This window comes from Triticum aestivum, chromosome 6A (genome assembly GCF_018294505.1).
Source record: "Triticum aestivum cultivar Chinese Spring chromosome 6A, IWGSC CS RefSeq v2.1, whole genome shotgun sequence".
Taxonomy (NCBI): domain Eukaryota; kingdom Viridiplantae; phylum Streptophyta; class Magnoliopsida; order Poales; family Poaceae; genus Triticum; species Triticum aestivum.
Genome location: NC_057809.1, coordinates 551,437,383 through 551,509,471, shown reverse-complemented (window position 1 = coordinate 551,509,471; position 72,089 = coordinate 551,437,383). Strand labels below are relative to the sequence as shown.

Here is a 72,089-nt window from a genome sequence, read left to right as displayed (position 1 = left end):
ATGCAAGGGATGAATAAGACAATTCCCGAGCTCTTCGCAATGCTAAAGGCTGCGGAGGTAGAAATCAAGAAGGAGCATCAAGTGTTGATGGTCAACAAGACCGCCAGTTTCAAGAAAAAGGGCAAAGGGAAGAAGAAGGGAAACTTCAAAAAGAACAGCAAGCAAGTTGCTGCTCAGGAGAAGAAACCCAAGTCTGGACCTAAGCCTGAAACTGAGTGCTTCTACTACAAGCAGACTGGTCATTGGAAGCGGAACTGCCCCAAGTATTTGGCGGATAAGAAGGATGGCAAGGTGAACAAAGGTATATGTGATATACATGTTATTGATGTGTACCTTACTAGAGCTCGCAGTAGCACCTGGGTATTTGATACTAGTTATGTTGCTAATATTTGCAACTCGAAACAGGGACTACGGATTAAGCGAACACTGGCAAAGGACGAGGTGACGATGCGCGTGGGAAATGGTTCCAAAGTCGATGTGATCGCGGTCGGCACGCTACCTCTACATATACCATCGGGATTAATATTAGACCTAAATAAATGTTATTTGGTGCCAGCGTTGAGCATGAACATTATATCTGGATCTTGTTTAATGCGAGACGGTTATTCATTTAAATCAGAGAATAATGGTTGTTCTATTTATATGAGTAATATCTTTTATGGTCATGCACCCTTGAAGAGTGGTCTATTTTTGATGAATCTCGATAGTAGTGATACACATATTCATAATGTTGAAGCCAAAAGATGCAGAGTTGATAATGATAGTGCAACTTATTTGTGGCACTGCCGTTTAGGTCATATCGGTGTAAAACGCATGAAGAAACTCCATACTAATGGACTTTTGGAACCACTTGATTATGAATCACTTGGTACTTGCGAACCATGCCTCATGGGCAAGATGACTAAAACACCATTCTCTGGTACTATGGAGAGAGCAACAGATTTGTTGGAAATCATACATACAGATGTATGTGGTCCAATGAATGTTGAAGCTCGTGGCGGATATCGTTATTTTCTCACCTTCATAGATGATTTAAGCAGATATGGGTATATCTACTTAATGAAACATAAGTCTGAAACATTTGAAAAGTTCAAAGAATTTCAGAGTGAAGTTGAAAATCATCGTAACAAGAAAATAAAGTTTCTACGATCTAATCGTGGAGGAGAATATTTGAGTTATGAGTTTGGATTACATTTGAAAAAATACGGAATAGTATCGCAACTCACGCCACCCGGAACACCACAGCGTAATGGTGTGTTCGAACGTCGTAATCGTACTTTACTTGATATGGTGCGATCTATGATGTCTCTTACAGATTTACCGCTATCGTTTTGGGGTTATGCTTTAGAGACAGCCGCATTCACGTTAAATAGGGCACCATCAAAATCCATTGAGACAACGCATTATGAACTATGGTTTGGCAAGAAACCAAAGTTGTCGTTTCTAAAAGTTTGGGGCTGCGATGCTTATGTGAAAAAGCTTCAACCTGATAAGCTCGAACCCAAATCGGAGAAATGTGTCTTCATAGGATACCCGAAGGAGACTGTTGGGTACACCTTCTAGCACAGATCCGAAGGCAAGACATTTGTTGCTAAGAATGGATCCTTTCTAGAGAAGGAGTTTCTCTCGAAAGAAGTGAGTAGGAGGAAAGTAGAACTTGATGAGGTAACTATACCTCCTCCCTTATTGGAAAGTAGCACATCACAAAAACCGGTTTCTGTGACACCTAAACCAATTAGTGAGGAAGCTAATGATGATGATCATGAAACTTTAGAACAAGTTACTACTGAACCTCGTAGATCAACCAGAGTAAGATCCGCACCAGAGTGGTACGGTAATCCTGTTCCGGAAGTCATGCTACTAGATCATGATGAACCTACGAACTATGAAGAAGCGATGGTGAGCCCAGATTCCGCAAAATGGCTTGAAGCCATGAAATCTGATATGGGATCCATGTATGAGAACAAAGTGTGGACTTTGGTTGACTTGCCCAATGATCAGCAAGAAATTGAGAATAAATGGATCTTTAAGAAGAAGATTGACGCTGACGGTAATGTTACTGTCTACAAAGCTCGACTTGTCGCAAAAGGTTTTCGACAAGTTCAAGGGATTGACTATGATGAGACCTTCTCACCCATAGCGATGCTTAAGTCTGTCCGAATCATGTTAGCAATTGCCGCATTTTATGATTATGAAATTTGGCAGATGGATGTCAAAACTGCATTCCTGAATGGATTTCTGGAAGAAGAGTTGTATATGATGCAGCCGGAAGGTTTTGTCGATCCAAAGGGAGCTAACAAAGTGTGCAAGCTCCAGCGATCCATTTATGGACTAGTGCAAGCATCTCGGAGTTGGAATAAACGCTTTGATAGTGTGATCAAAGCATTTGGTTTTATACAAACTTTTGGAGAAGCCTGTATTTACAAGAAAGTGAGTGGGAGCTCTGTAGCATTTCTGATATTATATGTGGATGACATATTACTAATCGGAAATGATATAGAATTTCTGGATAGCATAAAGGGATACTTGAATAAAAGTTTTTCAATGAAAGACCTCGATGAAGCTGCTTACATATTGGGCATTAAGATCTATAGAGATAGATCAAGATGCTTAATTGGACTTTCACAAAGCACATACCTTGACAAAGTTTTGAAAAGGTTCAAAATGGATCAAGCAAAGAAAGGATTCATGCCTGTGTTACAAGGTGTGAAGTTGAGTAAGACTCAATGCCCGACCACTGCAGAAGATAGAGAGAAAATGAAAGATGTTCCCTATGCTTCAGCCATAGGCTCTATCATGTATGCAATGATGTGTACCAGACCTGATGTGTGCCTTGCTATAAGTCTAGCGGGGAGGTACCAAAGTAATCCAGGAGTGGATCACTGGACAGCGGTCAAGAACATCCTGAAATACCTGAAAAGTACTAAGGATATGTTTCTCGTATATGGAGGTGACAAAGAGCTCATCATAAATGGTTACATTGATGCAAGCTTTGACACTGATCCGGAAGATTCTAAACCGCAAACCGGATACGTATTTACATTAAACGGTGGAGCTGTCAGTTGGTGTAGTTCTAAACAAAGCATCATGGCGGGATCTACATGTGAAGCGGAGTACATAGCTGCTTCGGAAGCAGCAAACGAGGGAGTCTGGATGAAGGAGTTCATATCCGATCTAGGTGTCATACCTAGTGCATCGGGTCCAATGAAAATCTTTTGTGACAATACTGGTGCAATTGCCTTGGCAAAGGAATCCAGATTTCACAAGAGAACCAAGCACATCAAGAGACGCTTCAATTCCATCTGGGATCTAGTCCAGGTGGGAGACATAGAGATTTGCAAGATACATAACGATCTGAATGTAGCAGACCCATTGACTAAGCCTCTTCCACGAGCAAAACATGATCAGCACCAAGGCTCCATGGGTGTTAGAATCATTACTGTGTAATCTAGATTATTGAGTCTAGTGCAAGTGGGAGACTGAAGGAAATATGCCCTAGAGGCAATAATAAAGTTATTATTTATTTCCTTATATCATGATAAATGTTTATTATTCATGCTAGAATTGTATTAACCGGAAACGTAATACTTGTGTGAATACATAGACAAACAAAGTGTCACTAGTATGCCTCTACTTGACTAGCTCGTTAATCAAAGATGGTTATGTTTCCTAACCATAGACATGAGTTGTCATTTGATTAACGGGATCACATCATTAGGAGGATGATGTGATTGACATGATCCATTCCATTAGCTTAGCACCCGATCGTTTAGTATGTTGCTATTGCTTTCTTCATGACTTATACATGTTCCTATGACTATGAGATTATGCAACTCCCGTTTACCGGAGGAACACTTTGTGTGCTACCAAACGTCACAACGTAACTGGGTGATTATAAAGGTGCTCTACAGGTGTCTCCAAAGGTACATGTTGGGTTGGCGTATTTCGAGATTAGGATTTGTCACACCGATTGTCGGAGAGGTATCTCTGGGCCCTCTCGGTAATGCACATCACTTAAGCCTTGCAAGCAATGCAACTAATAAGTTAGTTGCAAGATGATGTATTACAGAACAAGTAAAGAGACTTGCCGGTAACGAGATTGAACTAGGTATTGAGATACCGACGATCGAATCTCGGGCAAGTAACATACCGATGACAAAGGGAACAAACGTATGTTGTTATGCAGTCTGACCGATAAAGATCTTTGTAGGATATGTAGGAGCCAATATGAGCATCCAGGTTCCGCTATTGGTTATTGACCAGAGACGTGTCTCGGTCATGTCTACATTGTTCTCGAACCCGTAGGGTCCGCACGCTTAACGTTATGATGACAGTTTCATTATGAGTTTATACATTTTGATGTACCAAAGGTTGTTCGGAGTCCTGGATGTGATCATGGACTTGACGAGGAGTCTTGAAATGGTCGAGACATAAAGATTGATATATTGGACGACTATATTTGGACACCGGAAAGGTTTCGGGTGAGATTGGGACAATACCGGATCACCAGGAGGTTATCGGCACCCCCCGAGAGGTATATGGGCCTTATTGGGCCTTAGTGGAAAGGAGGGGAAAGGAGCAACGGAGGGGGCGCCGCCCCCCCCCAAGCCCAATCCGAATTGGGAAGGGGACCGGCCCCCCTTTCCTTCCTCCCTCCTTCCTCTTCCTTCCCTCTCCTACTCCTAATAGGAAAAAGGGGAGTCCTACTCCCTGTGGGAGTTGGACTCCCCCCTAGGGCGCGCCACCCTCCTTGGCCGGCCCCTCCTCCACTCCTTTATATACGGGGGCAGGGGGCACCCCAGAGACACAACAGTTGATCATTGATCTCTTAGCCGCGTGCGGTGCCCCCCTCCACCATAGTCCTCGATAATATTGTAGCGGTTCTTAGGCGAAGCCCTGCGACGGTAAAACATCAAGATCGTCACCACGCCGTTGTGCTGACGGAACTCATCCCCGACACTTTGCTGGATCGGAGTCCGGGGATCGTCATCGAGCTGAACGTGTGCTAGAACTCGGAGGTGCCGTAGTTTCGGTGCTTGATCGGTCGAGCCGTGAAGACATACGACTACATCAACCGCATTGTGCTAACGCTTCCGCTTCCGGTCTACGAGGGTACGTAGACAACACTCTCCCCTCTTGTTGCTATGCATCACCATGATCTTGTGTGTGCGTAGGAAATTTTTTGAAATTACTACGTTCCCCAACACATGGTTCATAAAAATAATAAAACCCTAAATGCAAAAGACGCTCCAAGACTTGCACATATTGCATGAACAAAACGAATCCGAAAACATACCGATACTTGTTGAAGAAAGAGGGGATGCCTCCCCAGCATCCCCAAGCTTAGACGCTTGAGTCTCCTTGAATATTTACTTGGGGTGCCTCGGGCATCCCCAAGCTTGAGCTCTTGCCTCTCTTCCTTCTTCTCACATCGAAACCTTCTCGATCATCGAACACTTCATCCACACAAAACTTCAACAGAAAACTCGGTAAGATCCGTTAGTATAATAAAGCAAATCACTACTCTAAGTACTGTTGCAAACCAATTCATATTTTGTTTTTGCATTGTGTCTACTGTAATATAACTTTTTCATGGCTTAATCCACTGATATAAATTGATAGGTTCATCAAAACAAGCAAACTATGCATCAAAAACAGAATCTGTATAAAACAGAACATTCTGTAGCAATCTGAACATTCACCATACTTCTGGTTCTTTAAAAATTCTGCAAAAACTAGGAAAAATAAAAAAAATTACAGAAAGACATTGCAAAAAGAATCAGAACCATTTGACGTTCCAGCAAAAAATGTAAAATCGCGCACTACAGCCAAAGTTTCTGTCCTGCACCGTACAAACCATCAAGCAAATGTAAACATCCTAAAGGCAAACCTTGGCACATTATTTTTATAATACAATGGAATTGTACAAGGGGATATTTATTTTTGTTGAAAAGTTTCTGTAATCAAGATTCACAAAGTTTCCGTGAGCATGAACAAAGTTCAAGGCTAGCTCCCACTTCAACAATGCTTGTCTCTCTCACTTTCACTTTCCTTTTTGAAAAAGTTTTAGGTTCCCCTCTTTATTTTTGTTGTTTTTAAACTATATTAAAGCACTCAACAGAAATAAATGACTATCTAAAACTTCCGGGTTGTCTCCCTGGCAGCGCTTTCTTTAAGCCATTAAGCTAGGCATATAGTGCTCAAGTAGTGAATCCACCCGGATCCCAAGGTATATCAAAGCCAATTTTAATTAACAATGATTTGTAATTTAGTAGTGAGCACAAAGCAACATATATCATGTAATGACAAAGTCTAACTCTCTTCCTATGCATCGGCATGTCATAAAAGAACAATTCATGCACACATAGTAAAGGCCAATGCATAGTATAAACATTATCTTGCAATTTTATCATGTGGGAAACATAGAGAGGTGGAGATATAGTTCCTCTCTCATAATAATTGCAAGTAGGAGCAGCAAGCACATGCATATTATATCTATCAAAATCATCATGTGTAACGGTAAAAGGCAACCCATCAATATAATCCTTAATAAGTGCAAACTTCTCCGATATAGTGTAGTCAGGAGAATTCAAAAAGATAATAGGACTATCATGTGTGGGTGCAATAGCAACAATTTCATGTTTAACATAAGGAACTATAGCAAGTTCATCTCCATAAGCATAATTCATATTGCCATCTTGGCCACAAGCATAGCAAGCATCATCAAAAAGGGACATTTCAAAAGAATCAATGGGATCATAACAGTCATCATAGCAATCATCCTTCGGTAAGCATGAAGGGAATTTAAACAATGTATGAGTTGAAGAGTTACTCTCATTAGAAGGTGGGCACGGGTAGCTAATCCGCTCTTCCTCCTTTTGTTCTTCGCTCTCCTCATCATCTTTTCATCCAATGAGCTCACAGTTTCATCAATTTCTTCTTCCATAGACTCCTGCAAAATATTAGTTTCTTCTTGGGCAGCGGAGTACTCCTCAATATATTGTTTAACATAGGCATTAGAAGCATAATTCTCATAACAATATTCAAGTATGGCAAAATTTTCAGATTTGTAAAGAGTAGCATCATACTTCTCAATTAAAGAAGCAATTTCAAAAGCACCCTTAAAAGCAAAAAAATTCTTCAATTTGTTGAACATCATAGTAACTATAAGCACCTTTAGCATACGAAGATACGATTCCATTATCACTAAACTCACATTGGTAGGGAAGGTGTTTCTTAGGGTTTTCAGAACAACAAGTAAAATCATAATAATAGCATAAATTCCAAGCATGGCATTGCATAGTATTAATTTGATGCTGTAAAAGTTTCCCTTTTTGAGATATACGGTGTCGCACATAACAATCATGCTCATCTAAACATTTGCCCTCAACTAAGCTAGTTGGGGTTTCAGCACGAGCACATAGGGATCCAAGATGATCCAAGTAATAAGCTTCAGCAGTGTGATAGATTTTGATTGGTTCTTCAACCATTGGTTCAGTAGGTACAACTAATTTTTTTTGGTATTGTGCAATTTCCTACCCATAACTAAAGATAGGAAACAACTAAGAACAGCAAATAAAAATTACTTAGTGATAAAGCAAACAAGCACACACAAGAATATTCACCCCACGCTATTGCTCCCCAGCAACGGCGCCAGAAAAAGGTCTTGATAACCCACAAGTATGGGGGATAAATTGTAGCCTCTTTCAATAAGTAAGAGTGTCGAACCCAACGAGGAGCTAAAGGTAGAAAAAATATTCCCTCAAGTTCTATCGACCACCGATACAACTCTACGCACGCTTGACGTTCGCTTTACCTAGAACAAGTATGAAACTAGAAGTACTTTGTAGGTGTTTTTGGGTAAGCTCGCAAGAAAGTAAAGAACACGAAAATAAAATCTAGGGGCTGTTTAGATAAAGACACAACTAAATTAGTTTTAGTAGAGATGTTTTGTCAACAAGAAAGTTATTTGTCCCTAGGCAATCGATAACTAGACCGGTAATCATTATTGCAATTTTATTTGAGGGAGAGGCATAAGCTAACATGCTTTCTCTACTTGGATCATATGCACTTATGATTGGAACTCTAGCAAGCATCCGCAACTACTAAAGGTTCATTAAGGTAAAACCCAACCATAGCATTAAAGTATCAAGTCCCCTTTATCCCATACGCAAACAACCTACTTACTCGGGTCTGAGCTTCTGTCACTCACGCCACCCACCATAAGCAAATCCTAAGCATATTGCAAACCCTACAGCGGGAATCCCTCACGCTTGCGCGACATGGAGAGTACCATTGGATAACACCAATAATAAAACATACAACTCAAACCAATCACGATCATCAAATAGCCATTAGGACAAAACAAATCTACTCAAACATCATAGGATAGCCATACACCATTGGGAAATAATATATAGCGTTGAGAACCATGTTTAAGTAGAGATTACATTGGGTAAGAGAGAAGTTACACCGCTGCATAGAGGGGGGAACAGTTGGTGATGATGGCGGTGAAGTTGTTGGTGAAGATGGCGGTGATGGTGATGGCCCCGGCAGCGCTCCGGCACCACCGGAAGCAAGGGGGAGAGGGCCCCCTTCTTCTTCTTCTTTCTTGACCTCCTCCCTAGATGGGAGAAGGGTTTCCCCTCTGGTCCTTGGCTCCCATGGTGTGGGAGGGGCGAGAGCCCCTCCGAGATTGGATCTATCTCTCTGTTTCTCTCTGGTTCTGCGTTCTCTCCTCGCTCTATTTCACCGTTTCATGTATATATGGAGATCCGTAAATCCGATTGGCCTGAAACCTTCGCCGTGATTTTTTTTCCGAATATTAGCTTTCTTGCGGCAAAAGAAGAGCGTCAACCGCCTTACGGTGGGCTCACAAGGGTAGGGGGCGCGCCCTAAGGGGGGCGCCCCCTGCCTCGTGACCACCTCGGGCACTGGTTCGCGTTGATTTTCCTTCCGAATTTTCCATATTTTCCAAAAATAAGCTCCATCCGTTTTTATCCCGTTTGGACTCCGTTTGATATGGATATTCTGCGAAACCAAAAACATGCAACAGACAGGAACTGGCACTGGGCACTGTATCAATATGTTAGTCCCAAAAATAATATAAAAAGTTGCCAAAAAGTATATGAAAGCTGAAGAATATTGGCATGGAACAATAAAAAATTATAGATATGACGGAGATGTATCACTAACTGTTTCAAGTCTCAGGGGCTACTGATACATATAAATCGTCAGATTTACTTACCCGTACATCCTTTACATACTAATCTGTGGCTCTGGCTAGACCATCTTGAGCAGCTCGGAGATACGCCTCTCCAGAATTGAAGGCATCAAATGCCTCTGGTGAGAAACAAGCGTCACGGAGTACGGCCCGGCGGCGCCTATGATTCATGGCGCTTTCCACTTCTGAGTTTGTAGCGGATAATCTATCTGCATCCTCTGTAGGGGGATTATCCGCCGCCCGCCCCATATCGGCTTCCGCCTCTATGTCCGGTCCTGGCGCCCGGCTGGTGTAAGCGTGATTAGTAACATCGCCGGATTTATTCCGGCGAGCGTTTTTTCTGTTAAAGAAACACGGGCGTCATTATATTTCGAGAAAGATGACAACCACGGAGCGGGGTTTGTCATACCTTTGCGCCGGCGTCTCCGTCCTGACTGCCTTCCTTTTTGGCCTACCCGGTCTCGGTGCCTCTTGTTGGCGCGTTGCTGCGGGTTCGGCAGGGCGTCCCGAATGCCTTCCCTATAAAAATGCCATGTGTATATAGTGGGTGAAGTGTCTAAAAGGGGATCCTAGTTTTGGGGTTGGGATTTTTGGTTTTTCTTACGTGCGATGCAGGGAGCAGTCCGGGATAGTCGGTCGTAATGGCCACCATGGCATCATCGCAGCTTAACTGATAGAACTGCCGGTCTATCAGCTCCATGAATATAACAGAATCTTCTTCAAGTCCGGAGTCAAGGGCCCGGTCAGGGTCCTCTGGTTGTGGAGAAGGGCTGCTGACCTCCTTTATGGCTTTTCGCAGTTCCTGTCGCAAAGTGGCAAGGTGAATAATTACGACAAAGAATGCGGGAAAAATGGGAGTAGGGAGATATAACTTACCCAGCTTGGAGGATTGTACATGGAGAATCCATCCCGCGGCTTGATGCGGGTGAACTCCTCTTCCTCACCCTTGAACAATTCAGACAGAATTTTCGCTAAAGCGGCAGCATTGTCCGGACCCTTACGCCCGCAGCGGGTGGCGTCATCCGCCCCGTTAAAACACCACAAGGGGTGCCCACGATATTGAAGTGGTTGCACTCCCCGCATTATGCAAATCGGCATAACTTCGATTACTGTCAATCCTGATCGAGCCAGTGCTTTAATCCGGTTCATCAGATAGAGGACTTCTCCATTGTCTTCCACCTGGGGGCTCCGTGGGCGCCAACTTCGGCGTTTCTTCAGAGGAGCATTGTTGAACTCAGGAAGACCCCGCCGAACAGGGTCCGGAAGGGGAACGTCCTCCATATAAAACCATTCTGAAGGCCAGTCTTCGGATGACTTCTTCGGAGTACCGGACAGGTATCCGGTATCGGCGATGCGCCATATTTCGGCTCCGTTCACTTGATAAAGTGACCCCCTGTGTGTGCGAGGGACGAGGCAAAATAGCCTTTTCCACAGCTCGAAGTGAGCCTCGCAGCCCAGGAACAACTCGCAGAGAGCAACATAGCCGGCGATATGTAGGATGGAGGCGGGGGTGAAATTGTGTAATTGGAGGCCATAGAACTCCAGAAGCCCGCGGAGGAATGGATGAATTGGAAATCTGAGTCCCCTTAATAAATAGGGAACAAGGCAGACCCATTCCCCCATAGAGGGACAGGGAAAGCTCTCCGCTTGCTCCCCGCCATTGTAGGTGGCAAGACCGGCTCGAACGGGCACCATATACGCCGGAGGGAGGAATCCCTTAGTCTGCGGTTCAACTAATCGACTGTGTGGGACTGAACACCTCTCCCAATCACCGGGCTTAGGGCTTCGGGGGCGGCAGGAGGAGCTGCAGAGGTCAGCCATGCAGGAATGGATCTTTCCGGAACGCGCTCTGATGGATTCTCGCTGGGGGAGGATGGTATGGATCGGATCTAAGGATCCCCATCCCTTTAATAGACAATTTATTTATCTGGCTAGGGGGCGAATGTAAAAACACCCTGGCGCCTCGTATTCATTCGACGCGTGGGAGAAAGCCCTTATGGGGCACATAAGCCAAGAGGTCCAAACATTTATGGGACCGGACACTGCTTTACAAATGTTCGAAAGATGGAGAGGAACCCGCCTTGCAATGCCGAAGACAACACTGCGCGCCGGACTCATCGTCATTGAAGCCTAGTTCGGGGGCTACTGAGGGAGTCCTGGATTAGGGGGGTATCCGGACAGCCGGATTATATCCTTTGGCCGGACTATTGGACTATGAAGATACAAGATTGAAGACTTCGTCTCGTGTCCGGATGGGACTCTACTTAGCGTGGAAGGCAAGCTAGGCAATACGGATATGTATATCTCCTCCTTTGTAACCGACCTTGTGTAACCCTAGCCCCCTCCGGTGTCTATATAAACCAGAGGGTTTTAGTCCATAGAACAACATATAATCATACCATAGGCTAGCTTCTAGGGTTTAGCCTCTCCGATCTTGTGGTAGATCAACTCTTGTAATACTCATATCATCAAGAATAAATCAAGCAGGACGTAGGGTTTTACCTCCATCAGGAGGGCCCGGACCTGGGTAAAACATTGTGTCCCCTACTTCCTATTACCATCCGCCTTAGACGCACAGTTCGGGACCCCCTACCCGAGGTCCACCGGTTTTGACACCGACAGAGGGCACCCATGGATATGGTTAGCCATGGAAATTGACAGTTATGGTGGAAAAAGGAATACACTTTATTTTCTGTTTGCGAACCGCCTATGATATATCTATGCATGGAAAGTATTGGGAACTCTAAGTCGTTTTTGTTGGTGGGATGGATACACCTCCCAAAATGTTTTTATCTAATTTTTTTTCACTTTGAGCTCTGGCACCTCTACAAATCCCTACTTCCCTCTACGAAGGGCCTATTTTTTACTTTATGCAATTTTTATTTTGAAATTTGAGTCTCCATCTTCTCTCATAAAAGCACCAAGTAGGAGGTAATATGATTGTGCTCAAGTGTTGGGTGTAGTTAATATTTGAGTGTGTTTCATGAATGGATCAATGTTTGAGCATGATGGGCTAGGGATAACTTATTTTAGCATTGATATTTTGAAAGACATGGTTGCTTGTTGATATGCTTGAGTATCTAAATTATTATGTCAAAACCAGACTATTGCTTTTAATCTCATAGAAGTCCAAATGACCATGCTATAAAGAAAAGAATATGATATGACTTGATGAACAACACTCCACATCAAAAATTCTGTTTTTATCACTTACCTACTCGAGGACGAGTAGGAGTTAAGCTTGGGGATGCTGATACATCTCCAACGTATCTATAATTTTTGATTGTTCCATGTTGTTTTATTATCAATCTTGGATGTTTTATAATCATTTTATAGACATTTTTGGTACAAACCTATTGACATAGTGCCAAGTGCCACTTGTTGTTTTTTCCATGTTTTTTACATCGCAGAAAATCAATATCAAACGGAGTCCAAATGCCACGAAACTTTACGGAGATTTTTTATGGGCCAGAAGGAAGGCAATGGGCCCTGGTTGCACCTGGGGGTGCCTCGAGGGGGGCACAACCCACCGCGGCGCGTACCCAAATATTCCCAAAACCCTAGGGGAGTCGACAAAATATTCATCCAGCCACCACAGAGTCCAGAATCACCAGATCCAATCTAGACACCATCACGGAGGGGTCCACCACTTCCATTGGTGCCTCTCCGATGATGCGTGAGTAGTTCTTTGTAGACCTTCGGGTCCGTAGTTAGTAGCTAGATGGATTCATCTCTCTCTCTCTCTTGATCCTCGATACAATGGTCTCTTGGAGATCCATATGATGTAACTTTTTTTGCGGTGTGTTTGTTGGGATCGATGAACTTTGAGTTTATGATCAGATCTATGTTTTTATATCCATGAAAGTATTTGAGTTTCTTTGATCTCTTTTATGCATGATCTCTTATAGCCTCGTATTTCTTCTCCGATATTTGGGTTTTGTCTAGCCAACTTGATCTATTTATCTTCCAATGGGAAGAGGTGCCCGGTAGTGGGTTCGATCTTACGGTGCTGGATCCCAGTGGCAGAAAGGCAACCGACACGTATGCATCATTGCTACTAAGGATAAAAAGACGAGATCTATATCTACCGCCATATAGATAAACGGATCTTGTCTACATCATGTCATTTCCATAGCCATTCCGAGATATATTGCCATGCAACTTTCCATTGTTCCGTTATTATGACACGCTTCATCATTGTCATATTGCTTTGCATGATCATGTAGTTGACATCATATTTGTGGCAAAGCCACCATTCATAATTCTTTCATACATGTCACTCATGTATCATTGCACATCCCGGTACACCGCCGGAGGCATTCATATAGAGTCATATCTTGTTCTAAGTATCGACTTGTAATTCTTGAGTTGTAAGTAAATAAAAGTGTGATGATCATCATTATTAGAGCATTGTCCCAGTGAGGAAAGGATGATGGAGACTATGATTCCCCCACAAGTCGGGATAAGACTCCGGACGAAAAAAAGAGGCCAAAGAAGCCCAAATAAAAAAATTGGCCATAAAAAAGAGAAGGCCCAAATAAAAAAATAAAAAATAAAAAAATGAGAAAAAAGAGAGAAGGGGCAATGCTACTATCCTTTTACCACACTTGTGCTTCAAAGTAGCACCATGATCTTCATGATAGAGAGTCTCCTATGTTGTCACTTTCATATACTAGTGGGAATCTTTCATTATATAACTTGGCTTGTATATTCTAATGATGGGCTTCCTCAAATGCCCTAGGTCTTCGTGAGCAAGCGAGTTGGATGCACACCCGCTAGTTTCTTTTATTGAGCTTTCATACATTTATAGCTCTAGTGCATCCGTTGCATGGCAATCCCTACTCACTCACATTGATATCTATTGATCGGCATCTCCATAGCCCGTTGATATGCCTAGTTGATGTGAGACTATCTTCTCCTTTTTGTCTTCTCCACAATCACCATTCTATTCCACCTATAGTGCTATGTCCATGGCTCACGCTCATGTATTGCGTGAAGATTGAAAAAGTTTGAGAACATCAAAAGTATGAAACAATTGCTTGGCTTGTCACCGGGGTTGTGCATGATTTAAATACTTTGTGTGGTGAAGATGGAGCATAGCCAGACTATATGATTTTGTAGGGATAGCTTTCTTTAGCCATGTTATTTTGAGAAGACATGATTGCTTAGTTAGTATGCTTGAAGTATTATTATTTTTATGTCAATATTAAACTTTTGTCTTGAATCTTATGGAATTGAACATTCATGCCAAAATGGAGAGAATTTCATGGATAAATATGTTAGGTAGCATTCCACATCAAAAATTCTGTTTTTATCATTTACCTACTCGAGGACGAGCAGGAATTAAGCTTGGGGATGCTGATACGTCTCCAACGTATCTATAATTTTTGATTGTTCCATGCTATTATATTATCAAACTTGGATGTTTTATATGCATTTATATGCTATTTTATATGATTTTTGGGACTAACCTATTAACCTAGAGCCCAGTGCCAGTTTCCGTTTTTTCCTTGTTTTAGAGTATCGCAGAAAAGGAAAATCAAACGGAGTCCAATTGACCTGAAACTTCACGGGACTTATTTTTGGACCAAAAGAAGCCCACGGAGTATCGGAGTTGGACCAGGAGAGTCCCGGGCTGCCCACAAGGGTGGGGGGCACGCCCCCTGCCTCGTGGACAGCCCAGAGATCCACCGACGTACTTCTTCCTCCCATATATACACATATACCCTAAAAACTTCGGGGAGCAGAATAGATCGGGAGTTCCACCGCCAGAAGCCTCCGTAGCCACAAAAAACCAATCTAGACCCGTTCCGGCACCCTGCCGAAGGGGGAATCCCTCTCCGGTGGCCATCTTCATCATCCCGGTGCTCCCCATCATGAGGAGGGAGTAGTTCTCCCTTGGGGCTGAGGGTATGTCCCAGTAGCTATGTGTTTGATCTCTCTCTCTTTTGTTCTTGAGGTGGTACGATCTTGATGTATCGCGAGCTTTGCTATTATAGTTGGATCTTATGATGTTTCTCCCCCTCTACTCTCTTGTAATGGATTGAGTTTTCCCTTTGAAGTTATCTTATCGGATTGAGTCTTTAAGGATTTGAGAACACTTGATGTATGTCTTGCGTGGGATATCTGTGGTGACAATGGGGTATTCTATGATCCACTTGATGTATGTTTTGGTGATCAACTTGCGGGTTCCATGAACTTGGGAATCTATGCATAGGGATTGGCACACGTTTTAATCTTGACTCTCCGGTAGAAACTTTGGGGCACTCTTTGAGGTTCTATGTGTTGGTTGAATAGATGAATCTGAGATTGTGTGATACATATCATATAATCATACCCACAGATACTTGAGGTGACATTGGAGTATCTAGGTGACATTAGGGTTTTGGTTGATTTGTGTCTTAAGGTGTTATTCTAGTACAAACTCTATGGTTGTTTGTGACACTTATAGGAATAGCCCAACGGATTGATTGGAAAGAATAACTTTGAGGTGGTTTCGTACCCTACCATAATCTCTTTGTTTGTTCTCCGCTATTAGTAACTTTGGAGTGACTCTTTGTTGCATGTTGAGGGATAGTTATGTGATCCAATTATGTTATTATTGTTGAGAGAACTTGCACTAGTGAAAGTATGAACCCTAGGCCTTGTTTCAACGCATTGCAATACCGTTTACGCTCACTTTTATCATTAGTTACCTTGCTGTTTTTATATTTTCAGATTACAAAAACCTTTATCTACCATCCATATACCACTTGTATCACCTTCTCTTCGCCGAACTAGTGCACCTATACAATTTACCATTGTATTGGGTGTGTTGGGGACACAAGAGACTCTTTGTTATTTTGTTGCAGGGTTGCTTGAGAGAGACCATCTTCATCCTACGCCTCCTACGGATTGATAAACCTTAGGTCATCCACTGGAGGGAAATTTGCTACTGTCCTACAAACCTCTGCACTTGGAGGCCCAACAACATCTACAAGAAGAAGGTTGTGTAGTAGACACCAAGCTCTTTTCTGGCGCCGTTGCCAGGGAGGTTAGCGCTTGAAGGTATATCTTTAGATCTTGCAATCAAATCTTTTTGTTTCTTGTTTTAGCACTAGTTTAGTTTATAAAAGAAAACTACAAAAAAATATGGAATTGATTTTGCCTCATACGCTTCATCTTTTTAATATCTTTCGTGAGTATGATGGACAGTGAAATTGTGCCAAAGTGTTAGAAGAAGAATGCATTAAAATGTTTGGCACTAAATATTTTAATGATGAGCATGATTGCAATGTTGTTAGTATGAATTCCTTGAATATCCATGATGCTAATGATATGCAAAGCCACAAGCTTGGGGAAGCTATGTTTGATGAAGATGATATTTTTTGTCCCCCAAGTTTGGATGAGCAAATTTATTATGATGAAATCATGCCTCCTATTTATGATGATTATATTGATGAAAGTGGATTTGGAGAGGTCATGACTTTATTTTGTGATGAATGCACTATTTCGGAGAGGTTCCAATTGATTATGAGAACAAAGTTGCTATCTATGATGATTATTGTGATGACTTGTATGCTATAAAGAATAATGATATCCATGACACTTGTCATCATGATTTTAACTTTCAATTGTATTATGCCTCACATGATAATTATTTTGTTGAGTTTGCTCCCACTATTATTCATGAGAAGAATTTTTCTTATGTGGAGAGTAGTAAATTTTCTATGATTGTAGATCATGAAAAGAATGCTTTATGTGATAGTTATATTCTTGAATTCATTCATGATTCTACTGAAAATTATTGTGAGGGGGGAATATATTCTTGTAGGAGTTGCAATAATATCAAGTTTTCTCTCTATGTGCTTAAAATCCGGAAGTTATGCTTGTTTTGCTTTCCTATGCAAGTTGATTCTTGTTCCCGCAAGTTGTTTGCTCACAAAATCCCTATGCGTAGGAAGTGGGTTAGACTTAAATGTGCTAGTCATATTCTTCAAGATGCTCTCTTTATGTTACAATTCTTATCTTTTATGTGAGCATCGTTGAAATCATCATGCCTGGCTAGGGGAGTTAAACGATAGCGCTTGTTGGGAGGCAACCCAATTTTATTTTAGCTCCTTGATTTTTACTCCTGTTTAGTAATAAATAATTCATCTAGCCTCTGTTAGATGTGGTTTTATGCTTTTAATTAGTGTTTGTGCCAAGTAGAACCTTTGGGAAGACTTGGGGAAAGTCTTTGCGATCTTACTGTAAAAAAACAGAAACTCTAGCGCTTACGAGAATTGCTGCCATGTTTTATTGGAGAGTGCTATTTAGTTAATTCTTTTTGCAGATGATTAATAGATAAGTTCCTCACGTCCAACAAATTATTTTAGAATTTTATGAATTCCAGAAGTATACGTTTGATCCAGATTACTACAGACTGTTATGTTTTTGACAGATTCTATTTTTTATTGTGTTGTTTGCTTATTTTGGTGAATCTGTGAGTAGTATCGGAGGGTATGAACCATAGATAAGTTGGAATACAGTAGATATTACACAAATATGAATTTATAATGAGTTCACAACAGTACCTAAGTGGTGATTTATTTTATTATACTAACGGAGCTTACGAGTTTTCTGTTAAGTTTTGTTTTGTGAAGTTTTCAAGTTTTGGGTAAAGATTCGATGGATTATGGAATAAGGAGTGGCAAGAGCCTAAGCTTGGGGATGCGCAAGGCACCCCAAGGTAATATTCAAGGACAACCAAGAGCCTAAGCTTGGGGATGCCCCGGAAGGCATCCCCTCTTTCGTCTTCGTTCATCGGTAACTTTACTTGGAGCTATATTTTTATTCACCACATGATATGTGTTTTGCTTGGAGCGTCAATTTATTTTATTTTGTTTTTCTTGATGTTTGAATAAAGTATCAAGATATAAAATTCTTAAATATTAGAGAGTCTTCATATAGTTGCATAATTATTTGACTACTCATTGATCTTCACTTATATCATTCGGAGTAGTTTGTCATTTGCTCTAGTGCTTCACTTATATCTTTTTAGAGCACGGTGGTGTTTTTATTTTATAGAAATAGATGAACTCTCATCCTTCACTTATATTATTTTGAGAGTCTTTAGAACAGCATGTTAGTTTGCTTTGGTTATGAAACTAGTCCTAATATGATGGGCATCCAAGAGGGATATAATAAAAACTTTCATATAAAGTGCATTGAATACTAAGAGAAGTTTGACACTTGATAATTGTTTTGAGATATGGAAATGGTGATATTAGAGTCATGCTAGTTGAGTAATTGTGAATTTGAGAAATACTTGTGTTGAAGTTTGTGATTCCTGTAGCATGCACGTATGGTGAACCGTTATGTAACAAAGTCGGAGCATGATTTATTTATTGATTGTCTTCCTTATGAGTGGCGGTCGGGGACGAGAGATGGTCTTTTCCTACCAATATATCCCCCTAGGAGCATGCGCGTAGTACTTTGTTTCGATAACTAATAGATTTTTGCAATAAGTATGTGAGTTCTTTATGACTAATGTTGAGTCCATGGATTATACGCACTCTCACCCTTCCACCATTGCTAGCCTCTCTAGTACCGTGCAAATTTCGCCGGTACCATAAACCCACCATATACCTTCCTCAAAACAACCACCATACCTACCTATTATGGCATTTCCATAGCCATTCCGAGATATATTGCCATGCAACTTTCCACCGTTCCGTTATTATGACACGATTCATCATTGTCATATTGCTTTGCATGATCATGTAGTTGACATCGTATTTGTGGCAAAGCCACCGTTCATAATTCTTTCATACATGTCACTCATGTATCATTGCACATCCCCGTACACTGCCGGAGGCATTTATATAGAGTCATATCTTGTTCTAAGTATCGACTTGTAATTCTTGAGTTGTAAGTAAATAAAAGTGTGATGATCATCATTATTAGAGCATTGTCCCAGTGAGAAAGGATGATGGAGACTATGATTCCCCCACAAGTTCGGATGAGACTCCAGACGAAAAAAAGAGGCCAAAGAAGCCCAAATAAAAAAAGAGGCCATACAAAAAAAGAGAAGGCCCAAATAAAAAAATAAAAAAATGAGAGAAAAAGAGAGAAGGGGCAATGCTACTATCCTTTTACCACACTTGTGCTTCAAAGTAGCACCATGACCTTCATGATAGAGAGTCTCCTATGTTGTCACTTTCATATACTAGTGGGAATCTTTCATTATAGAACTTGGCTTGTATATTCCAATGATGGGCTTCCTCAAATGCCCTAGGTCTTCGTGAGCAAGCGAGTTGGATGCACACCCACTAGTTTCTTTTATTGAGCTTTCATACATTTATATCTCTAGTGCATCCGTTGCATGGCAATCCCTACTCACTCACATTGATATCTATGGATGGGCATCTCCATAGCCCATTGATATGCCTAGTTGATGTGAGACTATCCTCCTTTTTGTCTTCTCCACAACCACCATTCTATTCCACCTATAGTGCTATGTCCATGGCTCATGTATTGGTGAAGATTGAAAAAGTTTGAGAACATCAAAAGTATGAAACAATTGCTTGGCTTGTCATCGGGGTTGTGCATGATTTAAATACTTTGTGTGGTGAAGATGGAGCATAGCCAGACTATATGATTTTGTAGGGATAACTTTCTTTAGCCATGTTATTTTGAGAAGACATGATTGCTTAGTTAGTATGCTTGAAGTATTATTATTTTTATGTCAATATTAAACTTTTGTCTTGAATCTTATGGATCTGAACATTCATGCCAAAATGAAGAGAATTTCACGGATAAATATGTTAGGTAGCATTCCACATCAAAAATTCTGTTTTTATCATTTACCTACTCGAGGACGAGCAGGAATTAAAGCTTGGGGATGCTGATACGTCTCCAATGTATCTATAATTTTTGATTGTTCCATGCTATTATATTATCAACTGTGGATGTTTTATATGCATTTATATGCTATTTTATATGATTTTTGGGACTAACCTATTAACCTAGAGCCCAGTGCCAGTTTTTGTTTTTTCCTTGTTTTAGAGTATCGCAGAAAAGGAAAATCAAACGGAGTCCAATTGACCTGAAACTTCACGGAACTTATTTTTGGACCAGAAGAAGCCCACGGAGTATCGGAGTTGGACCAGGAGAGTCCCGGGCTGCCCACGAGGGTGGGGGGCACGCCCCCTGCCTCGTGGACAGCCCAGAGATCCACCGACGTACTTCTTCCTCCCATATATACCCATATACCCTAAAAACTTTGGGGAGCAGAATAGATCGCGAGTTCCGCTGCCAGAAGCCTCTGTAGCCTCCAAAAACAAATCTAGACCCATTCCGGCACCCTGCCGGAGGGGGAATCCCTCTCCGGTGGCCATCTTCATCATCCCGGTGCTCTCCATGACGAGGAGGGAGTAGTTCTCCCTCGGGGCTGAGGGTATGTACCAGTAGCTATGTGTTTGATCTCTCTCTCTCATGTTCTTGAGGTGGTACGATTTTGATGTATCTCGAGCTTTGCTATTATAGTTGGATCTTATGATGTTTCTCTCCCTCTACTCTGTTGTAATGGATTGAGTTTTCCCTTTGAAGTTATCTTATCGGATTGGGTCTTTAAGGATTTGAGAACACTTAATGTATGTCTTGCGTGGGATATCTGTGGTGACAATGGGGTATTCTATGATCCACTTGATGTATGTTTTGGTGATCAACTTGCGGGTTCCGTGACCTAGGGAATCTATGCATAGGGGTTGGCACACGTTTTCGTCTTGACTCTCCGGTAGAAACTTTGGGGCACTCTTTGAGGTTCTATGTGTTGGTTGAATAGATGAATCTGAGATTGTGTGATGCATATCATATAATCATACCCATGGATACTGGAGGTTACATTGGAGTATCTAGGTGACATTAGGGTTTTGGTTGGTTTGTGTCTTAAGGTGTTATTCTAGTACGAACTCTAGGGCTGTTTGTGACACTTATAGGAATAGCCCAACGGATTGATTGGAAAGAATAATTTTGAGGTGGTTTCATACCCTACCATAATCTCTTCATTTGTTCTCCGCTATTAATGACTTTGGAGTGACTCTTTGTTGCATGTTGAGCGATAGTTATGTGATCCAATTATGTTATTATTGTTGAGAGAACTTGCACTAGTGAAAGTATGAACCCTAGGCCTTGTTTCAACGCATTGCAATACCATTTACGCTCACTTTTATCATTAGTTACCTTGCTGTTTTTATATTTTCAGATTACAAAAACCTTTATCTACCATCCATATACCACTTGTATCACTATCTCTTCGCCGAACTAGTGCACCTATACAATTTACCATTGTATTGGGTGTGTTGGGGACACAAGAGACTCTTTGTTATTTGGTTGCAGGGTTGCTTGAGAGAGACCATCTTCATCCTACGCCTCCTACGGATTGATAAACCTTAGGTCATCCACTTGAGGGAAATTTGCTACTGTCCTACAAACCTCTACACTTGGAGGCCCAACAACGTCTACAAGAAGAAGGTTGTGTAGTAGACATCACATCCCTCCCTGTCCAGGGAAATACCGACGTAGTTCTAGCCACCATCACGCCACCTCGTGGCCCTTCTTGCCTCTCTCTACTAAAGCCCACTAAGGCACATTAACTTCCCCGGGGGGTTTCGGTAACCTCCCGGTACTCCGAAAAAATGCCCGAACCTCTCAGAACCATTCCGATGTCCAAATGCAACCTACCAGTATATGAATCTTTACCTCTCGACCATTTCGAGACTCCTCGTCATGTCCTTGATCTCATCCGGGACTCTGAACAAACTTCGGTCATCAAATCACATAACTCATAATACAAATCGTCATCGAATGTTGAGCGTGCGGACCCTACGGGTTCGAGAACTATGTAGACATGACTGAGACAAATCTCCGGTCAATAACCAATAGCGTAACCTGGATGCTCATATTGGCTCCTACATATTCTACGAAGATCTTTACCAGTCAAACCGCATAACAACATACATCATTCCCTTTGTCATCGGTATGTTACTTGCCCGAGATTCGATCGTCGGTATCATCATACCTAGTTCAATCTCGTTACCGGCAAGTCTCTTTACTCATTCTGTAATGCATCATCCCGTAACTAACTCATTAGTCACATTGCTTGCAAGGCTCATAGTGATGTGCATTACCGAGAGGGCCCAGAGATGTTGGAAATATGCCCTAGAGGCAATAATAAAAGCATTATTATTATATTTCCTTGTTCATGATAATTGTCTTTATTCATGCTATAATTGTGTTATCCGGAAATCGTAATACATGTGTGAATAACAGACATCAACATGTCCCTAGTAAGCCTCTAGTTGACTAGCTCGTTGATCAACAGATAGTCATGGTTTCCTGACTATGGACACTGGATGTCATTGATAACGAGATCACATCATTAGGAGAATGATGTGATGGACAAGACCCAATCCTAAACATAGCACAAGATCATATAGTTCATTTGCTAGAGTTTTCCAATGTCAAGTATCTTTTCCTTAGACCATGAGATCGTGTAACTCCCGGACACCGTAGGAGTGCTTTGGGTATGCCAAACGTCACAACGTAACTGGGTGACTATAAAGGTAGACTACGGGCATCTCCAAAAGTGTCTGTTGGGTGACATGGATCAAGACTGGGATTTGTCACTCCGTATGACGGAGAGGTATCACTGGGCCCACTCGGTAATGCATCATCATAATGAGCTCAGAGTGACCAAGTGTCTGGTCACGGGATCATGCATTACGGTACGAGTAAAGTGACTTGCCGGTAACGAGATTGAACGAGGTATTGGGATACCGACGATCGAATCTCGGGCAAGTAACATATCGATAGACAAAGGGAATAGCGTACGGGGTTGATAGAATCCTCGACATCGTGGTTCATCCGATGAGATCATCATGGAGCATGTGGGAGCCAGCATGGGTATCCAGATCCCGCTGTTGGTTATTGACCGGAGAGTCGTCTCGGTCATGTCTGCTTGTCTCCCGAACCCGTAGGGTCTACACACTTAAGGTTCAGTTACGCTAGGGTTGTAGGGATATGTATATGCAGTAACCCGAATGTTGTTCGGAGTCCCGGATGAGATCCCGGACGTCACGAGGAGTTTCGGAATGGTCCGGAGGTAAAGATTTATATATGGGAAGTCCTGTTTCGGGCATCGGGACAAGTTTCGGGGTTATCGGTATTGTACCGGGACCACCGGAAGGGTCCCGGGGGTCCACCGGGTGGGTCCACCTGTCCCGGGGGGCCACATGGGCTGTAGGGGGTGCGCCTTGGCCTAATGGGCCAAGGGCACCAGCCCCACATAGGCCCATGCGCCTAGGGTTTGAAAGGGGAAGAGTCCTAGGAGGGGAAGGCACCTCCTAGGTGCCTTGGGGGGAAGGGAAACCCCCCTTGGCCGCCGCACCCCCTAGGAGATTGGATCTCCTAGGGCCGGCCACCCCCCTTGGCACCCCTATATATAGTGGGGGAGAGGAGGGACTTCAGACCTGAACGCCTTGGCCTTTGGTTGCCTCCTTCTCCCTCCCCAACACCTCCTCCACCTCCATAGTGCTTAGCGAAGCTCTGCCGGAGTACTGTAGCTCCATCAACACCACGCCGTCGTGCTGCTGCTGGTGCCATCTCCCTCAACCTCTCCTCCCTCCCTTGCTGGATCAAGAAGGAGGAGACGTGGCTGTCCCGTACGTGTGTTGAACGCGGAGGTGCCGTCCGTTCGGCGCTGGTCATCGGTGATTTGGATCACGTCGAGTACGACTACATCATCACCGTTCTTTTGAACGCTTCCGCTCGCGATCTACAAAGGTATGTAGATGCATCTAATCACTCGTTGCTAGATGAACTCCTAGATGATCTTGGTGAAACGAGTAGGAAAATTTTTGTTTTCTGCAACGTTCCCCAACAGTGGCATCATGAGCTAGGTCTATGCGTAGTTCTTCTTGCGCGAGTAGAACACAATTTGTTGTGGGCGTAGATTTGTCAACTTTCTTGCCGTTACTAGTCCTTTCTTGCTTCAGCGGTATTGTGGGATGAAGCGGCCCGGACCAACCTTACACGTACGCTTACGTGAGACCGGTTCCACCGACTAACATGCACTAGTTGCATAAGGTGGCTGGCGGGTGTCTGTCTCTCCTACTTTAGTTGGAGCGGAATCGATGAACAGGGTCCTTATGAAGGGTAAATAGAAGTTGACAAATCACGTTGTGGCTTTAACGTAGGTAAGAAAACGTTCTTGCTAGAACCCTAATTCAGCCACGTAAAACTTGCAACAACAATTAGAGGACGTCTAACTTGTTTTTGCAGCAAGTGGTTTGTGATATGATATGGCAGTTGTGATGAATGATGAATGATCTATATGTGATGTATGAGATGTTCATGCTATTGTAATAGGAATCACGACTTGCATGTCGATGAGTATGACAACCGGCAGGAGCCATAGGAGTTGTCTTTATTCTTTTATATGACCTGCGTGTCATCAAGAAACGCCATGTAAATTACTTTGCTTTATTGCTAAACGCGTTAGCCATAGTAGTAGAAGTAATAGTTGGCGAGCAACTTCATGGAGACACGATGATGGAGATCATGATGATGGAGATCATGGTGTCAAGCCGGTGACAAGATGATCATGGAGCCCCAAGATGGAGATCAAAGGAGCTATGTGATATTGGCCATATCATGTCATGTTTATTATTTGATTGCATGTGATGTTTATCATGTTTTGCATCTTGTTTACTTAGAACGACGGTAGTAAATAAGATGATCCCTCACAATAAATTCAAGAAGTGTTCCCCCTAACTGTGCACCGTTGCGACAGTTTGCTGTTTCAAAACACCACGTGATGATCGGGTGTTTTATTCAGACGTTCACATACAACGGGTGTAAGACAGATTTACACATGCAAACACTTAGGTTGACTTGACGAGCCTAGCATGTACAGACATGGCCTCGGAACACAGAAGACCGAAAGGTCGAGCATGAGTCGTATAGAAGATACGATCAACATGAAGATGTTCACCGATGTTGACTAGTCCGTCTCACGTGATGATCGGACATGGTCTAGTTTAACTCGGATCATGTAATACTTAGATGACTAGAGGGATGTCTAATCTAAGTGGGAGTTCTCTAATAATTTGATTAGTTGAACTTAATTATCATGAACTTAGTCTAAAATCTTTGCAATATGTCTTGTAGATCAAATGGCCAACGTAGTCCTCAACTTCAACGCGTTCCTAGAGAAAACTAAGCTGAAAGACGATGGCAGCAACTATACGGACTGGGTCCGGAACCTGAGGATCATCCTCATAGCTGCCAAGAAAGATTATGTCCTACAAGCACCACTTGGTGACGCACCCGTTCTCCCTGCAGAACAAGATGTTATGAACGCTTGGCAAGCACGTTTCGATGACTACTCCCTTGTTCAGTGCGGCATGCTTTACAGCCTAGAGCCGGGGCTCCAAAAGCGTTTTGAGAGACATGGAGCATATGAGATGTTCGAAGAGCTGAAAATGGTTTTCCAAGCTCATGCCCGGGTCGAGAGATATGAAGTCTCCGACAAATTCTTCAGCTGTAAGATGGAGGAAAACAGTTCTGTCAGTGAGCACATACTCACTATGTCTGGGTTGCATAACCGCTTGACTCAGCTGGGAGTTAATCTCCCGGATGATGCGGTCATTGACAGAATCCTCCAGTCGCTTCCACCAAGCTACAAGAGCTTTGTGATGAACTTCAATATGCAGGGGATGGAAAAGACCATTCCTGAAGTATTTGCTATGCTGAAATCAGCAGAGGTAGAAGTCAGGAAGGAACATCAAGTGTTGATGGTCAATAAAACCACTAAGTTCAAGAAAGGCAAGGGTAAAAAGAACTTCAAGAAGGACGGCAAGGAGGTTGCCGCGCCCGGCAAGCAAGCTGCCAGGAAGAAGCCAAAGAATGGACCCAAGCCCGAGACTGAGTGCTTTTATTGCAAGGGAAGCGGTCACTGGAAGCGGAACTGCCCTAAGTACTTAGCGGATAAGAAGGCCGGCAAAACAAAAGGTATATGTGATATACATGTAATTGATGTGTACCTTACTAGTGCCCGTAGTAGCTCCTGGGTATTTGATACCGGTGCAGTTGCTCACATTTGTAACTCAAAGCAGGGGCTGCGGAATAAGCGGAAACTGGCAAAGGACGAGGTGACGATGCGCGTCGGGAATGGTTCCAAGGTCAATGTGATCGCCGTCGGCACGCTACCTCTGCATCTCCCTTCGGGATTAGTTTTAAACCTTAATAATTGTTATTTAGTACCAGCTTTGAGCATGAACATTGTATCGGGATCTCGTTTAATTCGAGATGGCTACTCTATTAAATCTGAGAATAATGGTTGTTCCATTTTTATGAGAGATATGTTTTATGGTCATGCTCCTATGGTGAATGGTTTATTATTTATGAATCTCGAACGTGATGCTACAGATGTTCATAATGTGAGTACCAAAAGAAGTAAGGTTGATAATGATAGTCCCACATACTTGTGGCACTGCCGCCTTGGTCACATAGGTGTCAAACGCATGAAGAAGCTCCATGCTGATGGGCTTTTAGAGTCTCTTGATTATGAATCATTTGACACGTGCGAACCATGCCTTATGGGTAAAATGACCAAGACTCCGTTCTCAGGAACAATGGAGCGAGCAACCGACTTATTGGAAATCATACATACTGATGTGTGCGGTCCAATGAGTGTTGAGGCTCGCGGTGGCTATCGTTATGTTCTCACCCTCACTGATGATTTAAGTAGGTATGGGTATATCTACTTAATGAAACACAAGTCTGAAACCTTTGAAAAGTTCAAGGAATTTCAGAGTGAGGTTGAAAATCAACGTGACAGGAAAATCAAGTTTCTACGATCAGATCGTGGAGGAGAATACTTGAGTCACGAGTTTGGGGCACACTTAAGAAAATGTGGAATAGTTTCACAACTCACGCCGCCTGGAACACCTCAGCGTAATGGTGTGTCCGAACGTCGTAATCGCACTCTGTTAGATATGGTGCGATCTATGATGTCTCTTACCGATTTACCGCTTTCTTTTTGGGGCTATGCTTTAGAGACTGCCGCATTCACTTTAAATAGGGCTCCGTCAAAATCCGTTGAGACGACACCGTATGAATTATGGTTTGGGAAGAAACCTAAGCTGTCGTTTCTAAAAATTTGGGGATGCGATGCTTATGTCAAGAAACTTCAACCTGAAAAGCTCGAACCCAAGTCGGAAAAATGCGTCTTCATAGGATACCCAAAAGAAACTATTGGGTACACCTTCTACCTCAGATCCGAAGGCAAGACCTTTGTTGCCAAGAATGGGTCCTTTCTGGAGAAAGAGTTTCTCTCGAAAGAAGTAAGTGGGAGGAAAGTAGAGCTTGATGAAGTATTACCTCTTGAACCGGAAAATGGCGCAACTCAAGAAAATGTTCCTGAGGTGCCTGCACCAACTAGAGAGGAAGTTAAAAATGATCAAGATACTTATGATCAAGCCCCTACTGAAATTCGAAGGTCCACAAGGACACGTTCCGCACCAGAGTGGTACGGCAACCCTGTCTTGGAAATCATGCTGTTAGACAATGGTGAACCTTCGAACTATGAAGAAGCGATGGCGGGCCCGGATTCCGACAAATGGCTAGAAGCCATGAAATCCGAGATAGGATCCATGTATGAAAACAAAGTATGGACTTTGACTGACTTGCCCATTGAGCGGCGAGCCATAGAAAATAAATGGATCTTTAAGAAGAAGACAGACGCGGATGGTAATGTGACCATCTATAAAGCTCGGCTTGTCGCTAAGGGTTATCGACAAGTTCAAGGGGTTGACTACGATGAGACTTTCTCACCAGTAGCGAAGCTGAAGTCCATCCGAATCATGTTAGCAATTGCTGCATTCTATGATTACGAAATATGGCAAATGGACGTCAAAACGGCATTCCTTAATGGTTTCCTTAAGGAAGAATTGTATATGATGCAGCCGGAAGGTTTTGTCGATCCTAAGAATGCTGACAAAGTGTGCAAGCTCCAACGCTCGATTTATGGGCTGGTGCAAGCATCTCGGAGTTGCAACATTCGCTTTGATGAGATGATCAAAGCGTTTGGGTTTACACAGACTTATGGAGAAGCCTGCGTTTACAAGAAAGTGAGTGGGAGCTCTGTAGCATTTCTCATATTATATGTAGATGACATACTGTTGATAGGAAATGATATAGAACTCTTGGACAGCATCAAGGCCTACTTGAATAAAAGTTTTTCAATGAAGGACCTTGGAGAAGCTGCTTATATATTAGGCATCAAAATCTATAGAGATAGATCGAGACGCCTCATAGGTCTTTCACAAAGCACATACCTTGATAAGATATTGAAGAAGTTCAATATGGATCAATCCAAGAAGGGGTTCTTGCCTGTGTTGCAAGGTATGAAATTGAGCTCAGCTCAATGTCCGACCACGGCAGAAGATATAGAAGAGATGAGCGTCATCCCCTATGCCTCAGCCATAGGTTCTATTATGTATGCCATGCTGTGTACCAGACCTGATGTTAACCTTGTCGTCAGTTTGGTAGGAAGGTACCAAAGTAATCCCGGCAAGGAACACTGGACATCGGTCAAGAATATCCTGAAGTACCTAAAAAGGACTAAGGAAATGTTTCTCGTTTATGGAGGTGACGAAGAGCTCGTCGTAAAGGGTTATGTCGACGCTAGCTTCGACACAGATCTGGATGACTCTAAGTCACAAACCGGATACGTGTATATTTTGAATGGTGGGGCAGTAAGCTGGTGCAGTTGCAAGCAAAGCGTCGTGGCGGGATCTACATGTGAGGCGGAGTACATGGCAGCCTCGGAGGCAGCACATGAAGCAATATGGGTGAAGGAGTTCATCACCGACCTAGGAGTCATACCCAATGCGTCGGGGCCGATCAAGCTCTTCTGTGACAACACTGGAGCTATTGCACTTGCCAAGGAGCCCAGGTTTCACAAGAAGACAAGGCACATCAAGCGTCGCTTCAACTCCATTCGTGAAAATGTTCAAGATGGAGACATAGAGATTTGTAAAGTACATACGGACCTGAATGTAGCAGATCCGTTGACTAAACCTCTCCCTAGAGCAAAACATGATCAACACCAGAATTCCATGGGTGTTCGATTCATCACAATGTAACTAGATTATTGACTCTAGTGCAAGTGGGAGACTGTTGGAAATATGCCCTAGAGGCAATAATAAAAGCATTATTATTATATTTCCTTGTTCATGATAATTGTCTTTATTCATGCTATAATTGTGTTATCCGGAAATCGTAATACATGTGTGAATAACAGACATCAACATGTCCCTAGTAAGCCTCTAGTTGACTAGCTCGTTGATCAACAGATAGTCATGGTTTCCTGACTATGGACACTGGATGTCATTGATAACGAGATCACATCATTAGGAGAATGATGTGATGGACAAGACCCAATCCTAAACATAGCACAAGATCGTATAGTTCATTTGCTAGAGTTTTCCAATGTCAAGTATCTTTTCCTTAGACCATGAGATCGTGTAACTCCCGGACACCGTAGGAGTGCTTTGGGTATGCCAAACGTCACAACGTAACTGGGTGACTATAAAGGTAGACTACGGGCATCTCCGAAAGTGTCTGTTGGGTGACATGGATCAAGACTGGGATTTGTCACTCCGTATGACGGAGAGGTATCACTGGGCCCACTCGGTAATGCATCATCATAATGAGCTCAGAGTGACCAAGTGTCTGGTCACGGGATCATGCATTACGGTACGAGTAAAGTGACTTGCCGGTAACGAGATTGAACGAGGTATTGGGATACCGACGATCGAATCTCGGGCAAGTAACATATCGATAGACAAAGGGAATAGCGTACGGGGTTGATAGAATCCTCGACATCGTGGTTCATCCGATGAGATCATCGTGGAGCATGTGGGAGCCAGCATGGGTATCCAGATCCCGCTGTTGGTTATTGACCGGAGAGTCGTCTCGGTCATGTCTGCTTGTCTCCCGAACCCGTAGGGTCTACACACTTAAGGTTCAGTTACGCTAGGGTTGTAGGGATATGTATATGCAGTAACCCGAATGTTGTTCGGAGTCCCGGATGAGATCCCGGACGTCACGAGGAGTTCCGGAATGGTCCGGAGGTAAATATTTATACATGGGAAGTCCTGTTTCGGGCATCGGGACAAGTTTCGGGGTTATCGGTATTGTACCGGGACCACCGGAAGGGTCCCGGGGGTCCACCGGGTGGGTCCACCTGTCCCGGGGGGCACATGGGCTGTAGGGGGTGCGCCTTGGCCTAATGGGCCAAGGGCACCAGCCCCACATAGGCCCATGCGCCTAGGGTTTGAAAGGGGAAGAGTCCTAGGAGGGGAAGGCACCTCCTAGGTGCCTTGGGGGGGAGGGAAACCCCCCTTGGCCGCCGCACCCCCTAGGAGATTGGATCTCCTAGGGCCGGCCACCCCCCTTGGCACCCCTATATATAGTGGGGGAGAGGAGGGACTTCAGACCTGAACGCCTTGGCCTTTGGTTGCCTCCTTCTCCCTCCCCAACACCTCCTCCACCTCCATAGTGCTTAGCGAAGCTCTGCCGGAGTACTGCAGCTCCATCAACACCACGCCGTCGTGCTGCTGCTGGTGCCATCTCCCTCAACCTCTCCTCCCTCCCTTGCTGGATCAAGAAGGAGGAGACGTGGCTGTCCCGTACGTGTGTTGAACGCGGAGGTGTCGTCCGTTCGGCGCTGGTCATCGGTGATTTGGATCACGTCGAGTACGACTACATCATCACCGTTCTTTTGAACGCTTCCGCTCGCGATCTACAAAGGTATGTAGATGCATCTAATCACTCATTGCTAGATGAACTCCTAGATGATCTTGGTGAAACGAGTAGGAAAATTTTTGTTTTCTGCAACGTTCCCCAACAAGAGATACCTCTCCAATACACGGGGTGACAAATACTAATCTCGATCTATGCCAACTCAACAAACACCATGTCATACACCTATTGAGCATCTTTATAATTACCCAGTTACGTTGTGACATTTGATATCACAAGGTGTTCCTCCGGTATTCGGGAGTTGCATAATCTCATAGTCAAAGGAACATGTATAAGTCATGAAGAAAGCAATAGCAATGAAACTAAACGATCATTATGTTAAGCTAATGGATGGGTCTTGTCCATCACATCATTCTCTAATGACGTGATCCCGTTCATCAAATGACAACACATGTCTATGGTCGGGAAACTTAGCCATCTTTGATTAACGAGCTAATCGAGTAGAGGCATACTAGGGACACTTTGTTTGTCTATGTATTCACACATGTACTAAGTTTTCGGTTAATACAATTCTAGCATGAATAATAAACATTTACCATGATATAAGGAAATATAAATAACAACTTTATTATTGCCTCTAGGGCATATTTCCTACAGTCTCCCACTTGCACTTGAGTCAATAATCTAGATTACAAAGTAATGATTCTAATACCCATGGAGTCTTCGTGCTAATCATGTTTTGCTCGTGAAAGAGGCTTAGTTAACGGGTCTGCAACATTCAGATCCATGTATATCTTGCAAATCTCTATGTCTCCCTCCTTGACTTGATCGCGGATGGAATTGAAGCGTCTCTTGATGTGTCTGGGTCTCTTGTGAAATCTGGATTCCTTCGCCAAGGCAATTGCTCCAGTATTGTCACAAAAGATTTTCATTGGACCTGATGCACTAGCTATTACACCTAGATCGGATATGAACTCCTTCATCCAGACTCCTTCATTTGCTGCTTCCGAAGTAGCTATGTACTCCGCTTCACGCGTAGATCCCGCCACGATGCTCTGCTTGGAAATGCACTAACTTACAGCTCCACCATTCAATATAAATACGTATCTGGTTTGTGACTTAGAGTCATTCAGATCAGTGTCAAAGCTTGCATCGACGTAACCATTTACGACGAGCTCTTTGTCACCTCCATAAACGAGAAACATATCCTTAGTCCTTTTTAGGTATTTCAGGATGTTCTTGACCGCTGTCCAGTGATCCACTCCTGGATTACTTTGGTACCTCCTTGCTAAACTTATAGCAAGGCACACATCAGGTCTGGTACACAGCATTGCATACATGATAGAACCTATGGTTGAGGCATAGGGAATGACTTTCATTTTCTCTCTATCTTCTACAGTGGTCGGTCATTGAGTCTGACTCAACTTCACACCTTGTAACACAGGCAAGAACCCTTTCTTTGACTGATCCATTTTGAACTTCCTCAAAACTTTATCAAGGTATGTGCTTTGTGAAAGTCCAATTAAACGTCTTGATCTATCTCTATTGATCTTGGTGCCCAATATATAAGCAGCTTCACCGAGGTCTTTCATTGAAAAATTATTATTCAAATATCCTTTTGTGCTATCCAGAAATTCTGTATTATTTCCAATCAACAATATGTCATCCACATATAATATCAGAAATGCTACAGAGTTCCCACTCACTTTCTTGTAAATACAGGCTTCTCCAAAAGTCTGTATAAAACCATATGCTTTGATCACACTATCAAAGCGTATATTCCAACTCCGAGAGGCTTGCACCAGTCCATAAATGGATCGCTGGAGCTTGCACACTTTGTTAGCACCTTTTGGATCGACAAAACCTTCTGGTTGCATCATATACAGCTCTTCTTTAAGATATCCATTAAGGAATGTAGTTTTGACATCCATTTTCCAAATTTCATAATCATAAAATGCGATAATTGCTAACATGATTCGGACAAACTTAAGCATCACTATGGGTGAGAAGGTATCATCGTAGTCAACTCCTTGAACTTGTTGACACCTTTCGCAACAAGTCGAGCTTTGTAGACACTAACATTACTGTTAGCGTCAGTCTTCTTCTTGAAGATCCATTTATTCTCTAATGCATGCCGATCATCGAGAAAGTCAACCAAAGTCCGCACTTTGTTCTCATACATGGATCCCACCTCAGATTTCATGGCCTCAAGCCATTTCGCGGAATTTGGGCTCATCATCGCTTCATCATAGTTCATAGGTTTGTCATGGTCAAGTAACATGACCTCCAGAATAGGATTACCGTACCACTCTAGTGCGGATCGTACTCTGGTTGACCTACGAGGTTCGGTAGCAACTTGATCAGAAGTTTCATGATCATCATCATTAGCTTCCTCGCTAATTGGTGTAGGAATCACTGGAACTGATTTCTGTGATGAACTACTTTCCAATTCGGGAGAAGGTACAATTACCTCATCAACTTCTACTTTCCTCCCACTCACTTCTTTCGAGAGAAACTCCTTCTTTAGAAAGGACCCATTCTTAGCAATGGATATCTTGCCTTCGGATCTGTGATAGAAGGTGTACCCAACAGTCTCCTTTGGGTATCCTATGGAGACACATTTCTCCGATTTGGGTTCGAGCTTCTCAGGTTGAAGCTTTTTCACATAAGCATCGCAGACCCAAACTTTAAGAAATGACAGCTTAGGTTTTTTGCCAAACCATAGTTCATATGGTGTTGTCTCAAAAGATTTAGATGGTGCCCTATTTAATGTGAATGCGGTCATCTCTAAAGCATAACCCCAAAACGATAGTGGTAAATCAGTAAGAGACATCATAGATCGCACCATATCTAATAAAGTACGGTTACAACATTCGGACACACCATTATGCTATGGTGTTCCAGGTGGTGTGAGTTGCGAAACTATTCCACATTGTTTCAAATGAAGACCAAACTCATAACTCAAATATTCACCTCCACGATCAGACCGTAGAAACTTTATTTTCTTGTTATGATGATTTTTCATTTCACTCTGAAATTATTTGAACTTTTCAAATGTTTCAGACTTATGTTTCATTCAGTAGATATACCCATATCTGCTTAAATCATCTGTGAACGTCAGAAAAAAACGATACCCACCGTGAGCCTCAACACTCATCGGACCACACACATCAGTATGTATTATTTCCAATAAGTCAGTTGCTCGCTCCGTTGTTCCGGAGAAAGGAGTTTTAGTCATCTTGCCCATGAGGCATGGTTCGCAAGCATCAAGTGATTCGTAATCAAGTGATTCCATAATTCCATCAGCATGGAGTTTCTTCATGCGCTTTACACCAATATGACCTAAACGGCAGTGCCACAAATAAATTGCACTATCATTATTAACCTTACATCTTTTGGCTTCAATATTATGAATATGTGTATCACTACAATTGAGATTCAACAAAAATAGACCACTCATCAAGGGTGCATGACCATGAAAGATATTACTCATATAAATACAACAACCATTCTTTCGTTTAAATGAATAACTGTCTCGCATTAAACAAGATCCAGATATAATGTTCATGCTCAATGCTGGCACCAAATAACAATTATTTAGGTCTAAAACTAATCCCGACGGTAGATGTAGAGGTAGCGTGTCGATGGCGATCACATCGACTTTGGAACCATTTCCCACGCGCAGCATCACCTCGTCCTTAGTCAATCTTCATTTAATCTGTAGCCCCTATTTCTAGTTGCAAATATGAGCAACAGAACGAGTATCAAATACCCAGGCGCTAGTACGAGCATTAGTAAGGTACACATCAATAACATGTATATCAAATATACCTTTCACTTTGCCATCCTTCTTATCCGCCAAATACTTGGGGCAGTTCCGCTTCCAGTGACCAGTCCCTTTGCAGTAGAAGCATTCAGTCTTAGGTTTAGGTCCAGACTTGGCCTTCTTCCCTTGAGGAGCAACTGGCTTGCTATTATTTTTGAAGTTCCCCTTCTTCCCTTTGCCCTTTTTCTTGAAACTAGTGGTCTTGTTAACCATCAACACTTGATGCTCCTTCTTGATTTCTACCTCCGCAGCCTTTAGCATCGCGAAGAGCTCGAGAATTGTCTTTTCCATCCCTTGCATATTATAGTTCATCACGAAGCCTTTATAGCTTGGTGGCAGTGATTGAAGAACTCTGCCAATGACACTATCATCAGGAAGATTAACTCCCAGCTGAGTCAAGTGGTTGTGGTACCCAGACATTCTGAGTATGTGTTCACTGACAGAACTATTCTCCTCCATTTTGCAGATATAGAACTTGTTGGAGACCTCATATCTCTCAACTCGAGCATTTGCTTGAAATATTAACTTCAACTCCTGGAACATCTCATATGCTCCATGACGTTCAAAACGTCTTTGAAGTCCCGATTCTAAGCCGTAAAGCATGGCACACTGAACTATCAAGTAGTCATCAGCTTTGCTCTGTCAGACTTTCATAACGTCCAGAGTTGCTCCTGCAGTGGGTCTTGCAACTAGCGGTGCTTCCAGGACGTAATTCTTGTGTGCAGCAATGAGGATAATTCTTAAGTTACGGACCCAGTCCGTGTAGTTGCTACCATCATCTTTCAACTTAGCTTTCTCTAGGAACGCATTAAAATTTAAGGAAACGGTAGCACGGGCCATTGATCTATAACAACATAGACATGCATATACTATCAGGTACTAAGTTCATGATAAATTAAAGTTTAATTAATCATATTACTTAAGAACTCCCATTTAGATAGACATCCCTCTAGTCATCTAAATGATCATGTGATCCATATCAACTAAACCATGTCCGATCATCACGTGAGATGGAGTAGTTTTCAATTGTGAACATCACTATGTTGATCATATCTACTATATGATTCACGTTCGACCTTTCGGTCTCAGTGTTCCGAGGCCATATCTGCATATGCTAGGCTCGTCAAGTTTAACCCGAGTATTCTGCACGTGCAAAACTGGCTTGCACCCGTTGTATGTGAACGTAGATCTTATCACACCCGATCATCACGTGGTGTCTCGGCACGACGAACTGTAGCAATGGCGCATACTCAGGGAGAACACTTGTACCTTGAAATTTAGTGAGGGGTCATCTTATAATCCTACCGCCGTACTAAGAAAAATAAGATGCAAAAAGGATAAACATCACATGCAATCAAAATATGTGACATGATAAGGCCATCATCATCTTGTGCCTTTGATCTCCATCTCCAAAGCACCGTCATGATCTCCATCATCACCGGCTTCACACCTTGATCTCCATCGTAGCATCATTATCGTCTCGCCAACTATTGCTTCTACGACTATCGCTACCGCTTAGGGATAGAGTAAAGCAATTACATGGCGATTGCATTTCATACAATAAAGCGACAACCATAAGGCTCCTGCCAGTTGCCGTTACTTTTATAAAACATGATCATCTCATACAACAATTTATATCTCATCACGTCTTGACCATATCACATCACAATATGCCCTGCAAAAACAAGTTAGACGTCCTCTACTTTGTTGTTCCAAGTTTTACGTGGCTGCTACGGGCTTCTAGCAAGAACCGTTCTTACCTACGTATCAAAACCAAAATGATTTTTCGTCAAGTGTGCTATTTTAACCTTCAACAAGGATCGGCCGTAGTCAAACTCGATTCAACTAAAGTTGGAGAAACAGACATCCACCAGCCACCTGTGTGCGAAGCACGTCGGTAGAACCAGTCTCATGAACGCGGTCATGTAATGTCGGTCCGGGCCACTTCATCCAACAATACCGCTGAATCAAAGTAAGACATTGGTGGTAAGCAGTATGACTATTATCGCCCACAACTCTTTGTGTTCTACTCGTGCATATAACATCTACGCATAGACCTGGCTCGGATGCCATTGTTGGGGAACGTAGTGATACGTCTCCAATGTATCTATAATTTTTTATTGTTCCATGCTTTTATATTATCTGTTTTGGATGTTTAATGGGCTTTAATATGCTCTTTTATATTATTTTTGGGACTAACCAATTAACTGGAGGCCCAGTGTCAGTTTCTGTTTTCTTGCCTATTTTAGAGTTTTGCAGAAAAGGAATACCAAACAGAGTCCAAATGGAATGAAACCTTTGCGATGATCTTTCTTGGACCGAAAGAAATCTAGAAGACTTGGAGTCGAAGTCTGGAACTCCACAAGGAAGCCATGAGGCAGGAGGGCGCGCCCCCACCCTCGTGGGCCCCTCGTAGCTCCACCGACATACTTCTTTCGTCTATATATACTCTTATACCCTAGAAACATCAAGGAGAGCCACGAAACCACTTTTCCACCGCCGCAACCTTCTGTACCCGTGAGATCCCATCTTGGGACCTTTTCTGGCGATCTGTCGGAGGGGGAATCGATCACGGAGGGCTTCTACATCAACACCATTGCCTCTCCGATGAAGCGTGCGTAGTTTACCACAGACCTTCGGGTCCATAGTTATTAGCTAGATGTCTTCTTCTCTCTCTTTGATTATCAATACAAAGTTCTCCTCGATGTTCTTGGAGATCTATTCGATGTAATACTCTTTTGCGATGTGTTTGTCGAGATTCGATGAATTGTGGATTTACGAACAAGATTATCTATGAATATTATTTGGTTCTTCTCTGAATTCTTATATGCATGATTTGATATCTTTGCAAGTCTCTTCGAATTATCGGTTTAGTTTGGCCTACTAGATTGATCTTTCTTGTAATGGTAGAAGTGCTTAGCTTTGGGTTCAATCTTGCGGTGTCCTTTCCCAGAGACAGTAGGGGCAGCAAGGCACGTATTGTATTGTTGCCATCAAGGATAAAAAGATGGGGTTTATATCATATTGCTTGAATTTATCCCTCTACATCATGTCATCTTGCTTAATGTGTTACTCCGTTCTTATGAACTTAATACTCTAGATGCATACTGGATAGCGGTCGATGTGTCGAGTAATAGTAGTAGATGCAGAATCATTTTGATCTACTTGACACGGACATGATGCCTATATTCATGATCATTGCCTTAGATATCTTCATAACTATGCGATTTTCTATCAATTTCTCGGCAGTAATTTGTTCACCCACCGTAATACATGCTATCTTGAGAGAAGCCACTAGTGAAACCTATGGCCCCCAGGTCTCTTTCCTATTATATTACATCTCTTTTATTTACATCGCATCTCGTTTGCTATTTTGCAATCTTTACTTTCCAATCTATACAACAAAAATACCAAAAATATTTACTTTACTATCTCTATTAGATCTCACTTTTGCGAGTGACCGTGAAGGGATTGACAACCCCTTTATCGCGTTGGTTGCAAGGTTATTGATTGTTTGTGCAGGTACTAGGTGACTTGTGCGTTGTCTCCTACTGGATTGATACCTTGGTTCTCAAAACTAGGGGAAATACTTACGCTACTTTGCTGCATCACCCTTTCCTCTTCAAAGGAAAACCAACGCATGCTCAAGAGGTAGCACGTAGTAATTCAAAAAAAATTCGACAATCATGCGAGATCTAACTAGGAGATGCATAGCAACGAGAGGGGGAGAGTGTGTCCACGTACCCATGTACACGGTTGATGTAGTCAAACGTCTTCACGATCCAACCGATCTAAGTATCGAACGTATGGCACCTCCGTGTTCAGCACACGTTCAGCACGATGACGTCCCTCGAGACCTTGATCCATTTGAGGAGAGGGAGAGTTCCGTCAGCACGACGGCGTGGCGACGGTGATGATGAAGTTACCGGCGCAGGGCTTCACCTAAGCACTACAACGATATGACCGAAGTGTTGAACTGTGGAGGGGGGCACCGCACACGGCTAAGAGATTGTCTATTATGCTATTGGGGCGCCCCTGGCCATGTATATAAAGGAGGGAGGGAGAGAGGAGGCTGGCCAGGAGGGGCGCGCCAGGGGGGAGTCCTACTTGGACTCCTAGTCCAAGTAGGATTCGCCCCCCCCCCCCCTTCCTTTCTTCCACTGGAGGGAAAGGAAGGAAGGGAGAAGGAGAAAGAAGGAGGGGGGCGCGCCCCCACCCCTTTTCCAATTCGGTTTGGGCAGGGGGAGGCGTGCGCCACCTCGTGGCCCTTCTTCCCTCTCTCCACTAGAGCCCATAAGGCCCATTAATTCCTCGGGAGGTTCCGGTAACCTCCCGGTACTCCAGAAAAATGCCCGAACCACTCAGAACCATTCCGATGTCCAAATGCAAACTTCCAATATATGAATATTTACCTATCGACCATTTCGAGACTCCTCGTCATGTCCTTGATATCATCCGGGACTCTGAACAAACTTCGGTCATCAAATCACATAACTCATAATACAAATCATCATCGAACGTTAAGCGTGCGGACCCTACGGGTTCGATAACTATATAGACATGACCGAGACACATCTCCGGTCAATAACCAATAGCGGAACCTGGATGCTCATATTGGCTCCTACATATCCTATGAAGATCTTTATCGGTCAAACTGCATAACAACATACGTCATTCCCTTTGTCATCGGTATGTTACTTGCTCGAGATTCGATCGTCGGTATCATCATACCTAGTTCAACCTCGTTACTGGCAAGTCTCTTTACTCGTTCTGTAATGCATCATGCCATAACTAACTCATTAGTCACATTGCTTGCAAGGCTCATAGTGATGTGCATTACCGAGAGGGCCCAGAGATACCTCTCCGATACACAGAGTGACAAATCCTAATCTCGATCTATGCCAGCTCAACAAACACCATTGGAGACACCTATTGAGCATCTTTATAATCAACCAGTTACATTGTGACGTTTGATAGCACACAAGGTGTTCCTCCGGTATTCGGGAGTTGCATAATCTCATAGTCAAAGGAACATGTATAAGTCATGAAGAAAGCAATAACAATAAAACTAAACGATCATTATGCTAAGCTAATGGATAGGTCTTGTCCATCACATCATTCTCTAATCATGTGATCTCGTTCATCAAATGACAACACATGTCTATGGTCAGGAAACTAACCATATTTGATTAACGAGCTAGTCAAGTAGAGGCATACCAGGGACACTCTGTTTTTTCTATGTATTCACACATGTACTAAGTTTCCGGTTAATACAATTCTAGCATGAATAATAAACATTTATCATGATATAAGGAAATATAAATAACAATTTTATTATTGCCTCTAGGGCATATTTCCTTCATAATATGGGGGCATAAACATCTCCTATGATGGCATTGGTCGGCCTCTCGAGCTACGGAATGTGACGACCACCATAGGGTCTTCGTGGGGATTCTCTCTCCAGGTCTGATGGCTACTACTAGTGCCTCATATTGGTGAGGTTGTGGGATGCGTCCGGAAGGCTTCGTTGTCGGTTTTGGCGACTCTCACTCTGGCTCGTTTGTTTCGACGATGAGATGCAACTCATGCACAATGACTTGACGCTAAGGATATGGTGGTGCAGCAGCGATGCTGTGATTTTTAGCCCAATGCATGTAGTTGTTGGGATCATGGAAAAGTTGTGGAGACGACATATGGTTGATTTTGACTTGGTCGTGCTTCACGAGTACCCAGACTTGAGCTCCAAAGTGAAAACCCTAGGCCTGACTCGAGTTGGTTATACTCCCTCCGTTCCAAAATAGATGACTCAACTTTGTACTAAAGTTAGCATAAAGTTGAGTCATCTATTTTGGAACGAAGGGAGTACCTGTCAATGGTGATATTTTTGGCGGCGTTGCCTTATTAAAGGCATTGCTCGAATATGCTCGAACTTGTTCTTCAGGGTGAAAACCTAAAATCTTGACTTTGATAGTTCAATCCGGTGACGACGATGCTTGAGTGTAGTCCCCGACTTGAAGTTGTTGTTGTTGAATAATCTCGTTGTTCTTGTGGTGTAAAGAAATGGTTGGTGCGGATATTGTCATTGTTGTAGTCTGCTTATCGTTGTTTCGATCGTTGGTTTTTCCTCGCTAGGCATAGTTTTGATCATGCATAATTTTGCTAGTTGTCGGCTTGTTTTTATTTGTATGTGTTGATGTTTGTTATGTGCATTTTAATTATGCAGAAGCCGGGTGTGCGGTCATTGTGCGTGTGCCTACTTGATGCGGGAGAGGATTTGTTGCATTCAAGTGTGTAGGCATGCATGTCTCTAGTGCCCGCCTTTTATTTTGGCTTTTGATTTTCAAAGTTTAATATTTTTTAAACCAAATTTCCAAATTAAGTTATGTTTTCATATTCGTTTCTTGTGGCCAGCGCTTCAAATAAGATCCAATTTGAATATATTTTTGACAACTTTAAAAAAAGAAACTTAGTACGAGCGATCGATAAAAAATAATTATTTTGTGTCTGTGACCGATAGAAAAAATTTCTTGAAATTATATCTGTTAAACTGGTTGAAACTTAGCAGTTTTAGGTACAAAAATTGTAAGTTCATTGTTGAAACTTAAAACTTTTTGAGTAATGTTCTTTTTTACTGTGCTCTCATGCGGGGTTGAACTATTGTGTGAATCGCGAGGCAAAATGAGCAGGCGGCAGGACTTTGAAGGTAAGTGACCCGCAATCGTGTGCCTCTACGCATTTCCGCACTTGATACTTCGTTTTGAGTCAATAAAATTCACCATTTATCGGGAAAAAAAGATGAATGACCATGGTAGTACAACATTTTTAGATCCTCCTACTAAATCTCACCCTAAATGGAGGGGGCATTTTGGCCAGACTCAGGTGAACCTGGCAGTGAACAAAAAACGTTCAAAATACAAAATAAATTCATAAAATTCTATACCTTTTTGTGGAGAAGGATGACTGAGTGCGTCATGTCCATGCCAAATTTCAAAGCATTTGGATGTCTGAGTAACTCTTAGCAAAAATGATAAACATGGGGTGTGTGAAAAAGTTTATTGTTTATGCACTGTTTGGGCCCTTTTTTTTTTGCTGAGAGCTACTCAGGTGTCCAAATACTTTGAAATTTGGCACGCACCTCAGGCACTCAAACATCTTCTGTGAAAAGAAATTGTTTTTTCTCAAATTTTAGTATTTGTTTTGAATTTACTGTTCACTAGGCTCAGAATTGAGTATTCGACCCGGAATTTCCTAGTTTATATATGAACTGAACCTTTTCGTGATAGGGTTAGATGTACCAATTGTAAATAAATGATCCATCCTAAGCTCCAAATGACTAGAAACTAGCTCTTGCAGTCTACTCATGTCAATTTTGCCACGTCGTCGTCCAGTGTGAGAAAGGAAGAGGCGTTTACGACAATGTGGTAGTAACTGCATGTTGGCATGTAGTAGCTGTTGAAGCTAGTGACCTGCGTGAAACTTTCTGCGGAAACATCTGTCTTCCATGGACGAGTCGCCGTGGCAGCCTGGCTGGCGATCGACAGCATGGAATCTGACTGGCAAGTGGAGCTGGCTATTTGAGACGTCACCGTGAGGCCGGCAGGACGCCATCAACCTGTTCACGCGTCTCATCTCATTCTCCGGGCGTGGACAAGATGGACCGTGTGGTACGTGGAGCCATGGAAACATGGCGCACGGGGCTGTCGCGACTGACTGGTGGACCCTCATAACCTGTCTAATGAGGCCGTTTTTTTAGATATATATACATGGATGGCCATCTAGTCAATACTACGTACTCTAGCAAACATGCATGCACAGTTAGTTCAAGTGGCAAAACGAGCGGTGATGTCTATGAATGCGTGTGAGGATCATATGGATAATAACTAATCGCGATATGCTGTTTGCCTTGATCATAAGTGGCACTGCAGAAGCAGACCAAGAATCTCTAACCTCCTCTAGAACGACTGTGCGAGGTCCCCAACCCCAACAGTTCTTTTGATTGTTACACTCCACAGACGTTCAACGACAGGCACACCGGCCCGGTCGAGCGACCGATGCCGATGCCCATTCGGTGGCTAGCAGCCGGCAATGCCAGGCCGTTCCACAAAGAAATTCCTACCCCCTAACCCTAGAACCAAACAAAACGCACGTCGCCGTGAATCAATCCGTTGGGAAGGAACAAGCACATTTCCGGCGTCTGTGCGTGTGTGGCTGCTGTTACCTACACCAGCGGCTCCAAGACAAGCTGTGCGCCTAAAAATTCCCCTAGAAAAGGTAGGGTAGGAAGCACCAACGAAGAACGCGGTGCGCCGGTGAGTGGAGTATAACACTGTAACACAATCAATCGCCTAACTTGCACTAGCGCGTACGTACGTTCGTACATGCACGGCGCGTCATCGCATCGCCCGTTTTGACCCCATGCAGCTAGCGCGCGCGCGCGAAGACAAACCATTCCGTTCGGCCCACGCACGCACCGTCCCATCCGTTGACAACGTCGCCGCAAGGCAGAGCATGCAGCCAGAGCCAGGATATATGCATGGCGGGACGCGCGCGGCCGAACCAACGCGCGCGCGCATGCGGACGAACTGGAAAAGGCGCCTCTCGCCGAACAGATCGCATAAGGCCATGCATATGCATATGTAAAGAAGATTTTGTGCTTTTCTTCAAGATCTGACCATACATACATGCATGTACGTATAATATATTGTAGTACTATCTTTTCTATATGCAAAAAATAGGCCACACATATTTATTTTTTCGAAACGAAGGCAAAAGCTTTGCCTCATCTCATTAATTAAGAAGAGTTTTAAAATACATGACCGATCGTCCATGGACGGCCTCAATTCGAAAGTCTACTCTCGTGGCATAAGAGAACTCAAATGCTTGGCCCCCGCCAACCCCCAAAGCCTGGCTTCGGTCTTAATTCTAGATCTGATTACATATGGCATGGAGGACACATTCCTAAACACTCTCGCGTTCCGCTCGTTCCAAATCTCCCATGAAACCAACATGACGACAGATGCGAGGCCCTTTCTCACATTGGCATTGACGCCCACCATGTGGTGCCACCAGTCCTTGACGTTGTCGAAGCTGCTCCAGTCGGCGATGTCCACATTGGTCAAGCCCATCCAAGTCTTGATCTTCGCCCAAATGCGCTTCGTGTATCGACACCGGAAGCTGATGTGCGCCGCCGTCTCTGGCTCCCTCTTGCATAATTGGCATAGGTTACAGTTTGGCCATCCTCTTCGTTGAAGCCTGTCCGCGGTCCAAACCCGGTCCTGAATGATAAGCCAAGCAAAGATTTGTGCTTTGGCGGCGCCCAATTGTTCCACACAGCCGACTTCATTTGTGATGTAGTGGAGTCCCCAAGTTGAGCGTTGTAAGCCGAGGATGCCGAGTATTCACCGGAAGGCGGAGACTTCCAAACGATCTCATCGTCCACATCCTCATCGAGAAAGACCTCCTGTAATCCCACCCAAAGCTCATAGTATTCAAGGAAGTGTTGAACTGTGAGCCCAGAATTCATGTTGATATTGACAATCCATCTGTTGAGATCCAAAGCCTTATGCACAGTGTCCTTCTTGTGTTTGGAAATTGCAAAAATGGAGGGAGCGATGTCCTTTGGCTTGCGACCACCAAGCCAAGGGGAATGCTAGAAAGAGGCCTTTTGCCCGTTACCAAAGGTGATGGTAGTGCAATCATAAAAAAGTGTCATGTCCTCTTCATCGCACGGATGCCCCAATTCAACCCAAGCTCTATCCGGGTCCTTCCAAGCCAACCAAGGCCATCTGAGCCGCAAGGCACGAGCGAATTTGTCCATGTCCAGGATGTCAAGGCCTCCCATATCCTTGGGTGTACAAACCTTTTCCCATTTTATCTTGCATTTTCCCCCGGAAACCTTGTTTGTGCCTCCCCATAGGAAAGCCCGTTGCAGTTTCACAATGGAAGTCATTGTTCCTTTTGGCACCACAAGCGAAGTGAGGTGGTGGATGGCCTGTGAAGTGATAACCGACTTGACCCAAGTGGTCCTCCCAGCCATGGTAATGTACCTTCCCTGGCCAGTCATGATCTTTCCAGCAATCTTATCGAGTAAATGTTGGAAGTCCACAGCCCGCAAGCGATGAATGGATAGCGGAAGGCCAAGGTACCGCAAGGGGAATTGAGCTCGGACTGCTGGGAAGGAACCCAAAATCATGTCCAGGTCAACATTGGAGCATCTAATAGGGGCCACCAAGCTCTTTTGAATGTTTGTAACTAGGCCGGTGACGTTGCCAAAGCTTTGAAGTATGGTAGCAAGCATGTCCACATCCTCCTTGATAGGCGCCAAGAAAATTGCAACGTCGTCCGCCTATAGAGAGGTGCAAAGACAGGCTCCACGACCTCGTAATCTATGCAGGTCTCCATTTTCTGTTGCCACGTCCAAGATTTGTTGAAGGGGGTCCATAGCAAGGACAAATAGAAGGGGCGACAATGAGTCCCCCTGTCGGAGGCCCTTCCCATGTTGAATAGGACTGCCGGGAACACCGTTTAAGAGAACCCTGGAGGTGGACGTCCGAAGTAGAGCCGTGATCCATTCACGAAACCTGGGAGGAAAACCTCTTCTCTGTAGCAGGTCAAGCAGATATTCCCATCTAACAGAATCAAAAGCCTTCTTTATGTCCAACTTGAGCAGGAGTGATGGTGTATTTGTTCATTGGAGCCGGCGAGCATACTTGCGGACATACATGAAGTTGTCATGGATGCACCGAGATTTGATGAAAGCACTTTGAGCACGGGATATGAGAATGTTCATGAATGGGGCGAGCCTCATCGCCATCACCTTTGCCACAATCTTGGCGACAGCATGGATCAGACTGATAGGCCTAAAGTCCGTGATCGCCTCAGCCCCCTCTTTCTTTGGCAAGAGGACCACATTTGCAGAGTTCAGCCAGTGAAAGTTCTCCGCATGCAAACTCGAGAAGATGGAGATGACCTTCATAAGATCGTCCTTGATAATTGGCCAGCAACTCTTGAAGAACGCCCCGGTAAAGCCATCGGGCCCCGGAGCCTTGTCGCTAGGCATTGCCTTTATGGCGGCAGGCACCTCGTCACCCGTCATCTCATCCCCAAGACTGGAGAGGTCACACTCTGTAAAATGGAGGGGCTGCCAATTGAAGTCTGTGGTTCTGCATGGCCCTTTGCTCAATGCGGTGGTAAAGTGTTGGTTCATAATATATTCCTTGTCCTCATGCTTTGTAACCCAACCAGCCCCGTTGCTTAACTTGTGGATGAAGTTCTTGCGCCTCCGCCCGTTAATCTTCATGTGAAAAAAATTTGTGTTGGCATCCCCCCCCCCCTCCCCGTTCAAGTTGCGAATGTGGGCACACTGCTTTTTTCTAGCCCTCTCAAGAACCGCTAAACTGATGACGCGCCTCTTAAGCCGCTTACGAAAGTCAAACTCCTCCGGCGAGAGAGAGCGCAATTCCTGGGCGATGTCCAATCTGAGAATTATTACAAGTGCCATGTGAAGGTGTAACCTTGCATACGAGGAGAAGGATTGACTCCATTTTCTCAATCGGACAGCCGTTGTCCGAAGCTTATGGAAGAGAACTTGACAAGGCTCGTAGTGGGGTGTGGGAGAAGCTCAAGCATCGGTGACCGTCTCGTGAAAACCTGGCATCTTGATCCAAAAGTTCTCAAACTTGAAGCTTCTCGGCTTTTTGGGGCCAATTATAGGTGCCGGTAGCATGGGACAGTGGTCCGACAAGGATGAAGATAAAGCATGCAAGATGTGGTATTGGAATTCAATGTCCCACTCCGCGTTGCAGAACACGCTGTCTAGCTTGCTCATGGTGGGGTTTTGCCTCTCATTACTCCAAGTGAATCGACGGTTTTGAAGGTGAATCTCGCGTAGATCACAGCCATGAAGTGTGGCACGAAAGCGGTTGATACGACTGCGGTTGACGCTCCTCTTGTTCTTGTCCCTTGCACGGTAAATTTGGTTGATCCCCATTTACTAGCCATTTTCTGCCGTGTTCCGGCTTGTGAGCCATGAGCTCCTCGAAAAAAACCTCCTTTTGATTGCTCTGAGTTGGGCCATACACGGAAGTGAGGCGAAAGGAGCTCTCATCTCGGATTGTCGTAACCGTGAGAGAGAGAGGCAGTAGGTGCCCATGATGATGTCCGAGATACGGAACAAATCATCATTCCAGAGAACTGCGATTCCTCCTCTTGTACTCCTCCTGACGCGGTTTCAGCAGGAATCCTTCTCGTTTTCATCGGTATGGAGGAGGGTTCATACGCTTATAGTACTGCTACTAGTGGAAGTTGCCGTCGTCGTGTACACATGCATGGGGCGCATGCATCCAAAAATCTATCCGCGTCACGTCGCGGCCAGCCAGACCATTGGTTGGACAGCACTCGCGACTAGGTAGTACAGTAGAAGTTTATGGAACATATGGGGACGTAGGGACACATGGATACATAAGCCTTGTACAATAGGAGGTGTTTAGAGAGATGCTTAGAAAAATAGATCGGATTTTTCTTAAATATCGATGCCTATTTTTACAGAAGAGACGCTTAACTTGTACAAATAAGCACCGGTGCTTAAGAAAAGCCTGATTTATTTTTATAAACACCTCCCCTTAGCACCTCCCATTGTACCAGGCCTTAGGTGCAAAAATCACGATCCTAAACGGCGACCCGTTCCTGTTCCTTTGTCATCTCCCGTCCTGTCGCCCGATCGATCGCTTGCTGATTGATGCTGCATTGGATTCCAACAAAATGCTCCCAAATCATGGGGGAATACTAGCTTGTGCTGGCGATCGATCAAGCATGGAAACCGCGTTGCCAGCTTCACCAGTGCCAATTTGCCGAACAGGCGTAGTCTTGTTGCAATTGCCTTCCTCGGCATCGAATATGCGTCGTACCATACCGAAAACCCCCCGTATTAATGGCGTTTGGGAGCACCTGCTCCCTTTTCACAATTTTTTTTCCAGAATGTTCAAAAAGAATCTCACATTTAGATGACTCGTCATTGTATCTAGATACATACAATGGTTCATGAAAACCACTACCGAGTTGTGAGCTGTGGAAAAATAAAAATCAAACCCGTCTTTTCACAACCGGAAAAAAGTTACTTTAGCTCTTTTTTTTATGCAGACCACAAATCAACAAAAGAAATGAAAAAACCTGATGGTGCATAACTCACTCTAACATTAACATATCAGATTTTTTGTCGAAATGTATAAATAAATATTTTGGAAAAAATAAATATATAAATAAATAAACATGGTCATGACTAAGATAAGCAAACAATTGTATGGTTGTGAAGCAGTGCGACGAAATTCCTGATCAATGCCATTGTATTTATATGTGTGTTCATGATAAAGAAAACATTAATCATAAACCATGAAAGAAACTATAGTGTCCCTGCATACCTGAGGTGGACCTAACCAATAGCTTTCCAGTATGTAATTATGCAGGTACTTGTCCTACAAATCGTTGAAATATATAAATAAATAAATATTATCACAAGAAGAGATACATAAATAAATAGACATGGTCACGATTAAGATAATCAAACTATGGTTTGGTGAAGCGGTGCGACTAAAATTCCCATCAATGTCATCATACCTTAATATATGTGTGTTCATGATTTCAAAGAAAACATATATAGATCATAAACCATGAAAGAAAGTATACTGCCCTTGCATACGTGAGGTGGACCTAGCGTGTGTAGTTGCGTACACCTGGCTAGTGGCATCGCACTGGAATTTGAAAACGACCAAGGAAAAAAGGTACCCTCAGATAAAGGTTTTTGGAAGCAAGAAAGTCTTTATCACCCCAACAAGAGGTAGGTCATTGGTTCGATCAACCTCCGTCACTCGACCTCTAGTCTAAAAAGAAAAACATATCAGAACTAGCGGCTAGAAAATTCAGGAAAGTTAATCGCGAGGGCACGGAAAATCCGTGGCACAAATGCATATCAACGTCATGCATCATCGGCCACCAGAAGGCAGCCATTAATTAGTGATCTAACCACGTACAAAAGGAGGGCGATGAGGTGGTGTTGGCTTAGTAGCCTCCTTGAATTTTCCCGCCTTTGCTTGACAGAACGGTTTACGGAGGGAGTAGGACTTCCCAACCGCACGGGAAAATTGGACAAACCAGACGTCTGGTTGAGCTACGGGGAGAAGAAGAAGCCCCTAGAAAACGGAACCACTAGCATCTCACGTACACACACATACATTAAGCACATCGTGATCGATACTACGTACGTCTAGATCTTCAATTTTCTTCTTCGACGAGCAATAGAAAACGACGAGGGCTAATAGACGGGTGCGTGCGGTGCCAGAGCACGATCAAAATGTGGTGGTTCAGTCGGCCCTCTCCGAGGAACAATGGTTGACTAGGCCACATGGGAGAGACGGAGAGAGCTATCGGAGAAGTTTCCAAGGGATCGGGTGCTAGTAGCAGTAGTTTATGGTTTAGCAAAGCACATATGTCGCGGTAAAAACCGTGCGTCTATCCATGAACCTGCCTACCAGTACTACCAGATAGATGTACGTACCCATGCATGTATCTAGGGTCTAGCAGGATGGCAATAGGATTGCGCAGCCGGTGGAAGAAAAGGGAGGCATCAAATCGTTGCCGCCGGGGAGTCCCTGTCCGGCCACGGGGAAACGGATCACAAGTTTCACGTACACGCACGAGAATAGGTGGAGGAGAAGACGTATGCTTGTAGCTTAGCTTCAGCAAAAGAAACAGCTAGCTCCTTGTATACTTTTGCATGTACATATATGCTCCCTTCGTTCGAAAATACTTGTCAGACAAGTATTTCAAAACGGAAAAAGTACATTCGTTTAGCAGAATATATGGTGCGGCTTAATCGGCTCGTGCTATGTAGTTTGTTGATCATTGATAGTAGTACCTTGCTAGCTCAACCTAATAATCATCTTGCTAGCATTAGCAGTTGATAATAGTATTATCATCGCGAAACATGCTGCAACCGTCGGCTGACTACACGATTGACCAACCGATCGTGGAGAGACATGCCCGCCCCCGACAAACACATGCCCCGCCCCGGCGCCCGGCCGGAACAATAATCTCACGGCTCACACAAAGCTTATAATTTGCCTATAGTTAAACGTACGTCAGCCAACCACTTATAACTACCGCGTAACGTGTACCATATCACTAACATGTTTTTCCACGGGAGGTAGCAAGAGAGAGAAAAAAACGGGTCTTTTTTATCAGACCGGCCGCCTGACCTAGGATACCTTCCCTGCTAAGATTTGACAGTGAAATGAAAACCTGTTACCGGCCACCAGCCGGCCGGTCGATCGGCCGGCGACCTGTCCCGAAGGAACTACGCCGGTCGCACGCGTCCTTCGGCCATGTGTTGGTGCCTGGCGGTACGTGCCCGGCTGGCCCCAACCGACTCACGCTCTGAAAAAAACACGTAACGCGTCCCGGTCAAAATCTGCTCCGCTGCCGCCTCCCTTGCGTGCGTCGTCGCTAACCCAGAACCCAACCCAACCATCTCAATCTATCTCCCCAGACCAAACAAAGGATACAAAACCCAAACGCAGCTTCGCTCGCTCGCTCGCTCGCTTACATTTGCATCGTTTCTTTCCTGCCTGCTCCTCCTCTTGCCATCTACTACTATCTCTAGAGTTTTATATTCCCCCGTCCCGGCCCGGCCGCCGAACCGGTTCAACGCGGTGCGCGTGCGTGCGCTGGACCCGGACGCCGGCCGCGAATATAAGCGCGCCAGCCCACGGCCTCAGGTCGGAGGACACTGCCCCGCCCCGCCCCGCTCGCCACACAGCACGCAACGCACAACCGCGGGAGAGAGATCACACACACACCCCTACGCTCGCACACAGGCTAAGCTAGCAGAGCCGGCAGAGGGCGGCGCGGCGGTGATCACAGGGCGCGCCCCGGGCACGCACGCACAAGCGAAGGCGCCAACGATCCGAGGAGCATATTCTTGCGCAATGAGATCAGGGAGCACCCCATGGCTGCGGGCGGCGCTGCTGCTAGTGCTGGCGGTGCTGCTGGCCGCGGTGGCGGCGGCGGAGGGGAGCAAGAGCGGGAGCGGCGACGGCAAGGCGCACAACTACGAGGAGGCGCTGCGGAAGAGCCTGCTCTACTTCGAGGCGCAGCGGTCGGGGCGGCTGCCGCACGGGCAGCGCGTGCCGTGGCGCGACCACTCGGGCCTCACCGACGGGCTGGAGCAGGGGGTGGACCTGGTGGGCGGCTACTACGACGCCGGCGACCACGTCAAGTTCGGCCTGCCCATGGCCTTCACCGTCACCATGCTCTCCTGGAGCATGCTCGAGTACGGGGACGACGTCGCGGCCGCCGGCGAGCTCGCGCACGCGCTCGAGGCCATCAAGTGGGGCACCGACTACTTCATCAAGGCGCACACGCAGCCCGACGAGCTGTGGGCCGAGGTACGTACTCCACGAGCCGACGACGGCGATCGTGTGTCACCTCCATCCCCTGGCTATAGCTAGCAGTGTTCAGATACGATCATGACATGCATGAGATGAGACCGACCGGTTCCAAGCTAGCTGTTGCGCACGCAAGCCAGCGATCGTTCCAAGAAAGAAAGACAGAGAGAGACCAATTCAATCATGCACACCTAGCTACCTCGCTGCACTTTGATCAATTAGATTCTTCATTTACATACTACACAAAATCTTTTATGTAGAGAGATCAATTATATAGATATAGGAGTATTTTTCTGGTTAGGAGAGAAAAGAAAAAGGTTCTTTTTCTGGTGAATAACAACAAGCGTGTTAGGTAGGCGGCCAGTTTGATTTGATGAACGTACGTACCAACGAACGGCGGCACTAAACTATTTTTTTTGCGTGGTTGCACTAAACTATTTTCTCCCACATGGCGTGCATATGTTTCACAGCTTCGTCGGTCGTCCACGATGCACCCGAGCCGTCGGATTAATCCCCTAGCTTTTTCTTGAACAGGTGGGGGACGGCGACACGGACCACTACTGCTGGCAGCGGCCGGAGGACATGACGACGTCGCGGCAGGCGTACAAGGTCGACCGCGACCACCCCGGCTCCGACGTCGCCGGCGAGACGGCCGCCGCCATGGCCGCCGCCTCCATGGTCTTCCGCAAGTCCAACCCGCACTACGCCCACCTCCTCCTGCACCACGCCCAGCAGGTACACACTCCAGATACACACATCGTGTACGTTGACGTGGTGCATGCAATTGCAAAGTCTCGTGTGGAAAAATGAGAGAAAAATATCGGCGCAAGCTTGGAGCTTTGTGTAGCACCAGTCTGTCTGCGTACCGGATTTTGGAACATAGCGTACGAATATTGGTAGCTTTGGTCAAGGGGCGCCGGTCTTTTCATGGGCATATGAGGTGTGTGTTCTTTTCTTGTGCCCTGTGCCGCACATGCCAAGTCGCAAACAGCTCGACGCGATGAGACCGGCGTCGATCGATCGGGCGGGAAAACGGAGGTTTTTTCTCTTCTGTCGGCTGGCTGCCGTGTGGGGCCGGGGCGCAACCTCTATCTGGTGGACGGGGAACTTTCCATTTGCCGCCTCCGGGCATGATTAGGTGGCCAGTTCAATCACATGCTGAGCCAGCGGCTTAACTGGGAAATTATTAGGAAGCGGTCGTCGTGCCATCATGTGCTAATTGAACCCGTCCGTATCCACACCCACTGGCCTGGCTTGGCTACCTACCTGCCTGCCGCTTTTCAAGTGTCAACTATAAAACGCATCAATGAATGATAGATACATATGCAGCCTTAGTTATTATTCTTAGGGCTTTTTATTTTTTATTTTTTAAGCTGATGATAGTGTATGCGATCTTACTAGTTGTTGGATGTACGTGCACGTTGGCTGATGTTCGCTTTGTGAACGTGCGTGCAGCTGTTCGAGTTCGCGGACGGGTACAGGGGCCAATACGACAGCAGCATCGCGGAGGTGAAGAGCTACTACGCGTCGGTGAGCGGGTACAAGGACGAGCTGCTGTGGGCCGCCCTGTGGCTCCACCGCGCCACCGGCAAGGCCGCCTACCTCGACTACGTCGTCGACAACGCCCACGACTTCGGCGGCACCGGCTGGGCCATCACCGAGTTCAGCTGGGACGTCAAGTACGCCGGCGTCCAGATCCTCGCCGCCAGAGTAAGCCACTGCGCACTTTGAGCTATCAGGTGAACCATCACTGGCCGGCCGGTCACTGACGAGACGAAATGATTTTCAGCTGCTGCTGAGGGGGGAGCACACGGCGGAGCAGAAGAGCACGCTGGAGCGGTACCAGGCCAAGGCGGAGCACTACGTGTGCGCGTGCCTGGGCCGGAACGCGCAGGCCGGCGGCGAGGACGCCAACGTGGAGCGGAGCCCGGGGGGGATGCTCTACATCCGGCAGTGGAACAACATGCAGTACGTGACCAACGCGGCGTTCCTGCTCTCCACCTACGCCGACTACCTGGCCGAGGCCGGCGTGGGGACGGTGACCTGCGCGGGCGGCGGGACGGCGGGCGCCGGCGAGGTGGCGGCGCTGGCCAGGGCGCAGACGGACTACGTGCTGGGCACCAACCCCAGGGGCGTCAGCTACCTCGTGGGCTACGGCCCCAAGTACCCCGCCAGGGTGCACCACCGCGCGGCATCCATCGTGCCGTACAAGCACAGCAAGCAGTTCATCGGGTGCTCGCAGGGGTTCGACCACTGGTTCGGCCGCCGGAGCTCCAACCCCAACGTGCTCGTCGGCGCCATCGTCGGCGGGCCCGACCGGAGGGATCGGTTCAGGGACAACCGGGACAACTACATGCAGACGGAGGCGTGCACCTACAACACCGCGCCCATGGTGGGGATGTTCGCCAAGCTCAACCGGATGGCGAGGGAGGAGAGGGAGGAGAGGGAGCAGAGAGCTGCCACCGCGAGAAGCGGCACGGCGGCCGAGGTGTAAATGGGTTAGATAGGTTATAGGTCGAGGGGCTGTACAATTTTCCCCATTCTTTTGTTCATTTCTTCTCCTTCTTTGGAGGTTTCTTGATACACAGAAAGGATGGAGATGGGTGTAGTATATGAGGGAAAAAAAAGGGCTGGAGGCATTGACATGCAAATGTAAATTCGCTGCCTGTACATATGAGAAAAGGAAAATGAGAATTTATATATCGGTGATTCTAGTTTGTTTAAGCTTGCAAGAGAGGAGTCTATTGTCCAAGCTTGAAAATGAGAGTTGGCCACGAAAGGAGACGCGACACAACAAACGCATTCAAATAGGAGGACAATATGAGGGCCGTTTTTTGATGAAAATGAAAATGAAACTAGCAACGAAACCTTCACTTCATCAAGTAACCAGCTTTTACATGGGTGCCCTGTACAATCATTCGTGATTATAATTAGGGTCTGCTATTTTAACAGCAAAATTTTGAATCAGAGGACACAAGTAGCGATGCCCCGTAAAACTAGGAAATAAGAATCCAACGATGAAGCAGGAAGTTACACAAAGGTAGATGGAAGAACACATAAATAATAATACTCTGTAAAGAAATATAAGATTGTTTAGATCACTAAATTTCTTTACAGAGGGAGTATCAACAAGAGTGCTTATGATTTCTCGTGGCTAATCAAAGAATGACGATCCAGATCCCTTGCATACAACACCAAGCATATCACCTCAAAATAAAAACGTGAGTCTCGTGAGGTCAAAAAGAATGGAAAGAATATAATACACCAATGGGTGAAAAGGATACATTGCCAGTTTGATGGAAGACTTACAAGTTACAACAACAGAGTTCAGAACCAAGATCAACTGATCTGTGGCAACAAAATCTCACAGGCCGAGAGAGCATCAGACTGATCGATATAGCAAAATGATCGCGAAACAACCACCGTAGATAACCTACATATTTCTATAAACAACTGAGGTCCTCTGGATACACACCATTCATGCGATCTCTCGCCAGCTCTCTATTCTCATTCCAATTTGTTTTCCCATCACTATCAGGTGGGAGTGAGAGCATGCCATGAAAAATAGGATTCTCACATATGCCAATCAACATGCTTAGTATTTCGGTGGTGCAGGTGGCAACCGGTTTGGTGTGCGTCGGCTGCCTGAATTGGCACCGTTGGCATCCCCATTTTCATACCGCCGACCACGACTGTCAGCACTTCTCGATCTTGACTCGTTCTGTGAACTGGATCGGTCGGCAGAGCCATTTGCTGCAGCACTGAAGGCAGACCTCCAGTCCTCACCCGACTGGCTAGGGCTCTGTGGGCCACTCTCTGCAAGTGATGTTTCATTTTGTCAGGGTAAAGGTTTGGTTTGTACACCAGGAAAGCAGAAGAAAGAAGAAAAAAAACATCCCAGGGGTATTACTAATATCTTTAATCACATTTCAGAATAAAAGGTGCATGTAAATTCACCTCTCTCCTTTGCCTTAATTTATTTTCACCCTCTCCTAAATAGTCTCCTTTATTTTATCTCTGGTAGTATCCCTTTAGATGCATATTTTATCTTACTCGGTCGGTGATAACTACTAATACAAAATAAAATACAATCGACAAATTTTCAAACCAAGGAAAGAATGTTTAGCAACTTGAAACTAGGATGCTCACAAGTGGTGAACACAAGCTCCTGAACCTAATGCAAGCATATTGCCCCTCCTAAGTTTTGGCCAAAGATGTGTGCCGCCACAACCCAACCTCGATATAGCAAATCTGAGCTTTGAACGAAGTACTTCCCCTAGCGTGAAACGCTATACTGTAGTGTTCCAGGTTTGTTTGCAAATAGAACAGGTCTGAAATTTTTTGCAGACGCTACGCGAAACAAGTGAAAGGTGCACACACACACACACCAAAGAAACTCATTTCTGCCAAGTTGGTACCAAAAATTCAAACATCATTGATCATTGTAAGTAGCCTTCAAGAAGTGCTTGTACAGGTGGCAGTGATATGAACAACCATCAGCTAATGAGAAAATTGGCATACAGTACAAAGAAATTAAGAACATAATTGATTTTTGCTTGAAACAAGTAACCAATGCGGATGAATTACTTTCAGGGAAATTTTAATGCTTAACTTCTACAAAGTTGTTAGCAAGTTCTAGATATCATTTGCATCAAGCGATATTGAGGTTTCGGCTGGCTGCTGATACTGAGTATGAAACAGATATTGAAATAGCGCGCTTACCCGGACCAGAAGTATCATCAGAATATGATGCAACTGCAGCTCTGTTATCATGGACACTGAGCTGACGAGTAAGTTTTGACAGAAGAGTCGATTGCTTTTGGGCCTTTTCCCGTCTGCGTTTAGCATTGTGGTCCTCTTGGAGAAGTTCTTCAATCCTTGCATTGCTTTGTGAACTGAAACCGAAAATTGAGACAAAGTTAACAACACTGCAACGAATTATACAAAGATACTTAAATAGATTGACCATGGAACAGGCACGCACTTTTTCAACATTTCTAAAAGTTCACAGTAAGAAATGAATAGCAAAAAATAGATGAGCTATACTTGGGTTGGTGAATATTAGGTGTAGGCATGCGACTGTGTAAAGTGATTGGAGCCAGAACTGTGTGAATCAATTGGATCGGTGCATATCACTTTTTAAATAAGGATGCAACTTTTTAGTCGTGAAGCATTTCCCAGTATAAAATACACCTCATAAAAGTAACATAATTAGAAGGAAAATAAATATAATGAAGCTATTCAAAATGAACCTACCCATTAGTAGCAAGGACCCATAAGGCCATAACTGCGAGTTAAACTAGGGTTTAGGTAGGAGTACACAAAAGCATTGTGATTCTTCCAACTGGGTGGTCCATTTTTCAGTCAATTGGGTACAAGAAAGAGGATACTGATGAATGGACAAGTGGACACCGAACCAGGGTATCAATTTCGTTTCAGAACAAAGAGAGAATCCAACCTTATTGAGCTGTACAGCTGGTTTAGCATATCTTCCTTTGCTTTCTCCACTTGGCAAAGCACAATAGCCTGATCAATTGATCATGCATAAGATAATGAATGCCACATTTGACAATGTTAAAATAAATGACAGGGACAAATATACCTTTGGAACATTTGCTGCCAGGCTGTTCAACACAGCCTCGACATAACCACGAACTTCTTGTGACATCCATCGGAGTTCTTCTTCAGGATCAGCAGGCCTCCGGGCCATCGTATCCTTGAGAGAAAAGGTGTAATCACGTGTCATTGAATTGTAGAACAAAGCAACAGCAAGAGGTGAGCTTTTGTTTGATAAGATCACACATTGAAATGAGAAACATGCTAACTCAAAATAAGCAGTTCACAGAAAATAAGCTGAGGCAACTAACTCTTGAAAGTAAGTTCTAAAAGCTTAACGGTGGATACTGGAAAAGGACACAACTCAAACATAGTGTGGAGCTTACAAGAGATCCATCTGAATGGCTTTGTCTCATGGAACCGCCCTCAGGAGTATTTGAACTCTTGACAGACCCACCTTTGCTCTGAATAATACCTTTTATCTTCTTCACCCATTCAATCTTGTCAGCCATACTCTCAGCCTTCAATACAACGGCACTATGAGCTGCAACATGAAATAAACATTAATGCGGTAGAGTCAGAGTAAACCTTGAGATAGTTGGTTTAGAGGTAGCAACCTTTCAGCACAGTTTTGTAGGCAACCCTGTTAGTAATCTTAAATACGAGACTTGGGCCTTTCTCTGCCCCATTCGCCTTCTTTGAATCCTTAGAAGTTTTAGAAAGCTCTTCCTCCTCTATCTCTTCCAGGTTACATTCCTGAATCACACGACATACTGTTACTACGAAAGTTTATATGACAGCTCACATAGTTGTAGACATGATATTTCTAAGTTCAAATATCTTTTTAAAAAAGTTTTAAAAACTGGAACTATCCACGATGACTCAGAAAACATTTACTGTGTCTATTACAACCAAGAATGGTAAAGTAATGCATCAATCACAGATTACTCAATGTCAAGTAGAACAAAATGAACATGGTAAAATATATAATCAAGCACACCTCTAAGACAATGACGCCTCGAAAATGTCTCTCCTCTTGTTTCTTGGTGTAGCCAAGCTGGACAGGGAAAGTTCAAAGTAAATAACACCAACCACCTCAAATGTTAAAAATCAGCAGAAAATGTCAAGAATAGTATCAAAAGATTGCATTCAGAAGTTCAGAACAGTTGAGACTAGTGGGCACCAGGGCAGATTTATTTACCTTTCCACTCTTCTCATTTAGGACAAACCACCTTTTGCTCCATTCATTGTTTTTTGCACTCTTTTTCAATAGGTAACCTAAAGGGAGAAGAAAACATATGCTTTGTGTATCAATAAATCAAACCCAAATTACTGGAAAAGAAATCATCAAAACCATGTAATTTGTTACATCCTTATGCATGCATTGTATACTAGACAATGGAAGATTATGTCAGAGTAAGCATGGAATTAACAAGCGGCCAAAAAGGTTGATTCTTATCAAAAGGCTTATTTCATTTTACTAGATAAAAAATGGCATGGTAGCTACGTCAGATAAATATCTGTGACTTCCAGTTTTAATCATAGTCGCATATAAGCAAAAGTGCTAGCAAATTGTTCTGAGAAAAGCTGAAGTTGAGCCAAACTACAGTGCAGTATTATACCTGCAGTTATTTCACCGCCAGGACCAGCAACCTGCAGATTAGGTCCCTCTTTGGTATCTTTATCTTGCTGATTGGATTTGTCTTTTGACGACTTAGCTTGCTCAGAACCCTAATATGAAATACAACCAATGTAAAGTTATGAACAGCCAGACCAACACAAATATAGGGTGATCAATCTGCATACAGTTTTGTAGGTATGCAGATTCATGCAAGCAAAGACGCAGAAGTGATACCTTGTTCATCATGGCTTGCTCAGCATCTTGTGCTTTCTTAGATGATTTAGTTTTCACCTCCTCCTCACGGCGCTGTCTTTCCATTCTGTGAATATCATGCCAAGCAAAAAGATTAAAACTTAACTATGTGAATATGATCATGAAAGCTCTGAAAGGGCAGCTCCACTTATAGACTGCTTATAGTACGACAGATCATTACAAGTGAGATCAATCTTTTTAACGTAGAAGTTAAAAATGAAGTGGTACACTTTATTGTGTCGCTTTGTAAGGAAAAAGATTCAGCATTTTCGCAGTATAATTTAGGTTGCTAGTGCTATCTCTATTTGTCACTAATATGATCTAACATTAGCTTTCTCTGGTTTAAGAAAATGAGTTAAGAATCTTAAAAACTTCCCTTACCAATTTACCAATAATAGGAAAATAGAAGTAGAAAAAACAGATTACTTGCCAAAGTTATACTTAAGTTGATCAAATAAAATGAAACTAATTACCAACATATTTGTTAAGAGGCCCCAGCTAACCTTACCTTCTTTGTACTAAACGGATGAAATGTTGTGGGGGGACAAAGGCACGCTCCATATCAACGAGCGCAACCACCATCTTTTTCGCATCACTTTTGAATGTATCCAACGCATTAGATGCAATTGTAATGATCTTGCCAAAATAAATGGTGGAATGTTGTGATCAGAACTAATAATGAGTAAGATTTATGTGTATACAAACAGTAAAAAGGGGGAGTAAGTTGATACCTCGCGTTTGAACGGAGGATATCTTCCGAGCCCTGGCGTGCCATTTGCAGTGGCATTTACTATGTCCAACAATACACGGTGTACCTAGTTTAAGAAAACTGATATATCAGAAGTTACATAGACAGTACCTACCAATGCAAAATATACCTATTAGGCTGAGCAAGCCTATGTTTGTATTCAAACTTGGAGCTTGCCTCCTTAACTACTCTACACACATGGGTACATTATGGGCTTGAGCTCCGCTTGATAAGGCTTGAATATATATAGTGTCCATTTGAGCCTAGCTTGACCCCATTCTATAAGCTTAACTGCTTAAGGTAATTACAAATGTCTGAGCCCAAGTGTTTTGCTCTTTGGATAGTTCTAATACTAGTGTATTAACTTAACTCTACACACATGGGTACATTATGGGCTTGAGCTCCGCTCGATAAGGCTTGAATATATATAGTGTCCATTTGAGCCTAGCTTGACCCCATTCTATAAGCTTAACTGCTTAAGGTAATTACAAATGTCTGAGCCCAAGTGTTTTGCTCATTGGATAGTTCTAATAGTAGTGTATCGACAAACATAATAACTGGTAAGCTACACAAACAGTTGCATATTTGAGCAAGGAGCATTTTACAGATAAAACATAATACTGAATATTAGCAGGGTACAAATAGCTCATCAAGAAAACTACATTGTTCTTCATCCAAAGGCATAACATATGTCTAAGCCAAGACATACCTCTTCAACACATAGTCGTGATGGCTCCTTTGCCATTTCAAGCACTCCTTTAATCAAAGATTTTAAACCTTTCTCCGGGGATATCAAATATGGTTGATAACCATCAGCTTCCAAGACAATCTAGAATATGAAGAGAATGATTTCCATTGTTGGCCAATATAGTATTCCACTCTAGTATTTAATATAGAAGAGCTTTTAGATTTACCCTTTTGACATTGTTCAGATCAAAATGCCTGTCCAACGGAAGCTGTTTGATCCTATCTGGAAACTTGCCCTCGAAACTTGCAACAATTTTCCAACCAGACCCCTATTGATTGAGAACAGTATAATGATATTGTAATCAGTACTTTACTTGACAAGTACTTCCTCCGTCCGGAATTACTTGATGCTCAAATAGATGTAGATACATCCTCTTGAGCGTCAAGTAATTCCTACATCCGCTTGAGCGTCATGTAATTCCGGACGGAGGGAGTACTAAATTAGGTATAGACAACGACCATAACTCAAGCTTATTACTAACCTCACCAGAAGTAACATGAGCGAGAAACTTATCTTCAAATTCTCGGCACAGCTCCAAAGCGACAGCCCTGGTTCCTTCCGGACTTTGTACCATCGATTCTCCAAGCCTTGCAAGTTCATCTTTCACTACCTGAGACTTGCCCTGAAGCCTGAGAAATAGAGCAAGGGTACAGGTATTTGCAAAATTAAACACCAGAAATCACAATCAGGTTATTTTTTATATATAAAAGACAAAAGACAAGAAATATCCATGTTTCATGGTGCACTGATGATCAATTAAATTGATAAATAGAATGGATGATTAGTTGATCAGAATAGTTCAGTGGTCATAGCAAATTTCGGTAAGGAGTTTGAAAAATGGTATACTTTAACATTTCAGCTTCAACATATAGATCATGATGCTTACCCAGACAACAAGTTAGGTAGCCGCACTTTCATCCGCTTACGTATCTGCTTAGCAATGGTATCAACAAGAGCAATTCTTCCCAGCTTATTCTGAGGAGCAGTGGTTAAGATTGATTTAAGGCTTTCCGCCTCAGCTCGCCAGGCTGTTTCCAGTGAATTCTCAGATCCAACTGACCCTGATTGAGCTGACGCAATTGCAACAGATTGCCCTATTAAAGCAACCCATTCAATTTCAGCTGCTGTGCGTGGGCCTTTATTAGACAAAATGGCCTGAACACATGCAACTGTTTTTGCATCTGATGCGGCTTGATCGATTTTACTCAAGACACCTATTGTTCTGGTTCCTACAAGGACAAGAAAAAACATCAGTTGCTACGAAGAGAGTGACTGTGCTTTTCTGGAGGATGTATGATCAGATTCAAATGACAGACCCTCTGGATCAATATCCCTCGCCAGTTTAAGAGCCCGGGATGATGCAACCTCAGGGGCTTGCATTGCTGGTATCACAACAATCAATATTGCATCATTGTGGCCAGCAAACTCATTAATCTGAAATGTTAACAACAGTATGTTAACATGTGATGATAGAAACATGATACACAACATTGCAGTTTTGCTGCTTCTCTTCCACGCTGTAAGCGGATGGGGAGGGAGAATGAGTAGCATAGTTACGACAGGCAGTAAGTGATTCTCAGTTCAAGTGCATGACATGCTGTCACTGGTCTGATGTTCCAGCCATTCCTATACGTTAACTATTATTCCAGTTTATATTGGTTAAGTTGATCTACAATGACACAATCATATTTTAACCACAAGGACTATGAATATTCAAAAGATTGGTCAAGCATTGCTTACTACTTGAGGGGTAAGATAAAAATATTGTGTGAGCAGTACTCACTGTTGAATCATCGATAACTCGTTGGTCTATGCCAGGTAAATCAATCAACTTTAGTGGAGGAGCTGGAAAAACAAAGACAGATACAGTGAGAAATCATTTGCAAAGTAAAGATAAGGAGTTAATGTCTAGCATGTAGCACAACTCTCAGATATTGAGCTGGTATTTCCAAATCAGATTAATTATATTGAGCTGGTATTCCGAATCAGATTAATTGCATCGTTGGAAAAATTAAGAGAGCGCACTTTTGAGTAATTAGTAATAACCATACCAGAACACGCTAGATTTGAGTACTAATTGGCGCCTTCCACGATCTTAAGGTCTTACCACTTCAGCTTTAAATGGCACATAAAACTTAAGTTATCAATACCAAACTATGGAAACAGTTTGGAAACTTGCTCAAACATACCATACCCTCAGGAATGCCTGACTAAGTGACTATACAGCTTCTACTAGACTAGCAACATTGCCCAAACTACTAGAGTAAACATGTTGTGATCCAGCGACAGACCTGTACTTGTCCGCAGCTTGAGGTAAATCTCATCAGTCCTGCTCCTCCCGGGTCCGGTGGCCTTGCTAAGCCTATCCTGCAGCGAATGCCGGAGCGCACCTGCAGGCCAACACAACCACAAAGTGTCACCAAACTGAGCGCACCGACCAACCGCGTGCATTGCCAGATCTGGCTGGACAAGGGGAGATCTCACTCACTCGAAGAAACCTGCTGCGACTTGCTGTCGATCTGCAGGACTATGGACTTGCTGCTGAGCCCTGGATCCCTCTGCAGGTCGACAACTATGGGCGCCCGCGTGGCCCCGTTCTCCCCCGTCGGCTGCAGCACACCAGCCACCACTGCTCAGCACAAACGAACGCCTAAAGCGGCGGAGGGCAGCGAGAGCTACTAGAGACGAGGCACTCACCAGCACGGGGTGGCCGATGAGGGAGTTGAGCACGGCCGACTTGCCGGACCCCTGCACGGAACAAAACCGGATCGCGTCAGATCGGGGCGCGGGCGCGGGAGGGGCGGGCGGGAGAGGGGTCCGGGGCGGCGGCACTTACGACGTTGCCGAGCGCGACGGCGTTGAGGAAGGTGGAGGGGCGGCGCGGGGCGGCGTCGTCGGAGGGGTCGTCGTCGGCGAGGAGCGAGGCGGCCTGGCGCATGGACTCGGAGAGCTCGACGAGCTCGACGATGGCGTCCATGGCCGACGACGACATGGGCGCAGGGATCTCGAGGGGCTGGTCGGGGAGATCTCGGGGGTGGGGTGGGGTGGGGTGGGGAGCTGCTGCTGTTGCGAGCAATTTGGAGGCGGACTCCTGCAAACAGTTGGAATCCGCCGGGCGAGTGTAGGGGGGCTGGGAATGGGAACGGGAATGGGATTTGACACGCGAGAGGGGAGGGGGAGTCGTTGCGCACTTGCAGTTGCGCCCCTGCTTTTCAAGTGACGGGACCACCCACCAGTGAGGTGCGGGTGCGGTGGGGTGTGGGACGTTTTGCTCGTTCCGGCGCGTCGGTCGTGTTTGGTTGCAGATCTGGCTCGGGGGTGGAGCTCGGCTCTACGCGGAAACGGGCTGCGGTACGTTTGAGCCTGCTGCGTGTGTGTGTTTTTTTCAGTTCGGGAGCTTTATTAATTATTACTCACAATCTGAATTAAATGCTACTGGTGAATCTGAAGAGGAAATTGGGTGTTTAATTAAACATCCTTCTGCTGTGACTGGTAAATGTGTGTGTTGATATTTGACACGGTATATTAATTGCACATAGATATTTAGGTAAGATTTTTTTGCCGGTTATTTATATGATTAGGGCGGACATTGTTATTTAGGGACAGTTCTTTTGGGTAGCTTAAAATTAAGCTGTCTCTCCCCAGCTTAAAAATAAACCGCCATCTAAGTTTGTTGAATGTGGCCATGCAAGCTAGGCGGCCATGGGCTGGAGGACTGGGAATATCAAACCTCATATGGCTGAATGTGGCCACGCAAGCTAGGTGGCCATGGCTTCAACGGGTGGACTCGAGCAGACCTTGGAGCGAATTCACAACTAAAGTTCCAACGGAAGCAAAACTTCTGTTCCAGGCAGCAACCAGGAGTGAGGCGCATTGTGGGCTAAACACCCTTTTCTGAGAGGATCGTTGGATCAATGGGATGAGGGTGCGGAAGATTGGACCAATTATATATGGCATGATCCCTCGGCGCGTCAGACAGGTGAGACATGTGGCACCGGCCATCGAGGATGGCTCTTGGGCTCTGGATGTCGGCTCGGAGCTTGGGGAGCAAGCTTTGAGGGAATTCTTATCCATATGGCTATGCGTGTGCACGTGGGAGCCGGAGGTGGATGTGCCGGATACGGTATCATGGTCCTGGGAGACTAACGGACGTTACTCGATGAGGTCGACATATGCGGCAAGGTTTTGGGGACGAACGGTGGAACCCATGGCGGAGCTGACCTGGGCATCTCGGGCGCCCTCTAACTGCAAGTTCTTCACTTGGTTAGCACTACGAGACCGGTGCTGGACCTCGGACAGACTTGCACAGAGAGGGTTACCGCATCAGGACGCATGCCCTCTTTGTGACCAGGAGGAGGAAACGATTAATCATGTGCTACTAACATGTGTGTTCGTTCAATCGATATGGGATGTGATTTGTGAGGCGTTGGGCAAGTTGGACTGGACACCGACGGCGCAAGACACACTTGGCGTTTGGCTTCGGGATAAGCAAGGTCTGAACAACCTGCGACGCAAGGATCTAGATACTATCTTCATCCTCACTATTTGGGAGCTGTGGAAGCATCGCAACGCTATTGTGTTCGACGGAGCGTCCCCTTCGATGGATGTGCTTCTTGCTAGGGTGAAGTCCGAAGGGAGGATATGGTCGATAGCCGGCAAGTTCAAAGGGGACGTTGAACCCTTCTTTGGTAGTTTAGAAAGGAGGGCGCGTAGGGAAGGGTAAAGTGTAACGGAGATCTTGTAAACTATGTTGGAGGCAATCTTTGCCTTTCTTTTCGGACGGAGGGAGTATATAATATGCACGCTCGTGCATATTCGAGAAAAAAAAGATTGTTGAGACTTCTAAATTAGTTATTCATAACTAGCTTAGAAGCCCCAATGAACAAGAAAGGCGGCTTATGGGAAACGATAGAGAGGGGGTGGCTTGTTTTTTAAGCTGTCAAATGAACTGGTGCTTAGTGCTATAATACTGATTACGCGTTAAACCTGTTGAGCAAGGAGTCTGAATCATTTGGATTCTTTATGTTCCCACTGATACCTAATCGATAACGAAGCTGAATGGCTTTTTTCGGTCCAATTCCATCCATTTTTGTTGATGCAATTCTGACTTGTTCATCGGGAAGTGATCTAGCTCCTAAGATATATGACATTCTTTGTCCTTATCTTTTCCTGGTCTTCTTGGTTGGAATCTACAATCTACACCTCTCCAAACACAAACACAATATCTTGAGTACCCGGAACCCCCCTAAACAATGACAATGTACCCGAGCAAGCCCTACGTCTATCAGGGAGCTCAAATCCTCACTAGAGTGAGGCACATCTTGATCAATACATTTCGAATCTAAAGGGGGAATGTTATTGTTATGATGTCCCCACTCTGGAGTATGGGTAGGTGTACTAATAACACCGGGGTGATCTCTATATCTATAGGGACAACACCTAATTTGATGGCCAAGATTGGTTGGATCTGTCCCTTTGGTTTTTTTGGTAATATAGAATTAAGCCACCGTAAGTCTTCATGTTACTATCGGTACTCATAGTTATCGCGATTTATGTGATAGTGCTGCAACCATTAGTGTTATTCATTTGTCTTTGTATGAAGAAGTTTCCGAGGATTCTACCAAAAAAAGAAGTTTCCGAGGATATAGCACCAATAAACATAGAAAGGACTTGTGCCATTGCACACCTTGCTGATAGATCTTATGTTTATCCTATTGGAATCTTGAAATAAGCTAAACTCCTATGTGGTAAAACTAAATACCCTACTGATTTTCTCGTGCTTGGAAATAATCAACATAGCTTTCGTCCTATTGTGTTTCGTAGACCATTTTTACGCAGTGCTAGTGGTGTACTCTCTTCATTCATAAATATAGGATGTTCTAAAAAAATCTAAATCGCATGTAAATAGACACGTTTTAAGGTGTTTGTTAATTCATTTCGGTCTCTATGTACTTTATATTGAAATATCCAAAACATCTTATATGTGTGAATGGATGGAGTAATTGATTGTTTAAAGAAAAAGGATTTTGTTAAGTTTGGTGATGATCAAGTTGAATTTAATTCCTATAGATTTGCTAAACAACCAAATACTTGTGATAATAAATATTAGAGATGATTTTACTCAAATTGCCTCAATAGGAATTCCTCCTACTAACCTAATGAAGCAACTCTTGACAAGTCGTTGAATTCTTATATTAATGATAAACAGAGAAGAGAAATTGATGAAACTTTTCACTTTCAACCACCACTCTTAAAAGTAAATATTCCACTTGATCTTTGGGGAAGCATCCACCTCCCCAAAAGGTGATCCATGTTTAAATTAAAACCTCTACCTCACATAGTCAAGTATAATTTTTTGGATGAAAGCAAGCACACAAAGTATTTTTGGTATTATTATTTTTTAGATAAGTTGGGGGAGATGAAAAAGAGAGGAAAATAAGAAGGCAAGAAGGTAAAACAAGTAAATGATAAATGTGAGCGAAGGAACCTGGACTCCTTCACGTGAAGTCTCCCCGGCAACGGCACCGGAAATTTTTCTGCTACTTTATGATATCGTCGGGATTTCACTTAAAATGAAGGGTGGTGTGGCGTAGTAGCGAAAAGTATTTCCCTCAGTAGAACTAAGGTTTATCAAACCAATAGGAGACTCCACGAGAAAAAGATAAATGGTACCTGCACGCACACATAAAGTAAGTACTTCTACCTAACGAAGGCAATAGGGTTGTCAATCCCCTTGTTCTCTCCGATTACAAGGATCAAGTATGATAGTGGTAGATAGATAAAATAAAAAGGGAAATAAAACTAAATAAATTGTAACAAATATTTTTATGATTTTAGTAAATATAAAGTGAATGGACCCAGGGGCCATAACATTCACTAGAGGTATCTACTCATGAGCGCAACACGGTGGGTAAATAAATTAATTTTGGGCAATTGATAGAAAAGCGCATGGTTATGATGATATTCATGACATGATCAATATATAGGCATTACGTCCATGACAAGTAAACTGTTAAACTTACTGACGTCTACTACTATTACTTCACCCCTCGACACTATCCAGCATGGATCTTAAGGTATTAAGTTCATAACAAATAGAGTAATGCTTGAAGCATGATGACATAACGTAGACAAGATAAAACCAATTAATATGATTGAAACCCATCATTTTACCCTTAGTAGCAACAATACAAATACATGTCTCGCAACTCCTCCTAACATAGAGTGAGGACACCGCAAGATTGAAACTACCATCAAGCACCTCTCTCACTGGAGATCAACCAATCAAATTGGCCAAAAGAGATAGGTAGATCGGAGAAAAATACAAGACTATAAAATCACACATAATAAAGTTCAGAAAAGAGTCAATTACTCTCAATGAATAATCTGATCATAAACCCACAATTCATCTGATACCAACAAACACGCCGCATAAAGATTACATTGAATAGATCTTCGAATAGATTGTTGTATTGAAGATCGGAGAGAGAGAGAGATTTAGCTACTGTTATGGACCCGTAGGTCCTGTGGGAACTACTCACACATCATCATGGAGGCACCAACGTTGATGTAGAAGGCCTTTGTGATCAATTCCCCCTCCATATGGTGGAGTACCAGAAAAGGCCTCCATATGGGATCACCAAAGAACAAAGACTTGCGTCAGCGGAAAAAATTGTTTCGGGTCCTCCCTCCGAGGATTTCTGAATATACGTGAATTTATAGGCTTGGAATTAGGGAAATCGAGCCACAGGAGGCCCACGTGGGGGTAGGTGATAACCCACAAGTATAGGGGATCGCAACAGTTTTCGAGGGTAGAGTATTCAACCCAAATTTATTGATTCGACACAAGGGGAGCCAAAGAATATTCTCAAATATTAGTAGCTGAGTTGTCAATTCAACCACACCTGGAAACTTAATATCTGCAGCAAAGTATTTAGTAGCAAAGTAATATGATAGTAGTGGTAACGGTAGAAAAAGTAATATTTTTGGTTTTATAGTGATTGTAACAGTAGCAACGGAAAAGTAAATAAGCGAAGAACAATATATGAAAAGCTTGTAGGAAGGCAATGGATCGGTGATGGAGAATTATGTCGGATGCGATCGATCGTGTAACATTCATAACATAGGGTGACACGGAACTAGCTCCAGTTTATCAATGCAATGTAGGCATGTATTTCGAATATAGTCATACGTGCTTATGGAAAAAAACTTGCATGTCATCTTTTGTCCTACCCTCCCGTGGCAGCGGGGTCCTATTGGAAACTAAGGGATATTAAGGCCTCCTTTTAGTAGAGTAACGGACCAAAGCATCAACACTTAGTGAATACATGAACTCCTCATACTACGGTCATCACCGGTAAGTATCCCGATTATTGTCACTTTGAGGTTAACGGATCATAACACATAATGGGTGACTATAGACTTGCAAGATAGGATCAAGAACTCACATATATTCATGAAAACATACTAGGTTCAGATCTGAAATCATGGCACTCAGGCCCTAGTGACAAGCATTAAGCATAGCAAAGTCATATCAACATCAATCTCAAAATATAGTGGATACTAGGGATCAAACCCTAACAAAACTAACTCGATTACATGATAAATCTCATCCAACCCATCACCGTCCAGCAAGCCTACGATGGAATTACTCACGCACGGCGGCGAGCATCTTGAAATTGGTGATGGAGGAAGGTTGATAATGACGATGGCGATGGATTCCCCTCTCCGGAGCCCCGAACATACTCCAGAACAGCCCTCCCAAGAGAGTTTAGGGCTTGGCGGCGGCTCCATATCGTAAAACGCGATGAATCCTTTTCTATGATTTTTTTCTCCCCGAACACGAATATATGGAGTTGGAGTTGAGGTCGGTGGAGCGTCAGGGGGCCCATGAGGCAGGGGGCGCGCCCAGGGGGCAGGCGCACCCCCCACCCTCGTGGACAGGGTATGGGCCCCCTGACGTGGATTCTTCCTCCAGTATTTTTTATATATTCCAAAAATAACCTCCATTGATTTTCAGGTCATTCTGAGAACTTTTATTTCTGTACAAAAATAACACCATGGCAATTCTGCTGAAAACAGCGTCAGTCCGGGTTAGTTCCATTCAAATCATGCAAGTTAAAGTCCAAAACAAGGGCAAAAGTGTTTGGAAAAGTAGATACAACGAAGACGTATCAACTCCCCCAAGCTTGAATCTTTGCTTGTCCTCAAGCAATTCAGTTCATAAACTGAAAGTGATAAAGAAAAACTTTTACAAACTCTATTTGCTCTTGTTGTTGTAAATATGTAAAGCCAGCATTCAAGTTTTTAGAAAAGATTGTGAACTAACCACATTCACAATAATATTTAGGTCTCATGTTTACTCATATCAATGGCATAATCAGCTAGCGAGCAATAATAACAAATCTCGGATGACAACACTTTCTCAAAACAATCATGATATGATATAACAAGATGGTATCTCGCTAGCCCTTTTTGAGACCGCAAAACATAAATGCAAAGCACCTTTAAAGATCAAGGACTGACTAGACATTGTAATTCATGGTAAAAGAGATCCAGTCATACCCAATGTAAACTAACAGTAATGGATGCAAATGACAGAGGTTCTCTCCAACTGGTTCTTTTTAATAAGAGGATGATGACTCAACATAAAAGTAAATGGATAGGCCCTTCGTAGAGGGAAGCAGAGATTTGTAGAGGTGCTAGAGCTCGGTTTTGAAATATATATGAATAATATTTTGAGTGGTATACTTTCATTGTCAACATAATAACCGAGAGATCTCGATATCTTCCATGCTACACACATTATAGGCGGTTCCTAAACAAAATGGTAAAGTTTATACTCCCCCTCCACCAACAAGCATCAATCCATGGCTTGCTCGAAACAACGAGTGCCTCCAACTAACAAGAGTCCCTAGGGAGTTTTGTTTGCAGTTATTTTGATTTGATTTGCATAAAGCATGGGCTGGGCGTCCCGGTGACCAACCATTTTTCTCGTGAGTGAGGAGCGGAGTCCACTCCTCTTGAGAATAACCTGCCTAACACGGAAGATACAAATAACTGATACTTGAGCTATTCGAGCATACAAAACGGAATGTTTATTTGAAGGTTTAGAGTTTGGCACATACAAATTTACTTGGAACGACAGGTAGATACTGTATATAGGTAGGTATGGTGGACTTATATGGAACAACTTTGGGGTTTATGGAGTTGGATGCACAAGCAGTATTCCCGCTTAGTACAAGTGAAGGCTAGAAAAAGACTAGGAATCGACCAACTAGAGAGCGACAATAGTCATGAACGTGCATTAAAATTAATCAACACCGAATGCAAGCATGAGTAGGATATAATGCACCATGAACATAAATATCGTAGAGGCTATGTTGATTTTGTTTCAACTACATGCGCGGACATGTGCCAAGTCAAGCCACTCGAATCATTCAAAAGAGGATACCACCCTATCATACCACATCACAACCATTTTAATAGCATGTTGGCACGCAAGGTAAACCATTATAAGCTCCTAGCTAATTAAGCATGGCATAAGCAACTATAATCTCTATTTGTCATTGCAAACATATTTCTTTCATAATAGGCTGAATCAAGAACGACGAACTAATCATATTTACAAAAACAAGAGAGGTCGAGTTCATACCAGCTTTTCTCATCTCAATAAGTTCATCATATAATCATCATTATTGCCTTTCACTTGCACGACTGAATAGTGTGGATAATAATAATAGTGCACGTGCATTGGACTAAGCTGGAACCTGCAAGCATTCAATTCAAGAGAGAAGACAAGGTAATATGGGCTCTTGGTTAGATCAACAATAATGCATAAGAGAGCCACTCAACATTTTCATTATGGTCTTCTCCTCTCGACCCCCAAAGAAAAGAAACAAAACTATTTATACGGGAAAGCTCCCAACAAGCAAAAGAAGAACGAGAAATCTTTTTGGTTTTTCTTTTTAATTACTACTACTACATGCATGGAAAGTAAACTAACTAAAAACTACCACTATTTTTTTCTTACGGTTTATCAAACACACAAGAAGAAAGCATAAAAAGGGAAATAAACTAGCATGGATATTACAATGAAAAAGTATGAGCACCGACAACTAGCATGAGTGCGTGAACAAGAATGTAATATCGGTGAGAAGTATGTACTCCCCCAAGCTTAGGCTTTTGGCCTAAGTTAGTCTACTACCACGGCTGGCCTGGCGGATATCGAAAGTTGTAGTTGGGGTCGTACTGTGATGGAGCCTCGGGTTGCCACTGGTTGGCAATCTCCTCCGGATCCCACTGGTAAACAGACTGTCGTGAAGGATCAAATTGTGGTTCCGGCTCTGGCTCTGTAGCTGATGTGGGGTTTTGGTAGGCGTGAATGGCCTCCGGCGGAACAAGGTACTTGCCTGCAGATAAGTCAAACAAGGAAGGAGCGGGCAAAGTGATAGTCTCAGGGTGATTTTTATCAAAAATCAGCTTGTATTTAAGCATCTTTTCCTTATTCTTAACGATAAAATCATGTGCTACCCATACTCTTATAGTCTAGAAAAATAGGAGGCAACAACTTTTCTTTTTTCTCATAATGTCTAATAGGTATGTTAAAATGTGCAGCGAGACGCGAGGTGAAGATACCTCCCAAGATGGGGCCCTTAGTATGGTTAAGATTTAACTGCTTTGCAACAATAGCGCCCATACTAAATGTGTCATCACGGAACAAGGCATGGCACAAAATAAAAATATCAGAGGCACTAAGGTTGCCACAGTTTCCGCGACCAATCAAGCACTACTAGCAAATATTTCAAAGTAACGTAGAACAGGAAAATGTATGCTAGTAATTCTTGCATCGGAAACCTTCCTAGTTTCCCCTATAGCAATCATATCA

At 43.8% G+C, this 72,089-nt stretch overlaps 2 protein-coding genes across 2 annotated transcripts; one reads left to right on the top strand and one right to left on the bottom strand.

Moving 5' to 3' along the window:
* The first annotated feature begins 50,429 nt into the window (after window positions 1-50,429).
* On the top strand, window positions 50,430-54,001 carry LOC123128423 (endoglucanase 7). Its single transcript, XM_044548420.1, has 4 exons — window positions 50,430-51,277; window positions 51,812-52,012; window positions 52,733-52,987; window positions 53,067-54,001. The coding sequence occupies exons 1-4, from the start codon at window positions 50,819-50,821 to the stop codon at window positions 53,769-53,771; spliced, it is 1,620 nt and encodes a 539-aa protein (XP_044404355.1). The 5' UTR covers window positions 50,430-50,818; the 3' UTR covers window positions 53,772-54,001.
* Window positions 54,002-54,513: 512 nt separating this feature from the next.
* Window positions 54,514-63,324, bottom strand: LOC543429 (dynamin-2A). The gene is made up of 22 exons (XM_044548419.1): window positions 63,039-63,324; window positions 62,900-62,950; window positions 62,691-62,811; window positions 62,494-62,592; window positions 61,986-62,047; window positions 61,519-61,636; window positions 61,089-61,431; window positions 60,684-60,831; window positions 60,369-60,470; window positions 60,164-60,283; window positions 59,438-59,521; window positions 59,215-59,342; window positions 58,689-58,773; window positions 58,456-58,564; window positions 58,035-58,111; window positions 57,834-57,890; window positions 57,451-57,589; window positions 57,220-57,377; window positions 56,880-56,993; window positions 56,736-56,803; window positions 56,000-56,172; window positions 54,514-55,093 (listed from the first exon to the last, which is right to left on the bottom strand). The coding sequence occupies exons 1-22, from the start codon at window positions 63,192-63,194 to the stop codon at window positions 54,873-54,875; spliced, it is 2,733 nt and encodes a 910-aa protein (XP_044404354.1). The 5' UTR covers window positions 63,195-63,324; the 3' UTR covers window positions 54,514-54,872.
* Between the last annotated feature and the right edge of the window lie 8,765 nt (window positions 63,325-72,089).

What these genes read in the sequence shown, in the direction of transcription:
- LOC123128423 (XM_044548420.1), top strand. Translation starts at nt 50,819, where the DNA reads ATGAGATCAGGGAGCACCCCATGGCTGCGGGCGGCGCTGCTGCTAGTG. An exon ending in TCCTGCACCACGCCCAGCAG is followed by an intron (nt 52,013 to 52,732) that starts GTACACACTCCA and finishes ACGTGCGTGCAG; the next exon opens with CTGTTCGAGTTCGCGGACGG. An exon ending in TCCAGATCCTCGCCGCCAGA is followed by an intron (nt 52,988 to 53,066) that starts GTAAGCCACTGC and finishes AATGATTTTCAG; the next exon opens with CTGCTGCTGAGGGGGGAGCA.
- LOC543429 (XM_044548419.1), bottom strand. Translation starts at nt 63,194, where the DNA reads ATGTCGTCGTCGGCCATGGACGCCATCGTCGAGCTCGTCGAGCTCTCC. An exon ending in GAGGGATATTGATCCAGAGG is followed by an intron (nt 61,432 to 61,518) that starts GTCTGTCATTTG and finishes TTGTCCTTGTAG; the next exon opens with GAACCAGAACAATAGGTGTC. An exon ending in ATCTGAACAATGTCAAAAGG is followed by an intron (nt 60,284 to 60,368) that starts GTAAATCTAAAA and finishes TTCATATTCTAG; the next exon opens with ATTGTCTTGGAAGCTGATGG.